Genomic DNA, 60,248 nt, shown 5'->3' on the forward strand with positions numbered 1-60,248 from the left:
GAGAAAGAATAGGTAGACAGAATTTCTTGGAAAATTCATAGGCAGTATTAATGTAACTTGCTTATCAACATGTCTTATAGATTTATCTGAATTAGCATTGATTTACTTATACTCAGAAAGAAGTTTATTATCATCTATTCTATGTTTTACTCAGCAAATCAGTCAAAAAAAGATTTCCTTAGTAAAATGTAATCCACATTTACTCAAAATTATTCAATTCTGAAAAGGATCTAAAGGAACACTATATAGCCTGGTATATTTCTGTCACTAAACTCTTGCCAAAGGCTATTAAACCAAACGTTTTTATAGTTCTAATTTGCTCAAATTTTCAGCATTAAATGCGGATTAAATGAGTGATTCAAAGTTCAGCATAATTTTGGAATGTTAAACAATCTTATAATCTTTGAGCGTTAATCTACAAAGACTTTTTTTGCACTAGACACCAGTTTTGGACTTGATCCAATCTCTAAAGTATGTCACTCGAGCGTAGACACCAGGCTTGTTTGGAAGAGCACATTCGTCTCCCCAACTTATAATACCAGCTAGGAACCAAATGCCTTTATGATCTTCACTAACTAGAGGTCCACCAGAATCACCCTAGAAAGAAAAAGAACATAAACAATTACCATAATTTAACAGTGAATGCTGCTATTTTCCCTAGAAGGAAAAATGAATAGATATTTTAATGCTAAATTGGTTATACTCTAGATAATCTCTTATTTTATAATCATTTACTTAAACAAAGATTTTAGTATGTGTTTTTGCATATCACAGTAATGGAAAGCAGATATCAACAATTTTAACTCAATTTTGACCTAAGTAATAGTAGTAATCAGAAATGCAATAGAAAAGTAGGCGAAATGAATCTAAGCTCTTAATGAAATTAAATAATGAATTTATTAGAAAATGAAATATATCGGGCCGGAGAGATAGCATGGAGGTAAGGCGTTTGCCTCTCATGCAAAAGGTCATCGGTTCGAATCCCGGCGTCCCATATGGTCCCCCGTGCTCGCCAGGAGCGACTTCTGAGCATGGAGCCAGGAGTAACTCCTGAGCACTGCCGGGTGAGACCCAAAAACCAAAAAAAAAAAAAAAAAAAAAAAAAGAAAATGAAATATATCAAATTCAAATTGGATGTGACAACTATGCATCGCAAGTACTTTACTTATTTATTTATAGAAAGCAAGAAGTTCTACATTCATTATGTTTGGTGCCAAATGCACTCAAAAGTCTCTCAAAACAAGGAGAACAGACCAAATTTAGGATAGCAGTATGAAACTTTATTTCTCATTTTAAATTAACTCATTTCCCTATTTCTGCTAATAGTTTATTAAGAACAGGGCTTAACATTTTAGTTTTGTTAATCAGCCTTATGATATCATTATAATTTATTTAGCTATTTGCATTATAAAACATGCTTACATATTTGAGTTAATGTGACAATTAATTGAAAATTAGAATTTACAAGAAAGAAAATTTTGAAAATAGAACACACAGACTTACCTGGCAGGCATCCACTTTTCCTTTTAAGAATCCAGCACACAACATTGCAGGTGTGATTACACCACCATAAACCTGTTCACCATTGCATATTTTATTATCTATAATCTTCACTTGTCCTTTTTGGAGTATATTAGGACTACTTCCTAAATGAATATAACCAAACAATTTTTAATAACAAATATAAATCTCTATGACTAGAGTATTTTTCTGACCCTACCTACACTTTCCACATAAATATAAAGCATATGTTTTATGAAGCTTTTGCTTGTATCTAGTTTTGAAGCAGTGAAATAAGTCTACAAATGCATCAAGCTTTTTACAAAAGCAATTATATTTAGAAATATTTATTGTCTATATCCATGTGTGATAAGATTGCTCTTGTTTGAAGTACTTTTGCAATTTTATATTTATTACATCTTTTAAAGAACCCAACATTAATATTCTAGATTGTATTTCCAAAACTGTGGGCATGGCTGCAAAAGAAGATATATAATTAAATGTGAATAATGAAAAATTTGGCAAATATATAAAGTTTCTTGAATGTGCAGCAATAAAAATAAATTTAAAACCATCTGTATATATCAGAAGTATTTGGTAAACGCTTGCTTTTTTTTTTTTTTCTGGAGCATTAACAGGTTGTGAATGAAATTAGTTCTAGAACTGAAAAAAGTTTCAAAAGATCATATGTAGTTTTTCTATAATTGTTTTAATTTTGAATTTTAGAATGAATTTTAATTTTGCTTTTTTCTGCTTTCAAATGCAGTACCTGCAAATACCAAATATTTACATTATTAAGGCTCAAGGGTAGAGTTGCCATATTTGAACCTGGCCAGCTCATAGATTCACTCTTTTCTCGAATGAAATGTAAATCAAGCCATGAAAAACCATGGGTACATAGGCCACAAAGCAGAATGCTGGCCATCTTGGAGGAGAGAGTGGGCCAAGCTTTTATCCTTTTGAAGTCATGCCTGTTGCCTTCTTTATCCAGAATCACGGTTTTGCTGATGGACCTGGCTCATCGCCTCCCTACAATTCCCTTTGGAGCTACCAATCTACCCAAACTTCAGGTATGCCAGTATTTAGTCTGATCTCACCAGGGCTTTTTTTGAGTGAGTGCAGGAACCCTCCCTTCATATCTTTCTTCAGGGAAGCCTGGTAGCTGAGAAAATGCCCTTAAAAGCCACAATATCAGTAATAGTGCTTTGAATTTCTGGACAGTTTCACTTTTTTGATGCCATCAGCCCTACAAGACACAGCAATTTAATAGGGTTAACAGCTAACAAAAGTTTATTAAACTATTAAACCTTCTGCCATTTTATTAATGACTTTATTGGAGATATAGTCATTTTCACATATGTGCTTGCTACTGTAATTATTTTTTCTTTCTTTTTAAAAATTTTTTAGTCTCTTCCTTTTCTTTTTTCTTTTCTTTTAAAATGACTGCTGTCACTTATATGGAAACAAATATTTTATAGTCAACTATGTCAATTATGTGATGCATTATCTTTGTGTGTGTGTGTGTGTTTGGGCCACACCGGGTGACACTCAGGAATTACTCCTGGCTATGAGCTCAGAAATTGCACCTGGCTCGGGGTACCATATGGGACACCGTCCTAGATTAATGCGTGCAAGGCAAACACCCTATTGCTTGCACCACCGCTCCAGCCCCATTATGCATTATCTTTAAGTAAGTAAAAAAAAAGTATCAAGGAGAGGGCATACATGTGTTTAAGTTGGCTTTGTTTAATAGGTGTTTGCTTATTTCACTTCATCAAAAAAGCTCAATCTTCTATAGATCTTATTTTGTCTTATTATATGTATCTGTCTCTGTATACAACATGCTCTGTAATATACTTATTTATTATATTTTATGACTGTAATCTTTCTTTTCTAAGAAAGTACAAATTATAAGGGCAGGAGTACTTGTCATTTGGCATAGTATTTAAAACAAGGTGCATAAAACACAAATTATGAAATGAATAAAGATTAGGAACTAACCATCATATTTTAATGCACCCCATCCAGTCACCACTGCCTTTGAATTGGGTGGGAACTTATAGGAAGCTTCTGGAAGACACACTCTTCGGATGTTGCTTGTGTATAATATTGGTGAAGATAGATGCACAACAGCAATGTCATTATCATGTGCAGGATAATGGTAGTTGTCATGAATTATAATATTATCAATACTTTGTTGTACTTGTGGGTCATTCAAAAGAAGTCCAAAACTAGCTTTCCATTCTTTAGGATTCTTGCTGCTAAAAAAATAGATTTATTATTAAATTTCTGTACATGAGAGATGTTGAATTAACTTCTTTTGCTTAACAAATTCATGTTGATTACATTGCAATAAACAAGATGTTTTGGAAAATAAATGAACTATTTATGTTTGTAATTCTCTTAAACTTTAAATACTATTAAACTATATATGATAACATATAATGATAACATGAATAGAATTTTAATAACGCAAATAAGTTATATCATATCAGATGACCAGTAATGGGGCAAGAGAAATAGTACAGGGACAAAGAACTGTTCCTTGTTTGATCTTTGTTTCCCTGAGCACTGCCAGGAGTAATCTCTGAGAAGATAGCTTTGAATAAGTAATAAGCACTGTGAGTAAAGCCCAACCATCTTCACCTCAAAATGATAACCTATGGAAACTTATTTTTTTATGCTTTATTTTGTCCAGAAAAATTTTGTCCAGGTTTAGGATGATTAAATGACAATAAAAGATATTTAGATTAAGCACTTAAAATAAGCAAAGATTTAAGACTGAATTAATAAAAATTAAGAAAATGATTAATTAATTAATTTAGATTTGGGCTCACATATGGTGATGCTTTTTTTTCAGAGATAATTTCTGGTCGAGCTCAAGGTATCATATATAGTGTCAGGAATCAAACCAGGGTTGACCTTGTGCAAGGCAAGAGCCTAAAGTTATATATCTCTACAATCTTTTTAATCATCAGTAGCTATTAATAATTTAATCTCTGACACTGCAAAACAAAAAAATCAAAATAAAATAATAAATAAGAAGATATTTCTGACTTTTACTATTAATCTTAATAGCAATTACATACTTTTACTGCTAATCACAGTACTAAAAACACTAAAAATAATAGTAATGATGAAAATTTTAAAACCTTCATGGTTGCAGGGATCTCAAATTCAATTTACCTGTGGGCCGCAGGAGGCAAAGTCGGGGTGATCCTTGAGTGCAAAGTCAGTAGTAAGCCTTGAACATTGGGGGTGTGACCCAAACAACTAAAACAAAACAAAACAAAAAAAGATTCCTCTAGGGCAGGGCCACAAAATGTTGTACGGAGGGCCGCAAATTGCCCACGGGCTGCGAGTTTGAGACCCCTGGCAGAGAAATTTTTGTTTATAAATAAAATCAATAAGCACTAACAGAATTAATAAAAATAACCTTAAGGCAGAGAGGAAAACTCTTTTAGGTAAAAACTGTACATTTTGGGTGCAAAAATCAATACTTTAGAGAATCTTTTAAAATAGAATTTTATATCTTGTTTTGTTTTGTTTTGTTTTTGAGTCACACCCGGCAGCGCTCAGAAGTTACTTCTGGCTCTGCGCTCAGAAATCACCTCTCGCAGGCACGAGGGACCATATGGAATCTCGGTATTCGAACAGCCGTCCTATATGCAAGGCAAAATGCCTCACCTCCATGCTAATTCTCCGGCCCAGAATTTTATATCTTAACGGCAAGATACAGACCTGTATTGAACTTAAATACTTACAATTAAGTAAAACAAAATAGATAAGAAATGGAAAAATCTATATTTAATTTGTGATTTATAATTTATAACAAAATTGAAGTAAATGATGTCAGCTTAACAATTCCCAACCAAAGGTCATTTTGCTATTCTTGAAACATTTTTCCTTATTAATACTAAAGCTGCTACTGATGTTTGGAGGTCAAAGTTACTAGTAAATATTCAATAATGCACAAAATAGTCTTTTACAGCAAATAATTATGTGTTCTATGTGTCAGTGGCACCAGTGTTGGCAACCCTAGTGTAGTCCAAATAGATGTTTACTGATAATTTATTGTATGAATTGTTGAACAGTTGACAGTATAGCTTTATGGCTATAGTCTTGAAAATTATGTATCTGATTTCTAGGTACTAGAGTAGCTTTAAACCTTTATGTGAGTCAGTTCTTACTTTTCAAAACAATGAGCAGCAGTCACAAGCCAGCTATTACTAATCAGAGTTGCTCCACATCGGTGAACATTGTTTTGTTGAAGGCTAGCTTGCCATGGCCATTCCCCTTCGTTAGCATTTGTACCACCTGCTATTTTGTTGCCAGAGCGTGTAATTGTGCGCTGTCCACAACCTGTTCAAAATAGAGTTCATCAGCATGTAATGGTATTGATTGTATTGCATATACTACTATGGTAAACAGCTTCCCATAGACATCACTATCAAATATTAATAGGGGAAAAGCTTACAGTCTTGAAGTTGGGGAAAAGCTTACAGTCTTGAAGTTAGATCTGATGCACAGAAGCTTGCTCTTCAAGCCCTTATTTTCCTTTGAACATATATTTCACTTTTTTAAGTCATGCTTTTTTTTGCTTGCCTCTTTCTGCTCTGTAGAAGCCCATGTCCCCTTTCTCAAATGCACACTTCTCTCTTTCCATCATATCTTTCTAAATAAATATCAATTCAAACTTCCTTGTTTTATACACACACACTCACAGAGAAAGTGGTAGAAAGATATATATGGATAAAATGAGATTTTCTGAGAATTCAAGCTAGATTAACAGCTTCCTTCCCAATCTTACCTGTTTTTCTGCAAAGCCTTGTTTTGACTCTAGGTAGGTAAAATGAGTCCATACTCAAATCACAATTTAGAATACATAGTTAAAAGCATTAATAATTGAAGAAAGTTAATCCTTTCCAAAATTGTACTGTTCTTTAAATTGGGACTATGCTTTAGTGTCTACAGAGATTCAGAGAGAGACTACTACAATGTAGATCTTGAAAGCAAATCTACTGTTGTATTTGCCATCAAAACTGTTTAACTCTATGTTACTCTAAGACATATCCTGACTCTTTTTATCTACAGTACTGGGCTTGTTCCTTAAGAGTTTATAGTACCTCTACCTTGATTTCTCAATATCATCATTTAATATTCTTACTGAAGAGGCCTATACATTTAACAAATATTTTCTTGACTGTACCACAGAGAAATTATCATATAAAAGAAGTTCAAGAGTTACAGGAATTGTATCTCAGAGGTATGATAGTACATGTAGAGGATCTTGGATTTATCCCTAAAAATGTGCCTTATTCAACAATTTCCAAAGAACTGATCATTGAAATAAAATCTATACAGTGTGCTCTAGAATGTATTTGCAAATGCAATGGATATATTCCTAAACATTTAGAGAGTGAAAATTGTCATACTAATGTGTGTTTATAGAGCAAATCAATGTGGCTCTTAATTACAAAAATTTTTGTGTATTTTTTTCTCTAAAAATATTAGGTTATATCTGGAGACAATTTAGGTTGCCATAATTAGAGGGTAATTAGAGGAAGCTACTAATATCTGGTGGGTAGAGATAAGGGTACTTCTAAATATATGTAATGTAAAAATCAGTCCCTGAAATTGAAGACTACCTGCACTAACAAGTCAATGTTAAAGATTGAAAAAATAAATTAGAGAAGGGTACTTATATTAGGAAAAAATATTTAAATTAATTAAAAAGTTATTTTATTTTCTCTTGAAAATACATATTTTTATTTTATTATGTTTTCATTTTTAAAAAATTTATTTAAGCACAAAATAGTGCTACAATTTTGACTACAAAATTGTTGTTGGATTTCAGTCATATAATGCACACTATCCTTCAGTAGTGTACCCTTCCCACCACTGAAGTCTCCCATTTCCTTTTTACCTCCACCCACTTCCCTCACTCCAGCCTGTCTCTAGGGCAGGCAATTTGCTCTTTCTCCCTCCTCCCCCCCCCCCAACCTTTTTGACATTGTGGTAACTAAAAAGTTCTATCAAACGAAAACTACTGGGTTAGATCAATTGCTTCACAGAAATGTTAATCTTAGAGTTGCAGTCCTGTTCTCCATGTTCCTCTCTCTGCCCAGCATCGCCGGGAGAGCCTCCTCAAACCGCGACCCCATCACCACCAGTGTAGCTGCCGCCATAAAGGAGCCGAGCCTAGTGGAGGTAATGCCTGGATCCCCATGAGAAAGGGGCTACAGTAGGAATTGATGACCCTTATGAAGTCTCTGAACAAAGGATTTCTGCCTTTTCTGAGTCAGATAACCTTTTCAAGTTGGTTGGGACCATCCATAGAGCCATTGGCATGGTTTATGAGAAACAGGTATAGCTCTCTCCTGAGTTCCCCAGTGGCTATTCTACAAGGCACCCACAGTCAAGTTCCTTACGCCCTGCTCTCACTTCAGTATGCACACTCACGGAAACATGTTTCTGGACATCCTGAAAGACAAGTGGTCCACCCCCTACATGTCAGGGGCATCTTGCTCCATCCAGAACCCATGCCAGGAGAACCCAACATCGACAGCCCTTTGAATATGCAAGTGAGTGCTGGAGCTCTGGAAAAACCCTTCTGTCTTTAAGAAGTACCTGCAAGAAGCCTACTCGAAGCAGATGTCCATCCAAGAACCCTGAAAGATGGGGCATCTCTGCCTTGCTCCTCTATTAAGTGTTTTTCCTTTCCTTGAAGCTATCTGTTCTCTCCTTCTGTCTCTGTCCAGAACTCACTCCCTATTTCTAGTTGTGGTGTTATTTTTGTTTTGTTTTGTTAATTTTAAATTGTCTGTTCAACTGTGTGATATATATTAAATGTATATGGAAAACAAAGAAATGTTAATCATAAATCTCTACAAAACTTTTCACTTAGTTGTCACAGTGGCTAAAAATTAGAAACAGTGTGAGAGTCACATATAGCACTAACATAAGACTTTTGCTAGTCCTATAGAGTCTGTAAATTTGCATATTGCTTCTGATTCTAAATTATTTTTGGTGCAACCCAACTTAATAAAATTGACTTAGTTGAAGCAAACTTGAGGTTACTATTTTTTTTCCTTGGTTTTTGGGTCACACCTGGCAGCACTCAGGGGTTACTCCTGGCTCAACAGCCAGAAATTGCCCCTGGCAGGCATGGGGGACCATATGGAATGCGGGATTGAACCACTGTCCTTCTGCATGTAAGCCAAATGCTTTACCTCCATGCTATCTCTCCGGCCCTGAGGTTACTATTTTTAAATGAGAATACTATTCTTTTATTTATTTATTTTAAAGTATCAGACTATTTTATTTGATGTGATGACTTACATGCTGCGTTGTGAAATTGCATACAATCAAATCTTGTAACTTAAGATTTAATTTTATTTTTGAAAACAAGAAATAAATTAACAAATTAACAATTTGTTTGATTAGGAGACACACCCAGCTGTGCTCAGGGATAACATGGGGCGCCAGACTTCTAACCTGAGTCAACCGGAAGGCATCTTTTTTTTTATTATAATAATTTTTATTTTGACCAAAGTGGATTACATATCTTTCACAGTAATTTAGGTACATATTAACATTGAATCAGGGGAATTCCTATCACCAAAGTTGTCCTCCCTCCACCCCCGTTCCCAGCTTGTATCCCATGTCCCTCACCCTTACCCGCCCCCCCCCCTCCCCCGGGCTGCTAGTATAAGTAGTCCCCTCTATGTCTAGCTTGTTTTAAATTGGGTATTGATTCTGTTGTCGTTGGCTTTGGATTTGGTATTTAAGTCCGATATTTTTGTTTGTTTGTTTGTTTTTGGGCCACACCCAGCGGTGCTCAGGGGTTACTCCTGGCTATCTGCTCAGAAATAGCTCCTGGCAGGCACAGGGGACCATATGGGACACCGGGATTCAAACCAACCACCTTTGGTCCTGGATCGGCTGCTTGCAAGGCAAACACCACTGTTCTATCTCTCCAGGCCCGAAAGTCCGATATTTTTATTACTACTTAGTGATCATACAACTGTTTGGTCTTGGTACACTCCCTTATTTCCCCCTCAATTTTTGATTGATTAGTTATACCAGCTAAGGTGAGATAAAGGGTTAATCTTTTTCTTAGCACTACTTTTAGTCTTGTATTAATGACTCTTAATATTCTATCATTGAAGTCATAATTGTAGACTTTAATAAATTTTAATAATATTACTAGTCAGATTCTTAAATAATTGATTCTTAAATAATTGATTTTAAGTCGTATAATTAAATTACATGACCATTTTTAAGTCAAAATCAATCAGGAAAATAATCTACTATATTTCTTTATTTGAACTTTTCCTCGATAGTTCAAAAGGAACTAGGCCAGAGGTTCTCAACTTTTAAAACAGGGGCCAGTTCTTTGTCCTTCAGACCATTAGATGGCCAGACTACAGTTTATAAAAACTATGAACAAATTCCTATGCACACCGCACATGCCTTATTTTGATGATAAAAAACAAAATCCCCAAAAACCAAAGCAGAAATAAATAAAATATTTAAAATGAAGAACAAGTAAAGTTATATCAACAAACTCACTATAATTTTAATGGAAACTATAGGCCTTCTTTTGGTGGCCATCATTTGAGGACCTCTGCCAAGATTGAGAGGAGTCCAGAGAAAGAGAGGAGGGGAGTCAGTAAGTGAAGTGTATGTCCCACACATGTGCACTGTAGGTCTGGAATGCGTAAGCTGCTAAGTAGGACAGACAGTGGCAGCAAAAACACCCAGCAGGCCAGATAAATGTCCTTCATGGGCCTCATGTGTCCTGGAGGCCATAGCTTGAGAACTCTCAAACTAGGCTATCACTGAAGAATAGAAAGAAGAAGAAATAAAATCATTTGGATCTGATGGGCCAGGTAATTCTCTAATACAGCTATTCCAATCAATCTGAGTACAAAAATAGGAGCAATGTTTCTCTTGAATGTTTTTTCTAACTAGTTTCTAGCTAACTTGAAGATCACATTTCTCAGGATAGATAATGGGAGAAAGTAATTAAAATGCTTTGGACAGTAAGGATGTTCCCACATGCAATATAGCGAATGAAGTTGATATGTAAGAATAGACTTTCATAGTGAGTTCAAAGGCTGGAAATTTTATGGACAGAATAGAAAATATAAAAAGCTATCTTTACTGAGTGCTTATAATCATCATCATCATCACCATCATTCCTAAGTGCTTTTAGTGAGCACTGTTGTCAGTGTATTATCTTTTTTTTTTTTTGTTTGTTTGTTTTTGGGTCATACCCGGCAGCGCTCAGGGGTTATTCCTGGCTCTACACTCAGAAATCACTCCTGGCAGGCTTAGGGGACCATATGGGGTGTTGGGATCTGAAACACCGTCCTTCTGCATGCAAGGCAAATGCCTTACCTCAATGCTATCTTTATGGCCCTGTCTAATCTTCTTATATCTCCATAACTTGAAACTAAGATCTGAGAAGTTAAATAACCTATGCAAATTTATTGAGCTAATAGAGGGAAGACTCATGTGCAGTATTTTTTTTACAATATAAATTCTTAAATATTATTGCTTATTCCTAAATTTCCTCTGCCATTATTGGAGATGGTTTTCATTTTCAATTAACGATATCAATCACTATATGGTCAATTATTGTTAATTTTATACAGTTTCCCAATGAAAACATCCTACTGCACTTCTAATGGCTGCTCATTAACTCACATAGGAAGTATTTTTTTTGCCATTTAAATAATAACACTTCAGGGGCCGGGTGGTGGCGCTAAAGGTAAGGTGCCTGCCTTACCTGCGCTAGCCTAGGACGGACCGCGGTTCGATCCCCCGGCATCCCATATGGTCCCCCAAGCCAGGAGCGACTTCTGAGCGCATAGCCAGGAGTAACCCCTGAGCGTCACTGGGTGTGGCCCAAAAACCAAAAAAAAAAAAACAAAAAAAAACAAAAAAAAACAAAAATAATAACACTTCAGTAGAAAGAACTATTTGTTCACGAACTTACAGGTGTTGAGAAGATTCTCAGCTGTTGGCATTTCCATATCTAAAAGTCAAGGAAAGGGGACAATTGTATTATAACAACATTTTTTTTTTGTTTTTGATTCATACCTGTTGATGCTCAGGGATTATTCCTGGCTATATGTTCAGAAATCCCTCTTGGCTTGGGGGATCATATGGGAATCTGGGGATCAAACCCAGGTCATTCCTGGATCAGTTGTGTGCAAGGCAAACACCCTGCCACTGCACTATCACTCCAGTCCTTATAACCATGTTTTTGTGCAATATTATTTTATTATGGGGAACCCATTCTATAGTCATAGCTGTTATTCAATCTTGACTGTCTTGACTGTGCACATTCTATATTTATGCATTTATATAGGTAGTAATAAAAATCTTATTATATTCTTTAAAAAACTTAAGTTCCTCATGTAACTATTAAAATGGAAGTCTGGATTTTGGAAAATGGTAACATAAGAAAATATGGTATATGTGAAAAATCATGATATTTTAATTAAAAATGGTAATTGATAATTGAATGTATTCAATACTCTATATTAGAGTATCTAAATAATCTATTATTCCAGCCACAGATTGATGACCAATTTAACACAGATTTGGTCATGTTTTGTTTTGGAAAGACTTATGAACTACACTAAGTCAACACCTAAGATATTCCAGTTTCTGCCAATAGGAACCCTTTGGACTTTCCTTGGATGGATAAGAAATATATTTAAAATTGTAGGAACTGGGGCCTGAATAATAGTATAGTAGATAAGCACTTGTCTTGCACATGGTTGACCCAGGATTGATCCCCAGAATCCCATATGGTTCCTAGAGCACAGTCAGGAGTAATTCCTGAATGCAGAAACAGGAGTAACACTTGAGCACTGCTGGAAAAAATAAAAGAAAAAAAATACCACACACATCAAACAAACAAACATTAAATAAATAAAAACTCAAACTGTAGGATCCAGGTAAGAAAGGTTAAGATATGTAGAAAACATGTTGGAGTCAAAGGAAAATGGGAGTTTATGGACAAAAACATCCTGCTTTAACCAGAGTACAGTTTTAAAATTATTCAAAATATTTCAAGGTTTGCGGGCCAGAGATATACTTCAGGAGTTAAGAAACTTGCCTTGCAAGCCACAAACCCTGGTTTAATTATTGACTCTGTTTATGGTCTCCTGACAATTACCAGAGGTAATTCCTGAGTGCCACCTGTGTGACTAGCCCTAGCCTCCTAATAAAAAAATATCAAGATACGAACATTCCATTCCATTTTTCTTTGCTCTTTACTATTTACCTTTCAAAATTATTTTATTTTATTAAAGTACCATGATTTAAAAGATATAAGTTTAGTTTTAGGGGTTGGAGCAATAGTACACTTTGTAGGGCACTTGTCTATATGTGGCTGACCTGAATTTGAGCCAGTCAAGAATGTTCCCTTAATGTAGAGCCAAAACTAACTTCTGAGCACCAGTGGGTACACTCCCCCTTACAATTTAATATTTTTTGTGTGTTAGGCTTTAATTTTCAAAGCATTTAGTTAGCCTACCATATCATGAAATTAAATTAAATATTGTCTGTTTAATCTTGGACATCTAGGGAATATTGCAGATGATATTTATTCAAGGAAATTTTTTGTGAGCTTCACATCCTTGTAGAATTGTCATTTACATATAAATTTTTTTTCAAAAAAATTTCACTACTTCCTTATAAGTTAAGTATTATAAATGTCAATGCAGATTCATTTTTATAATGTTAGATTTTTATAAATCCAGGAGGAAGTATATTTACTGTTCTATTCACAATTACAATGACACATTTTTAACTTTATATTGCACAACAAATCATGAAGACAAAAGAATTCCTTTCCCTATAAAGTCAACCTGTCTGAACAGAAAGGCTGAATCAGCTCAACAGTCATGAGTCAGTAACAGCCACACCTATGTAAACAGAAAGGAGGTATGTTTCCATTTAATATTTTAGAGCTGCTTTTCCGAGGTTAATTCTTGTTGACATAGTTTTTGAATTTTATTTTGAGATTTTTGTGTGATTGTGAAATACATCAAACTATACTAAAATTTTAGGAACTGACTTAATTTGACTCAAAGATGTGAATTTCTATCTTTAAAAACAAATTATTTAGAAACAAAACTATGCTCATAGAACTCTTTTGAGGTTTCCTCCACTTATACATGACTACCTCAATGAAAAACAATGTCTTTGATCTATAATTGTCTTTTAGTAGTAGTATAATATAGAACCCTTACTTTGGTAAATGGAAAAATGTGGTATTGTACAGGGAATAGTTTAACTTGCCACTCTCTTATACTGAGTCACTGTTTTGTCTGTTTTTATTTCTTCTTTTTGACTTCACTCAAAGGCTGGAATCTTGGATTTACCTCTGAATTAAGGTTTTAATACTGTAACCTAACATACTTAAGATAATCTGTTTACCATATATGTAAATGTTCTATATAAAGAAAATAATACAAAACAATGTCACTGCCCCTGGCAATAAGGAGATATCACTAAAGGCTAATGAGATTAATTTATTTTAAGAAACAGCTCAACAAATACTGATGAATGAGGTTAGGAATGAGTTTTTGGATTCTAATGATCATGAATCAATGAAGAATGAACAAAAACTCTTCCCTTAACCAACTTACAGTTCAGTGGAAAGGATATAGAGCTAAGTAGATAACTGAATATCATGTGATAGATTCTAAGACAGATAAGTGTTCCTTGGAAGTTCGGTGTACTAGTTTATTTACTAGTAAATATGTAAATAGTAAAATGACTAGTACTAGTCATTTAGTTTAAAGAATTCTGGGGATAATAGAAGATGGTTTTGGAAGGAATGAAGAAATTGCTGGGGAAAAAAACCAATTTACTCACTGTTAAAAATTGGATAGAAAAGATACTTAGATGGTTTCCTTTTTAAAGAATAATTTTGTTTTATTATTTTATTGTTTTTGGTTTGTGGGTCACACCTGGTAGTACCCAGGGCTTACTCCTGGATCTACACTCAGGGACCACTACTGGTAGACTTGGGGAACTATATAAGGTACTAGGGATCAAATATGGGTCTGGTGCTGCAAAATCTAGGTTTATTTACTATATTATCTTTTCAATTCCTTATTTTAATATTTATTTATGTTTTGTTGAGATTTTTTGGGTAAAATGCTATTCCTATATGTATAATTCCAACCATTCACACATCAATACTTATTTTTCATTTTTTTAATGAGCATTGAAGGAGTTTTTGTTTTGCAGGTTCATGACCTTAGTGTTGCAACTCCATTTATGATGCTTTTCTAGGGTTTTAATTAAGAAACACAATAAGATATTATGTAATAAGGAAGTGAATATTGTTTCCCTTGAAAACATAATTATGTTGGGAAATTAAGATGCATGAATATAGAATAAAGAAATAATTTTGCAGTAGTGGTAGATAAAATTTCTTTATTAAAATATTTATTTAAGCACCATGGTTACAAGCATGATTGTAGTTGTATTTCAGTCATAAACAGAACATCTCCTTCACCGGGGCAACATTTCCTCCACCAATGCCTCCCTCTCTTTTCCCCCACCCCTGCCTGTGTTCTAGACAGGCATTCTACTTCTCTCACTCATTAACATTGTCATGCTAATTGTTAGTGTAGTTATTTCCCTAACTGCATTCACCCACTCTTTGTGGTTAGCTTCATATTGTGAGCTGGTCCTTCCTTCTCTGGGAATTATCACAATAATGCTCTTAATTTTTCTTAAAACCCATACATGAGTGAGATTATTCTGTTCTATCTCTCTCCCTCTGACTTTTTTTCACTCAGCATTAATAGATTCCATGTACATCCATGTATAGAAAAATGTCATAACTTCATCTCTCCTGATGGCAGCATAATATTCCATTGTGTATATGTACTATAGTTTCTTTAGCCATTCATCTGTTGAAGGGCATCTGGGTTGTTTCAAGAGGCTGGATTTTGTAAATAGCATTGCAATAAATATAGATGTGAGGAAGGGATTTTTGAATTGTATTTTTGTGTTCCTAGGATATATCCCTAGGTGTGAAATAGCTGGATCATATGGAATCTTAATTTCCAGCTTTTTGAGGAATCTCCATATTATTTTCCATAAAGGCTGGACTAGATTATATTCCACCAGCAGTGAATAAGAGTTTCTTTCTCCCCACATCCCTGCCAGCACTGATTGTTTTGTTCTTTTTGACAATGCAGAGAAAGCATTCAATAAGGTCTAATTTCTAGTTTTTGAGGAATCTCCATCTTGTTTTCCATAAGCACTGGACGAGATAGCATTCCCACCAGCAGTGAATGAGAGTCCCTTTCTCTCCACATCCCTGTTAGCACTGATTGTTCTTGTTCGTTGTGATTTGTGTCAGTCTCTGTGGTGTGAGATGGTACCTCATTATTGTTTTGATTGCATCTCCTTGATGATTAGTGATGTGGAGCATTTTTCATGTGTCTTTTGGCCATTTGTATTTCTTCTTTGAGGAAGTATCTGTTCATTTCTTCTCCCCATTTTTTGATGAGTTTATATATTTTTCTTGTTAAATTCTGTCAGTATCTTGTATATTTTTGACATTAGCCCCTTATCTAATGGGTATTAGGTGAATAGTTTCTCCCATTCTGTGAGTACCTTAGGTACTATTTCCTTTGAGGTACAAAGTTTCTCAGCTTAATTTAGATCCATTGGTTTATCTCTGCTTCCACTTGTTTGGAGAGTGGAGTAGGTTTCCTCCTTGAAGATGCTTTAGTCTCAATGTCATGGAGTGTTTTACCTATATGTTGTTCTATATACCTCATGGTTTCAGGCCTGATGTCACGGTCTTTAATCCACAGGATCTGACCATGTGCCTGGTGTTAAATTTGGGCCTGAGTTCACTTTTTTTGCAAGCAGACTAACCTGTTGTGCCAACACCACTTGTTGAAGTGACTTTCCTTGTTCCATTTTGGATTTCTTGCACCTTTATCAAAAATTGATTGTATGTCTGGGGAAGATAGATAAAATTTTATCTAATAGTATATGTCTTACATTAGATGAAATCTTTTAAATTATTAAGTGTATTGTACCTAAGTTAATAAATATTTTTTGTTTTGGGGGGCTACACTATGTAGTGCTCAGGGGTTTACTTGTAGCTCTGTGCTCAGAGGTCATTTTTGGATGTGCTCAGGGAATCATATGAGATGGCAGGAATCAAACCTGGGTCAGCTCTATGCAAGGCCAACTCCCTATCTGCTGTGCTATTGCTTTGGTCCCTCATTTGTTTATTAAAAACCCTTGTAATATTTTCAGTTGTTAACTATCAGGTTGAAAACCATCCACAAAAACTCATGTACATGTTTAAATTTTACACACCAAGTCATTATTTACCTGGTAATGCCCAAGATGCAATTTATGGGACCTATAGTAATTATGTATTTTATTTAAAAAATTATAAAACTCAGGGTATGCTAAAGTAATTAGCATGTAGTATTCCTTAGCATGTAGGTCCATGTAATCTCATATCCCCTAAGCAACACCTGATGTGGCCCCTAAGCAAAACAAAAATCAAACACCAGACTATTTCAGAGTGAATATGCCATTTTATATTCCAACAAGCTTTGCCTGAGTAACTAAAATTCTTTTTATCTTGCCAATATGGATCTGTCTTTGTAACTTTTCATTAAAATACAGCATTTTAACATATACAAAATATTTTATAAGTTCAAATCATAGTTTTCTAACTGATATACTCTCAAATATCTGTTCATTTGCTTATTTGCCATTTCTCTATATTTTTTGATCAGGTGTCACCACATCTTTTGCCAAATTTCTAAAATGAATTGTTCCTCTCCACTACTTTTTTTGTTTATTTATTTTTTGGGTGGGGGGACACACAGGGATTACTCCTGGCTATGCGCTCAGAAATCGCTTCTGGCTTGGGGGACCATATGGGACGCTGGGGGATTGAACCATGGTTCGTACTAGGTTAGTGCATGCAAGGCAGATGCCTTACCGCTTGTACCACCACTCCGATACCTGGTTTATTTTCCTTTTAAGGAGTATAAATCTCTCGGGACAATCCATAGAACTAGACACATCAACTCTGTAACTTTCTTAGAGACTTGGCCTTGACCTAGGACAAGGAGAACTATGCCTTCTGATTACAAACTTCTTCCTCACCGTTTTTCCCCTTGCTCCCTTCCACAAGACTTGGAAGAAATTTTAGTGGTTGGGAAGAAGTCACGGAAGTACTAGTTCAGGAGCTTCAGAAATTAAAATTTATTTGAGTCAGGGAGTTATTATCACCTTTCACCAAGTTCCAGAAATCTCCATTAAGTTAAATGCTACCTGAAGTGCAATGTGCTATGTATGACAGAGCAGTCACTAATTTCTAGTATATTTCAGAGAGTGGATTAAGACAATTTTGTCTGGGAAATCCATTCATTAAAGGAGGAAGTGGTGACACCTCTTCCTGTGCTTGATTCTGCCTCCAGGATCATTCTGCTTTTTCAGTCTGCATATTGTATATAATGGAGACATTAGTAGTTCTCTTGTTTCTGGTGGCTCTGTAAAGTGGGGAGTGAGAAAGATTAGAGTGCTTCTACCTCTCTGCTCTACTCATTTCACAACAGTGCTGGGGGAGTGTGCGTGTGTGCGTGTGCGTGTGTGTGTGTGTGTGTGTGTGTGTGTGTGTGTGTGTGTGTGCCTGGTTTTGGTCAGGACTGGTAAAGTAGGCTATGAGCAACTACAACGCACCTTCTTTTCTTTCCAGCCCCATGTGACAGCTGTCAAGATGGACCTATAGTCTACTTATTTTGTCCAGCATGGGAGATGACTCCTACCATGCTATTTCTTTGCTATTTCTTGGCAAGACATAGACTTAGTCTGGAGAGAAGAAGTGAGGAAGTGCTTATTGCAAGAAAGAAAATTAGTCGTAATGTCTGCTCAGGTGGTCTGGGCTTATCATCTTCCCTAGCAGAAAAGAATTTTAGGAGGAGGCAAATAACAAAGCAAGATAGTTTTAAATTATATGAAACGTACTTAGTAAAATGTGAGGAGAGAGAGAGAAAGGAATTCATGTTCAAAGAGAATATGGACTTCAGAGTTGAAAAATTTTAGCAGAGACTTAAGAGACAAGCAATTGATATATGTGTCTAACCTGGAATCTAACCCGGGTCTACTGCATGCAAAACAAAAGCCCTACCAGGTGTGTTATCACATAGGCCCCTGATTTAGAATTTTTTAATATGTTTCAGTTACTAGTCCTTTGAAAAGTGAGAAACAAATGCCTTTTCTAGTCTGAACCTTATATTTTCATCTTTTTAATAAGTTATTTCAAAGAATGAATGATTTAATGTTGAAGTCCAGTAATTTAAAATTTAATGAAAGTGTCAAGGAAAGAATGTGTTGCAGATTTACGCATGTTAAACAATCCTTGCATTCTGGAATAAAACCTAATTGGTCATGGTGTATGACCTTTTTGATGAGGCATTGGATCCTATTTGCTAGAATTTTGTTAAGGATCTTTGCATCTGTGTTCAACAGGGATTTTGGTCTGTATGTAGTTCTCTGTTTTGCAGCATCTCAGCTTGGTTTTGTTATCAAGGTGATGCTAACTTCATAAAAACTATTTGGGAGTATTCCTGATTCTTCAATTTCATGAAAGAGGATTGGTAGTAGTTCCTCTTGAAAGGTTTGAAAGAATTCATTAGTGAATCTATCTGGACCTGGGCTTTTGTTTTTTGAGAAGACTTTTGATTACCATTTTAATTTCCTCAATAGTGATGGGTTTGTTTAGATATACTAGATAATCCTGACTTAACCGTGGAAGATGATAAAAGTTCAAGAATTTATCCATTTTTTCCAGGTTCTTATGTTTCATGGCATAGGTTTCTCAAAGTAGTCTCTGATTACCCTTTGAATCTCTGCAGTACCTATAGTAATCTCCTTTTCATTTCTTTTTTTTATCATTTTGTTTATTTATTTTTTTAATTATGAGAACAATGATGCAAAGAAAGAGGACAAAGTAAAGTTATCGTGGAAGGACAATCACCAATAAACAGGGTTCTCAGAAGAAATCCTGTTGCTGACACCTTTTGGGCCATACCCGGCGGTGCTCAGGGGTTACTCCTGGCTGTCTGCTCAGAAATAGCTCTTGACAGGCATGGGGGACCATATGGGACACCGGGATTCGAACCAACCACCTTAGGTCCTGGATTGGCTGCTTGCAAGGCAAACACCGCTGTGCTATCTCTCTGGGCCTGACACCTTAATTTTGAACATAAAGTCAAGGAACATTAACAAGAGATAAAACAGAACCCATGTACAATTACTTTGTCCCTCAAGTCTCCAGATATACATTATAACATTTCTTAGTGGTACACAAAGCAATTTAAAGTCATGATATTTGTATAACTCCTTAAACATTGAAGGCATAGTATTTTTTACATTTCCATGCATATGCATATTAGTTTATCTTAACCTCAAAAGTTTAAGTAGGTTTTTTTTTTTTTTTAAGGTTTAGAGTCAAAGGAGCAAAGTAAAAACGGTGTTAGAGTGGCAATTATTGCTTGCATAGGCACACCAAAATATGGGTGACCTGGAAAGGAATAGCCTTGGCATAAATACAAGGAGACCATAAGCTTCCTGGCATAAGACTAGGTTCCGGCAGAATAATTTGTCTAATCCAAGTCTTGTCTGTAGTGCCAATACAGTTTTATTTTTCAAACAGTCTCTGTTGTTGGCAAAAGATCCTGGAATCTGCATATCCTACATTGAAGTCAGGCTGGTGTCGAGAGTCCTCTATTTTCACCTCACAATTAAAGGGCAATGCAGAGAGCCCTGTCCAGTAAGCAGGACATTATTGTTGTTAAGTCTTCTCAGTGTTAAGGGAAGTCTCTTTTGAGTAGGTCGATGTCAGAGCAGTGGTAGGGTCTTCCCCGGTAAAGGATTGCTTCCAGGTGATGTTATAGATAATGTTGGATGTTTCGTAGGTGACTTCCCTAGTTCAGGGGTGAACGGAGAATGCCCATTCTTCTGAGGCCTGCACCAGGTCATTATGTCAATGTTCAGGGTGTAAGGTCCCATTGCACTACAAGTTTTGTGTTTTCCCATCTCTATTAGATAAGAACTTATTTGTATGTATAGAATTTCACCATTTTAATGTGCTTATGCAAACAAGGAATAATGCTACGTGGCATTATTGGTACATATAGGGGCTGCAAGAACAAGTCCAACAATCCCCATGACTTAGTTCATACATAAGTGATAAACTGAGGGAATCATTCACCAAATTCCTTATTGATCAGTTCACAAAGAGAAGAAAAGATAAAAAGTAGGGGAAATCGTCACTATATAAGAGAATATTAAGTAAGAGATAGCTGTCAAAGAAAATAGATATAAAACATTCAAAGAACATACTTGTCTGTTTTATGCTTTTGAAATAGTTGGGTGGGTGTTAAATCCAGTGCACCACATTGGTCTGTGATTTTGGATGGTGCAGTACTGAAGTTAAAATGGATAAATGTGGGGTAATGATGGTTTGGGGTGAGAGAGTTAAAGAGTAAAAATGAGTTTTATAGGGGTCTGATAAAGAGCAGAATACAAAATGGACATTCTGCATACATAAAAACATATCTTAGGATATGGAGTACTATTAATTTATATTGTGCACGCGAGGGCACTAGCCTTCGCGTGGTTTGGAACATATAGACTGGTATGAAATTACCAGTGACTGCCTGAGTACAGCTCAGCAACTATCAGCCACCCCCATCTAAGCTCCTCCAAGTGTATAAAAGGCCTTTGGCACAGCGGAGGTCTGCAGAAACCCATGATGGCAGAGACTCTCGGCTCCCAGGAAGGAAGGAGATCCTTCCCGAGCCGGAAGGCTGGAAATTCAAAGCCCGCACCCTAAGCCTCCCTCTGGAGCCGGCTTGGGGGTGGGGAAAGCCTAGGGTACCCCATAAGCTCCACCTTGCTGGCTTGCCCAGGCATGTGGCCCCGGGGAAGCCCTGGAGCTCCGGAGGAAAGCGGTAGAGGGGTGCTGAGGTCACCCAAGTCCCGCACTCCTTTTCATTTCTAATCCGGTTTATTAAATTTCTCTCTCTCCCTTTCTTTGTAAGTTTTGCTAGTTTATCAATCTTGTTTATTTTCTCAAAGAACCAACCGACTATTGCTTTTGTTGATCTTGTGGATTGCTTTATTGATTTCCACTTCATTGATTTCTGCTCTATGTTTTGTTGTTTCCTTCTGCCTACCTATTTTTGGTTCCTTTTGTTGTTCCTTTTGTTTTCATTTTCTAATTTTATAAGCTGAGTCATTAACCTTTTTATATAGGCCCTTTCATCTTTCTGATTTGTGCTTGCAAAGCAATAAATTTTCCTCTGATACAGCCTTTTCTGTGTTCCATAAGTTTTGGTAATTTGAATGTTCATTGTCATTTATTTACAGAAATGTTTTAATTTCCTCTTTGATTTAATCTCTGGTTGTTCAGTAGTGAGCTGCTTAATTTCCAGGTGTTAAAGTTTCTCTTATGTGTCCCTTTGTAGTTCACTTCTAATTTCAGTGCCTTGTGATCTGAAAAGGTAGTCTGTACAATTTCTATTCTCTTGACTTTATGGAGATATGTTTTATGAGCCATCATGTGCTCTATTCTGGTGAATGACCCATGTATTTGGAGAAGAATGTGTATCCAGTTTTCTGAGGATTGAGTGTCATATATATATATATATGTATATATATTGAGTGTCATATATGTGTGTATATATATATATATATACTAGTACATATATATATATACGAGTCCATTTTCTTCCATATTTGTTTTTAAAAGATATTATATTCTGTTGGGTTTCTGTTGGTTTACCTATCAAAAGGTTACAGAGCAGTGTTGAGGTCTCCCACTATTATTATGTTGATATTGATATCTTATTTCAGATTTGTCAACAATTGTTTTAAATATTTTGCTGGTCTCTCATTGGGTGTATATATGTTTAGGAATGTGATTTCTTCCTGTTGTACATATCCTTTAATTAGTATGAATGTCCATATTTGTCCCTTATAACTTTTCTGAGTCTAAAGTTTGTGTTGTCTGATATTAATATGCCAGTCTAGCTTTTTATGGGAGTTGTTTAATTTTTTTCAATCATTGATTTTTAGTCTATATTTGTTCTGACTATTCAGATGTATTTTTTTGTAGACTCAGAATGTTGGATTCAACTTTTTGATCTATTTTTGTCACTCTGTGTCTCTTAACATTTAGTTAATTGACATTGAGAGAGATAATTGTTATGGGATTTAGTTTTATCTTTGTGTAGAAGTTTGATGTGTCTGTTAGTCTGTATTGCCTTAAAGTAACCCTTTCAATTTTTCTTTTAAGGTTGATTTTGAGTCTGAAATGTTTCTGAGCTGTTGTTTATCTGTGAAGTTATATATACTTCCTTCAAACCTGAAAGTGAGTCTGGCTACGTGCAGTATTCTAGGCAAAGCATTTATTTAATTGAGTTTTTTTTTTCACAATTTTCCATCACTGCCTTCTGACCTTGAGGGTCTGCTGTAAATTTTAAGAATGCTTCTTTGAATGTAATTTACCTATTTGATATTGCTGCTTTCAGTATTCTATCCCTATTTGTGGGATTCGTTATTGTGACTATGATATGTCTTGCGTGCTTTTCTTTGAGTCTTTTTTTAGCTGTTACTCTTTCGGCCTGCAGGATTTGGTTGCATGCCTTTTTTAGCTCTGGGAATTTCTCTGTAATGATGTCCTTGAATGTTGATTCTTTCTGAGAATTATCTTCCTGGGTTTCTAGGACTTCAATGATTCTTATGTTGTTTCTATTGAGTTTATCAAAGACTTCTATTTTCATATGTTCACATTTTTTGAGTAAGTTTTTCATTGTCTGATCACTTGCTTTATGGTTCTTTTCCAATCTTTTCCACTGTATAGAGTTGTTATGCATCTCATTTTCCAGCTCACTGATTTTGTCCTTAGCTGCTGTTACTCTTTTGGAGAAGCTTTCTATTGAGGTTTTCATTTTATCTACTGTGTTTTTCAGTCCTGTTACTTCAGTTTGGAGTTCTTTGATTTCTATCTTTGAGGTATGTTCAGCTTGATCTACTCTCTCTTTGAGTTCTTTGAACATCCTCCATATTTTTACTCTAAAATCCTCATTTGAGAGTCTAACTCTTTGGTTGGTCACCAGAGCTGTCATCTTCATTCTGTATATAAGAGATACTGTCCTGCTAAGATAAATCAATCAACATAATTCACCATATCAACAAAAAATACAAACCATCTGATCATATAAATGGATGCAGAGAAAGCATTTGATAAAGTCCAACACCAGTTCTTGATAAAAACTCTCATCAAGATGGGAAGAGAAGGAACTTTTCTCAATATAATCAAAGCCATCTAACAAAAACCAATGGCAAATATTATTACCAATGGAGATAAACTAAATGCCTTTCCTCTAAAATCTGGTACATGACAAGGCTACCTTCTCTCACCACTCCTATTCAACATTTTGCTGGAAGTTCTTGCCATACCAATCTGGCAAGATAAAGATATCAAGGGTATCCCTATATAAAAGGAAGAAATCAAGCTCTCACTGTTTGCAGATGACATGATACTATATTTAGAAAACCCTAAAGACTCTACCAAAAAGATTCTAGAAACAATAGATTCATATAGCAAAGTGACAAGCTACAAAATTAACACACTAAAGTCAATGGCTTTCTTGTACATTGGACATTAAGAAAACAACCCTATTCACATTAGTTTGACACAAACTCAAATATTTTGGAGTCAACTTGACTAAAGAGATGAAGGACTTATACAAAAAAAAACTGCAAAACCCTGCTTCAAGAAATAAGAGAAGATACACAGAAGTGGAGACACCCTGCTCGTGGATTGGTGAATTAACATAATTACAAAAGCAATACTCCCCAAAGCATTGTACAAGTTTAATGTAATCCCTATAAAGATACCCATGGCATTCTTCAAAGAAGTAGATCAAATACTCCTGAAATTAATTTGGAACAATAAACACTCAGGAATAGCTAGAGCAATCTTTTGGGAAAAGCAATATGGGAGGCATCATTTTCCCCAAATTTTAAATTGTATTACAAAGAAATAGCCATGAAAACATCATGGTACTGTAATAAAGACACACCCTCAGATCAGTGGAATAGATTTGAGTATTCAGAGAATGCTCAGTAACTTAATCTTAGATCATCAATAACTTAATCTTTGATAAAGGACAAGAAATTCAAAATGGAGCAATAAAAGGCTCTTCAAGTGGTGTTGGCACAACTGGTCACTCTTGCAAAAAAGCAAACTCAGATCTCTATCTAACACCATTCACAAAGGTCAAATCTAATGGATTAAAGTTTTTGATATCAAACCAAAACCATGAGGTATATAGAATAACATGTAGGTAAAACAGTCCATGACATTGAGACTAAAGGTATCTTTAAGAAGGAAACCCCATTCTCCAAACAAGTGGAAGCAGAGATAAACAAATGGGAATATATTAAGCTTTGAATCTTCTGAACCTCAAAGGCAGTAGTGTCTGGTGTACAAAAGCCACCTACAGATTGGGAAAAACTATTCACCCAATATCCATTAAGTAATGGGCTAATAGGAAAATATACAAGGTACTGACAGACCTTAACAAGAAAAAAAACATCTAGGGGCCAGAGTGGTGGCACAAGTGGTAAGATGTCTGCCTTGCCCCACTAGCCTAGGACAAACCCTGGTTCTATCCCCTGGCTTCCCATACGGTACCCTAAGTCAAAAGCGTCACTGGTTCTGGCCCAAAACAAAACAAAACAAAACAACAAAAACGTCTAATCCCATCAAAAAATGGGAAGAAGAAATGAACAGACACTTTCTTAAAGAAGAAATACAGATGGCCAAAAAGCAGATAAAAAATGTACATCATTAATTATCAGGGAGATGCTAAGCAAAACAACAATGAGGTACCATCTCATCCCACAGAGACTGGCATCATCCCAAAGAACAATCAGTGCTGGCAGGGATGTGGGGAGAAAGGAAATTCTTTGAAAATGCTATCCAGTCCAGCCTTTATGAAAAACAAGATGGAGATTCCTCAGAAAACTGGAAATTGAACTTCCATATGATCCAGCTTTTCCACTCCTAGGGGTATACTCTAGGAACACAAAACAATTCCAAAATCTCTTCCTCACATCTATATTCATTGCAGCGCTACGTACAATAGCCAGACTCCGGAAACAACCCAGGTACCCACATATACACAATGGAATATTATGCAGCCATCAGGAGAGATGAAGTCATGAAAATTTTCTATACATGGATGCACATGGAATCTATTATGCTGAGTGAAATAAGTCAGAGGGAGAGATAAAAATAGAATAATCTCATTCATCTATGGATTTAAAAAAAGACCTTATTGTAATAATGCCCAGAGACAATAGAGATGAGGGATGGAAGGACCAGCTCACGATATAAGCTCAACATAAAGAGTGGTCAGTGCAGTTAGAGAGATAAATACATTGACTACTATAATGACAATGTTAATGAGTGAGAGAAGTAGAATGCCTGTCTCAAATACAGGCTGGGGAGCGGAGGAGGGAGATTGGGGACATTGGTGATGGGAATGTTGCCCTGGTGAAGGGGATTGTTCTTTTTTAAGTGAAACCCAACTACAATCATGTTCGTAATCAAGGAGCACGAATAAATATAATGAAAAAAGAAAGAATGTGATGTAGAGTTCTTATGATAATAGTCCAGGATTTATCTAAATATAGTAGATCTAGACTGTTAAACACATTTATATTTGTTTGTTATATTATAACATAGTATGTTATATTATATTATAGAAACCTCATTATAATATGATTATTAGATATAATAATTGTATAATATAATTTTATTATAATAATATTATATATTACAATATGGCCAATAGGACTATGATCAAATTTGTTTTCTATTCTGGTCTGAAATCTGAGAAATGTTTTTTTCTTATAAAAATGTGGAACGCTTCACAAATTTGCGTGTCATCCTTGCACAGGGCCCATGCTAATTTTCTCTGTATCATTCCAATTTTAGTATATGCGCTGCCGAAGCAAGCACTTAGAAATGTTTTATTATATTTACAATTAAGTTATTCCTGATGGATATAACATAGTTGTGTTGGTATCTAAGTAAATTGGGCCTGGCCCACTAAATAAAAAATTTTAGTAAAATCATTTGAAATTCAAATCTGGATATAAAAATATTATAAATTATAGTATTAATTTTTACAAGGATTAGAAAATAGGAATTGGTGATTTTTAAATCATTATTTGCTTTTTTTTTGTTTTTGGGTCATACTCAGAAATGATCAGGTTACTGATGGATCTGCACTCAAGAATCACTCTTGGTAAGCTCTGGTGATCATATGGGATACTGAGGATCAAACTAGGGTTGGCTGCATGCAAGGCAAGTGCCTTACATGCTACATTATCTCATGGGCCTCTATTTTTTTAACTCAGTAAATATTTGAGATTTTTTTTACAGAGTACATGAATTTAGGATTTATATTTTACATTCAAAGAAAGGAGATAGTTCATATCTTAAAAATCAAAATAAAGGGGCCAGAGCAATAGTGCAGCAGTAAGGCATTTGCCTTGCAATAGGCTGATCCTGGAAAAACCTGGTGTTGATTCCCTGCATCTGATATAGTCCTTCAAGTCAGGAGCAATATTAGAGTGCATAGCCAGGAGTAACCCCTGAACATTACTGTGTGTTGCCATCCCCAAAACTCCGCCAAAAAAATCCCTCAAAATAAAATTATATTTTTATATATTTAAAGTGAACCATTTAATGTGAGTGAAGCTCAGTTTAATAATACCTGAAGTTCTAACAAAAGAAAATGGAAAATAAAAGTATTTTATGCAATAAATACGCATAAAATATGCAATAAATATTTCATCAAAGCACTGTCTTATGAGGGCTCATTCTACTTTTTTTATTTTTGCTTTTGAGCTACTCCTAGAGGTGCTCAAGGGTTACTCTTGGCTGGCCCACGATACTAAAATTAGGTGCTGATTGGATGCTGAGGAGCGTGTAAAGTAAGAGCTCTTCTTACTAACTCTCTGGCTAATGAAAGCTCATTCTTGTAAGGATAGTAAAACATAAAAAAATTAACTGGTTTAAACATTATATTGAAAGGTCAATAAAAGGTTAATGTAAAGCTTGGAAGAAAATTGAGAATAAATTACATTAAATATAGTTATATAAATAATTCTGGTTTTCTTAGAGTTTAATAGTATTTTGAGCTAACCAAAGGTCTATAAATTCTTGCTCTTTTCAATATAGTGGTTTAAATAGTGGATTCAGTGTGCCAACTATTTTTATGAATAATTTTAGTAATCATAACTAGCAACACAGAAGAAAAAGCAGCAGGGAAAACTTGCCATTTAGTTATCATATAAAAGGATTTGGTAGTTATAGAATTCCAAGTTTGAGTTTTATCTTAATGAAAATTGCCTTCTGTCTCTATTTAGGATATTGGTGGAGATGAAAGGTCTGTGATAAGCAAACAGTAACAGTGAAAATATTGAGTCCCAGATTTCTTTTTCATCTGTTTGAGGAAAATGTGGGATAATATATTTCTTTCTAGTGGCTCTTTGTCAGACCTTCTTGCAAGCAGAGCTATGCCAAACTGGACGAGACAGGAAAGAAAGCTTTTAGTTTGTAATGTGACTACTCTGAGAATTCCACTGAAGACAAATATACTTATTGCTCTTAACTCAGATTTTCCACCTTATTGAAAGCTTTTCATTCTGGATTCTGACTGAGAGTAAAACTGAAAGTCAAGGGGCTATACTGAAGACCTTTCAGCTTTTGTAACAGCATCTGGGTCTTATCCATGTTCTGAAAGTTTACTTGGCCAATGAGAAAATTCACATTTTATTTCCAACAGTGTAAGTATGTGACTAGATATTTTCAAGTAAATTCTGTCTAGCTAGGGTTGTGCAGATGTGCTAAAATGTGTTTAATTAAATTATTCATATGGAAGACTAGAAAGGACCATGATGCCATCAACAAAAAAGGAGACTGCCTAGTTTTAATATTTCTCCAAGTACAGCAATTTTGGTGCAAGTTTCATTTATTTTAATGCTCCAAAGAGCCATGTTACATTCATTCCTTTTAGGCAACTATTCTCCAAGTGTTAAACTGCTGAACTGAATGGAGAAATAATTCACAGTCAGCTAATGACAGTGAAAATTATCCAATATATTTTAATATTGGGAGATGGGAAAAGTGGGTAATAATGGCATATTTTGCTGTAAAATTTCCAGATTTTTCAGTGTAATCCTCCAGATTTGTAATTATATATTTACCAGTTTTGCTGTAATAGTCTATAATGAAAGATCCACAATACTAATTTACAACTCCTTTTTCTATTTCTACTTAGTGTTTATAATCAGAAAAAAAGGTAGAACATGGTAACAAGGAAAGAGCTGCATTATCAACCAAATATATATTCAGAGAGTTTTTCAGTTCTGAGAGATGATTATAAATGAGAGTTTTGCATTATCTTCAGGACATGGGGCCCAATGTAATATGGGGAAAAAAGAAAGAGTCTAACACTCATTTCCAGTGCTGGCAGCAGAATAGGAGAACATCCTGCTCTGGTCAAGAAAACTTGATTTGGAAATCTGCTTTAGCTCCAGGCATTTAGCAAGGATGGCATTCACTCTACTACAACATCAGGGTTAGAGCTCTGTTCTGGTTTTACTTTTCCAATATCTTTGTAGAAATATATTTTCTGTGCTCTGTTGATAGTGGGTCCTTTAATACAATGGTGTTGTTTAAACTCTCTTAGAATATCTGGACAGTGTTAACACATATTGCTGTATTATGTAATAATGTATATTTTTATATTTTGGTGGAATCACAACTAGATGTTTGCAGGTTGGCTCTGTATTACTCCTGGCAGTGGTCAGGGGGATCATATTAGTATGGGAAATTCAAAACTGAATCAACCACATATAAGGTAGCAGTTCCTTACTTGCTGTTCTATCTTTCTTGTGCAATAATATATAGCTGAAACTTTATGTTATGGGTTACAACAGCTATGCAGCTGAAATATGGCGATTTCGGGAGGAGAAAGCAGGTAAAGAATCCAACAGCTGAATCTACTCCTACTGCATCTATCACACATAATTGCTGTTTTGCCAATGGCCCTGATTATACCACTCATCTATGACTCTCTGCAGGGAGAGATGCTGGCATTTGGGCTGACATCTCCAGGACATTTTTAGAGTGAGTACGGGCACCCTCTTTCCACCTTTTTGTACTTCCAGAGGCCCTGGCAGCTGAAAACACATCCCACAAAAGCCACAGTATCAGGAATACTGCTGAGAATTCCTGGACAACTTCATTTTTTTTTGTTTGTTTTGTTTTTGGGTCACACCCGGAAGCGCTCAGGTTACTCTTGGCATCGCCCGGGGCAGTCATGGGGGACCATATGGGATGCCGGGACACCGTCCTTCTGAATGAAAGGCAAACGCCTTACCTCCATGCTATCTCTCCGGTCCCACAACTCCATTTAAAAAAAAATACTGTCATCTTTGTAGGACACACCAATTAGATGTCAATGTATTTACAGCCATCTAATGTTCAGAAACAAAAGAAGTAACAAATTGATCAACTAGCAAAAAGAGTTTTGCAAATTTTCTGACAATGACCTAATGACTTCATTGTGAGGTACAATTTTCACAAATTTTGGTGTTGCTGTATTCTTTTCTTTGTTCCGCTCTTCTCTTTCCTTCCTTCCTTCCTTCCTTCCTTCCTTCCTTCCTTCCTTCCTTCCTTCCTTCCTTCCTTCCTTCCTTCCTTCCTTCCTTCCTTCCTTCCTTCCTTCCTTCCTTCCTTCCTTCCTTCCTTCCTTCCTTCCTTCCTTCCTTCCTTCCTTCCTTCCTTCCTTCCTTCCTTCCTCTCTTTCTCTCTTTCTCCCTTTCTTCTCTTCCTTCTTCTCTTTCTTTCTTCCTCCTGCCCTCCTTCTTTTCTTCCTTTCTTCCTTTCCAGCCCCAAGAAGGAAGGTTTTAAAAGAGGTTCAGGAGTCAGAGGGAGGGCCTTGGGCACATTAGCAGTGTAGAGGTGTCATGCTTTGCTGAACCACAAAATCAACAAAACCAAAACTGTGAGACCCAACAACCAAACTTCAAAAATGTGTCTGTCAGGGGAGGTTGTTCTTTTGTGAATGAAACCCGACTACAATTATGTTTGTTCAGGGTGTTTAAATAAAGGTATTATAAAAAAAAAAGAAAGTTAAGTGGTAAAAAAAAAGGAAAATAAATATATCTGTCAGGAGGCAGGCTGGTACTGGGAGGAAATTGGAGATATTGGTGGAGGGAAGTTGAGACTGGTGATGATATTTATTAGTGTTGGAACATTGCCTGAAACTCAGCTTTGTTAACTTTGGAAATCAGGGTGCCTTCATACATTTTTTACAAGCATCTCATAATCTGAGAAGAGTCATTATCAATGACACAATGATTTCTTATTCAGAAAAAGCATGTTCAAGTTTGCTTTGCAAAATTTTTTAACGTTTAATTATTAAACCCTAGATCTAGTTTTTTAGAACAAATATTTAATCTATTTTGTCTTTTAAGTAGGGATAGGTATACTTTTCTGTCCTTGGTTACATTTATTGCACAGGGAAGTGATTACCTAGCTTAGCTGTACCAGACATCGGATGTACTATTTTCAAAATTAGAGAGACTCCATAATTCTGGAAATGGAAGGATAGCTTTCCTTGTATTTTAGAAGCTGTCTTTCTCTATTAAGTGACCCAAAATATAAATCACATTGTGGATAATAATAGGAGAGACATGCTAATTAAAGAACTATTAGAAGTAAATTAGGGGCCAGACCGATAGTACATTGGTAGGGCATTTTGCCTTGCAGGTGGCTGACCCGGGACAGACTGGGTTCAATCTTGGCATCCCATATTGTTCCCCCAGCCTGCCAGGAGCGATTTTTCTGAGTATAGAGCCAGGAGTAAGTCCTGAGCACAGCTGAGTGTGTCTCCCCCGTGAAGTAAATTAGTTTCTCCTCGGAAGAGTAGAAGGTTAGCCTTGTTTTTCAAATAAATATTATTTGGTAGTCTGCTTGTTTAAATAAATTCCCTCTATTATCACACAGGCATACTTTCAAGAATACAAGGATATTTTAAACGGAGGAACATGAACTCTTGTTTTTTAAACAATAATTATAAGCAATTTTCATTGACATAATAAAATGACATTGAAGGACAAGCATTGTTCTTATATGCACAACAAACGACTGCATTTAAATTAGAAGATGGAAATCATTCTATACCATACATTAAAAGGCTTACCTGAAAATCTAAATGTAGAAGAATCTATACATAAGGATCCAGTTTTACCCTTAAGCTTCTGCTGCAACATGGATTCAATTTTATCTCGAAATTTTGCTGCATTATTTTTATGACAGGATTTAAATTTCAGCACAGTATGGATTAGCGCTTTCCCTTTGGATCGACTGCAAAACAGAAAAGAGGCAAATAAACTATTTTTTATTTCTGAGTATCACCCATTTAATCTTTTGTTAAGTATAGTTATTATATCTTTTATTAAGTCAAGATCCTGGAATATTCCATTTCCTCTAGAGAATGAAAACTCTGTTTTTAAGACACAGTGAAACTAAAGAGACAATGATTATCTCAGGAACCAAGTTTATATTATAGAGTCACCCTTTGCCCATTCCTTGACTAGAACAAATAGTTGACAACCTCTGTAACTTAAATTTCATTATCTTTACAATGAGAGCCATTATTTTATTCATTGGGTTATTGGTATTTCATATAAAATGAGGAGATAGTGGTATTTTTTAAACCCTCCTTGTTATATAAAATTTCTTTATTACTATAAATGTACCCAGGCATTATAAAGTCAAAATGACTTTATAGTGGAGACCATTATCAAATAACAAAACAAAAGCTAAGAAGAGTATGTATTATCATGGTCTTTATTTTTACTGGAAACACAATTCAAATAATTTTTCTATTCTCTTACCTATTAAAAATAATGACAGCAAAATACTAGATGACATTTTTTATAATTATGAATTAAAATACAAATATAGTTTTTATCTAAAACTATCACTACATTGGTAGAATAGCTGTTCTGCTTTATTTTTTGCAACTTAATCAATTTTTATATTTATACATTTGAAAATTAATAACAATAACATATCTTGAAAATATTCATTCTAAACTTTTTGATTTGTATTTTTGTGGGACATTTGGCAATGCTCAGGGTTTATTTCTGTTTCTGTGTTCAAAGGTAGATCACTTCTAATGATGCTCTTTGGGAATTTAAATAGTGCCAGGGATCAAACTGTGTATGAATAAGCAAGTTATGAACTCTATTTGTACATCTCTGCACCAATCAAACATGTATAACATTTACAAATAAGAGCCAAGGCAGGATTAAAGATTTTCAGTGGTTTAAGTTTATTATTTTAAAAATATTTTCCAGGATAATTGTAAATAAATCAATTAGTTTCAAAATCATTCCTTATTATGTTATGCTTTAGGAAGAATTTATACCATTATATATATCATTGTTTGAGTGGTAGGGCATTTTATTGTCATTGAATAGTTTTAAGTATTTGTAATTACTTGTCAATTTATTTAGTATTTTATCTCTATTTCTATGCAGGTACAATCATTTTCCTGTCTAATCTTCAGGAACAAGACCTTTGCATATATGGAATAGAAAAGGACATATTATATTACTGTTTATATTTTCTCAAACTCTTGATGTCACTCTGAACTTTTTTGGATCAAATAACAATCTAACACCAAATCAAATATAAGCATATGTTTTAGTAATCAGAAATTATTAGGGTTATATGATACTTTATTTCATAGAAAGTTTAAATGAAGTTACCTTCATTTAGAGTTTTCTCAATAAAATAATCTTTAGTTTTATTATACCACGATTTCTGTAACTCTTTGCTGCCTGTAGTTTTCTCTATTATTCTTGAAATTTTATTTTGTTTGTTATGTATTAGTCCAGATTATATTCTAGAGCTTGAGCAACCAAAGCTGTGTCAGACAAATTCACTGCACCCATAGTAGTTGGAGAAAGATTTAAATAAGAAAACAAGAAATTAATCTTTGAGATAAAGTGTTATAAAGAAATTTAGCCATGACTTGAAGGATAGAGGTGAAAATTACAAATAACTTCAGAAAAGGATTTTTTAGATGAAGAATTAATATTAAGAAAAGAGTAAGTCTTGCTAACATATGCAGAAAGAATATTTTAGAAATAAGGAAGATGAAATGCAATGATCCTGATCAAAATGGCCTTAAAATTCTCCTTTTTTTTTTTAATAAAATAAAGGCTTCTTCCTTGCTCTAGAAATCTCACATTTCTTCTTTTTTAAATAATAGTATGTACTTTAGCATATTGTAAGTTCTCTGATTATTTGAGCTCCACATAAATCTATGAAAAGCCTTTCACTGTCTTTTTTTTTTAAACCAAAAAGGTATGAAAAAGTCATGTAATTGAAAATAAATCAAATTAGATAGGATCTCATCTGCCATTTTACATAGGAACGTTGAAGCTTAACTATGCTAGAAACTTTGCTTTATCTTGCCTGGAAGATTTGAATTCACCTTCTTTTGGACTAAACTGATTAGGAATCACAACATAAAATCTCCTTTTCATCTTAGTATTTGTAGAATCCTATTTGTCCTTCATTTATAGAGAAGAAATATTTTATTCTAATCTTTCTCCCAATTACACTCATCTTTAAAAAAGTCATTTTTTGTCTATTTAACTTTGGCGCAATTTGTGCTTTGACAGTCCCATGATAGGAACAATTTTGGCTTGTTTATATTGAATGAAGAATAGCAGGGTAATAAGGATATAAAGTAATGGAGGAGGGCCGGAATCCAGAAGAAGTTAAAGAGATAGGAAAGATAATATGTAGTGATATGGACTAAAAAAGAAGTTTTTAATTTGTGGTGTGAGAAACTGTTAGAGGGTATTTTGCTAGTAATTAAGTGCTCTTCCAATTCACTTTTTGTCAAAATGGTGAATATCTGAGTGGAGATCTGAAAGCAGTTTCTATTCAAAATGTTGTATGGAATATAGATTGCAGCACCGCAGGAGTTAGATCTGGAGATCAGACAAAATGATGCAATAGTCTTACATACAATCTCTGGTATTAAAATGCAGATTAATCTACAATCAATTAATTAATTATTAGGACTACACCCAGGCCTGTTCAGGTACTTTCCCCACCTCTGTACTCTGGAGTGACCCTAGTTGGTGTACAGGACATCAACTGTGGTGCAATAAATCTTATTTACATTACATGCATGAAAGGCAAGTGATTCTCTTCCTGTTCTATGTCCCTAGCTTGACAGTTAGACTTGAGTAGTAAGCTACATTTGCTTCACTTTTCTTATATGTAAAGTGGAAATACTAATATATGCATACAAAGCGGGGCTATTATCAAGTTAATGTGTTACTATAAAATTCTCTAGAAAACAGATTATTTCACAAATAAACAAAGATTAAAAATGGCAAAGTATGAGTTTTAAGAAGTATATTTTAAAGCATATTACATATTCTACTTAAATTTAGTAGTTAAGATTTTTTTGTCTAGTTCAGGTGATCTGTTCTCTGTCAGTGTTTGGAGACATTTCTTATATCTAAAAAAAACCACAAATGTCTAGCTAGCTATGAAAGGGGAAGAAAGAGTAAAAGAACAAGAACAGGTGAATATACAGATATATATGTATATATGTATGGACATATACATATATATGTATGTATATGTATGTATATGATTACTCACATAGTATTAGAGGTTATGGCCAGCTGAAAATTATTGTCAAATGGAAATGTGGGACTAGAATGGTTAAATGTTTTGATTATTCCATCACATTCTAAAAATTCTTTTTTATTTTAAATATTATTGACCAAGTTTTACACTTAAGCCTTACTTTTAAGCTAAATTTGGACCATTAGCTACTAGTTTGCCATTCTTGGGTCAGATGTTATGCATATGCTTCTCTCCAGATTTTACATTTGCAGCATGAACTTATTCATACAAAAATATAGCCATAATTTAAACAGTATTATATAATCAGCTAGAATTCTTGGTTCTGGCTTCAAAATTAATTTTTTAAATAAATATTGCACACCTTCTTTAATATTTAAAAATGCTAGTGATTTCAAGATGCCAATTTCAAATTTCATCAACTTTTAGGCTCTATGCAAGCAAAGACAGTTTTGAGCACAAGATATGATGTCAAGGGACAAATTGTCTTTTTGTACTTCTAAATTACTTTACATACCTTACTTGTACAACATGTGAGTTGATAAACTCTCTTCCCAGCTTTGAACCATGAAATGTTTCATTTATCTGTTAGGAAGTAATGTGGAAAATGACTTATGTTTTACTTAAAACATTTAAAAACTATTCAAGGAAGAAGTCTAAATATACACAATATAAATAAAACATTATAATAAACTCAATGTTCCATTATTCACCTGTACCATTTATCAATAAATGGTCAAAACAGTTTCATTTTATTACTTTCGAAAATCCAGGAACTAATTATTTTAATAATGGCATCAAATATGTATGTTAAAATAGTTGCAGATTATGTCCTTGTTATAAAATATTCCAGGCGTAATATATGTCTTTTTGAAATAATTATTACTTTAAAGAGTTATATACATTCTGTGTAATTTGTATCAATTTTATTAATATTTTATACTTTTGTTGCTACTACATGCCACTTTAGAAACATTTACTGATTTTGGTTATTAAAAAGTTACTTTTTATGTCTGTATTGCTCACTTATAAAAGTCAGTTATTATTTTTATTACTTTTTCAAGTTAGCCTTTGAAATTTTAAACATATAATATTAGTCTAGCAAAAGTAACTGGTATCCTTTTCTTCAATTTAATAGCTACATATTAATTACTTTCCTTTTTTCTTATTTTACTGGTATGGAGAATTCTTGGCGTATTTCTTTATATTACTGAAATTTTAATATCTCTGTTCTTGGATTTATTTCAAGCTTATTTTGAGAAGTATTGCTTTCTTCTTAAATTTAAAATAAGAATTTTTATTTTTTGGCCTGCCAAGCCTAGACTGCCTGGAGTCTCTCACAGGGTTCTTGGCCAATGAAACTTGCTGTTGAGACCCAGTGGTGGCAAGAAAATTCAGATCACCCCATTGGTACTCTGGGCCTCCAGGGTTGCACCTGCATGATCCTATGATTTTAAGGCAATTGCTTAATTATTTCTGGATCCACATTTCTTTTAAAATGTCCTCTCTAGCAGCCTATAAATTTATGAAAAACTGAACAGGTGATATTTTCCTGGAGCAGACGTCTAGTTTTATCTTTCAGAAACTCTTCAATCACTTTGTCAATGGCAACATTTCTATCTTTGTAAGAGATAGTGGGTTATTTTAGTTTAGGTTTTTTTCTTTTGTTTTTCAATGATATCTGAAGAAATACTAAAGAAATGATTTATAAATTTTGGGAATGATTACATAATGATGTAGAGATCACATTTATCTTTACATTATAAGGTAGTTGAGTGAAAATGTATTAACTAAGAAAAGAGACCGTGTTGAGGGACAAAATGGCATCTGAACAATATTCTTTTAAAATTCCCCTGATTCAATGTTAATATGTACCTAAAATATTACTATGAAAGATATGTAATCCACTTTGATCAAAAATAAAAAAATAGTTTTCTATATAAACTTAGTCTCTTAGAAGGTCATACTTGTTAAATGAGTTGTGGATCTATGGATAATGCAAAATCAAAATATAACTTGACTTTCAATGCTTTAAAAATTTTTTTATCCAAACATTAGCTACACATACTTTGTATAATGCCTTCAATTTTTAGTTTTGAATTTTTTTGTTTTGCAATTTTTTGTTTTTCTTTTGTAGCATCAATGCTAAACATATTAGCTAAACATACTTTGTCCAATGTCCCAAATTTTTAGTTTTGAAATTTTTTTTGTGCCACCAGAATCAGGGGTTACTGCTGGTTCTGCACTCATGAATTACTTTTTTTTTCTTCTTTATTTGAACAGCTTTTTTAAAAAAAATATTTTATTTAAACACCTTGATTACATACATGATTGTGTTTGGGTTTCAGTCATGTAAAGAACACCACCCATCACCAGTGCAACATTCCCAGCACCAATGTCCCAAATCTCCCTCCTCCCCACCCGACCCCCGCCTGTACTCTAGACAAGCTTTCCATTTCCTTCATACATTCTCATTATTAGGACAGTTCAAAATGTAGTTATTTCTCTAACTAAACTCATCTTTTGATGATTCTTAGGGGATTGGACACAAGCAAGGCAAATGCCCTCCACAGTACTATCTCTTCAGCACTTCCCCAAATTAAAAAAAATTTTTTTGGGCCACACCCGATGATACTCAGGGTTTACTCCTGGGTATGTGTTCAAAAATAGCTCCTGGTTTGGGACACCGGGGGCTCGAACTGCGGTCCACCCTAGGCTAATGCAGGCAAGGCAGACTCTTTACCGCTTGCGCCACTGCTCCACTTCCATCACTTTCCCCAAAATTTTTTTTGTTTGTTTTTGGGTTACACCCGGCAGTGCTCAGTGGTTACTCCTGGCTCAATGCTCTGAACTCTTACCTGGCAGGCTCTGGGGACCATATGGGATACCGGAATTCGAACCAATGACCTTCTGCATGAAAGGTAAATGCCTTACCTCCATGCTATCTCTCTGGCCCCCACTTTCCCAAATTTTAACTGCTCTGTTAGAATGCATTAATGTTCTCTACCATTACAAACACAAAATTAAATTTATATAACTAATAAGAAAATATTCCCCTCTAGAGTTATCAATAATTTCAGACAGTGCAAAATTATGAACATTTACAGCATTGAAATAATCTTTATGAGTCATCAAAATACTTTTCAAATACAGATTTTCTATTTATTTATCTATCATCTATTATGTTTCTCTCTTTTCTTTCTTTCTTTCTTTCTTTCTTTCTTTCTTTCTTTCTTTCTTTCTTTCTTTCTTTCTTTCTTTCTTTCTTTCTTTCTTTCTTTCTTTCTTTCTTTCTTTCTTTCTTTCTTTCTTTCTTTCTTTTCTTTCTTCTTTTTCTTTCTTTTTCTTTCTTTCTTCTTTCTTCTTTCTTTCTTTCTTTCCTTCTTCCTTCTTTTCCTTCCTTTCTTCCTTCCTTTCTCTTTCTTCTTTCTTTCTTTTCTTTTCTTTCTTTCCTTCTTTCTTTCCTTTCTTTCTTTTCTTCTTTCTTTCCTCTCTTTCTTTCTTTCTTTCTCCTTCCTTCCTTCCTTCCTTCCTTCCTTCTCCTTCCTTCCTTTCTTCCTTCTTTCTTTCTTCTTTCTTTCTTTCTTCCTTTCCTCTTCCTTTCTTCCTTCTTCTCTTCTTTCCTTCTTTCTCTTCTTCTTTCTTTCTTCCTTCTTCTTCTTTCTTCCTTTCTTTCTTTCTTCTTTCTTTTTTCTTCTCTTTCTTTCTTTTTCTTTCTTTCTTTTCTCTTTCTTTCTTTCTTTCTTTCTTTCTTTCTTTCTTTCTTTCTTTCTTTCTTTCTTTCTTTCTCATCTATCTATCTATCTATCTATCTATCTATCTATCTATCTATCTATCTATCTATCTATCTACCTATCTATCAATCATATATCTACCTATATCTATCATTTAACTATTTTTTGGACCTCAACAGCAGTACTTGTGGGCCATGGGACACTTCCAGCTATATTCATCCTGGCAGTGTGAGAGTATGGCATTGGGGGGTCAGTGCCTGCAACTCTGAAACTACTTGTTCCCAGCAGCTCTGGGAAATGCTGTGAAGGGCATTGAACTTGGGACTGTATCATGAAAAACAAGTAGTCTTTAAAACTATCTCCCAAACCACACTGCCAATTTTACTAAAAGAGTAATGCCTGGAGGGGTTCAGGGTCACCAGATGAACCCACAGTAATGCTGAGAGGAAGAATGGTGGGGATCATGAGGTACTGGCTGGAACAAAACTCAGTGCCATGCATCTGATAGACAAGTGATCTACCACTTGAGTCATGCCAAGTTCAAGTGCCAGAGACTTTAACTTTCTAATAAATTAAGATTAATATTTGGGGTGTTGTATTAATGAGTTTTAGTGGTATGGATTGTTGAATGGTGATGGCTTGTTGCCTGCAGCCCCTTCGGCCTGCGGCTCTGTAGGTGCAGCGTGACAGCGAAGAAATGATTCAGAGCAGTCAGATGAAGTTACAAGAGAAATCCAGTTTTATTACAAGGCCCTAACCGCCATGTGTGGCTTCTAAGCTAAGCTTTATTCAGCAGCCTACATCAGCTGCCCTGAATCCATCCTGCGTCTTCTCTCTCTCCTTGCTGCATCTGTCTCTCTCCCCTCCCCAGAAACCCCTTCATTACCAACCAAAGACCCCCTCATAGCTGTGGATGGGTCTCACCATTCAGGTTAGATTAACATATGGCATTGGGGAGGTGTAACATGGGGATATTTGAGCTATACCTAACTGTGCTTGGGGATTGTAGTGCTCAGGGGATTGACTATATTTTGATAATTTTGATAATTCTTATAATATTTCAGAAGTTTTAATATTATATATTATACAACAATATATAATATAAACAATATAATATAATATATATTATTGTGATGCGATCTTTGATGTTGCTATTATAATTATTTTGGGATGCTATAAACCACAGCTCATGAAATGGTGAAGTTACTCATTTACATGCCATTTAGTTGCTCTTGGGACCAGATATTCGTTAATTAGTCTCAACTTTCTTATATGCTGAGATATATTATTAAAGTTATACCAGTGACTCTACTCATAGTCGGCGTAGTCGATTTTTATCCCATTATATCACTTTTCTCTTCCTCAAACAAAACCACATAACTTGAACTTTCTAGTCCCGCCTCCCGATTAGAGGGGGCAGTAATGGAGGCACCAAGACCAAACAGTTATAAGACCACTAAGTAATAAACTAAACACAGAAGGGACCACGCATTCTAGCAGCTCCTGGGGAGAGAGTGAAGGATATGGGAAGCAAGATGGGAGCAGATGTGGGAGGACAATTCGGTGGTGGGAATTCCCCTGATTCAATGTAAATATGTACCTGGAATATTACTGTGAATGATATGTAAGCTACTATAATTAAAATAAAAATTATATTAAAATAAAATAAAATAAAAATAAAATAAAAGGACCTTAATATATAAAAAAGTTATACCAATTATTAACCCTAGACTTGCTTCTAAGTTTTCTAAATTTCACTCTCGCATTTATTTAATTACTTAATTTATTTTGGTTTTTGGATCTCACCTGGCAGTGCTTAGGGGTTATTCCTGGTTCTGTGCTCAGAAATTACTCCTAGCAGGCTTGAGAGACCAATATGAGATGCTGGAGATAGAACCCGAGTCTGTCTTGGGTTGGCTGTGTACAAGGTAAATGCCCTATCATTGTGCTATTGCTCTGGTCCCTCACTCTCACTTTTAAACAAAAGCTAAAATGATTAATATTTGTAAGATAAGTATGTTGAAAGTCAAAAGAGCTTATAGGCTTGTATTGCTGAGTCAAATAACTAGCCAAGTTGCAAGTACAAAGGCAACGTTAAGAAAATTAAAATTAAAAACGCTACTTCAGTGAACACACCAAGGATAAAATACTCAGATAAACTTTTTGCTGTTTTTGTGAAATTTTTACTGTTCTATATAGAAAATAAAAATAATAAAACTATTCCCCTAAGTCAGTGAATAATCTACGGGAAAGTCCTAAAACCTTTCTTTTGTTCTATCAAGTCTGAGAGAGGTGAAGAAACTTCAGAAGTAATCTGAAAAATGAAGTAGGGTGAATGGGTGGGATCCTTAGGATATTAGTGGAGACAGCTCTCATGGTGTATGTGATGCCAGAAAAATGTATGCATCAAAATTATACTTATCTGTACTATAAATCATACTTTGTAGTAAAAAGTATTTTTAAAGAGCTGAAAGATAAAATAAATTTTATAATCTGTATATAAATAATCCAGATGTTTAAAGCTTTTTTTCAAACCAATTCACCAATATTGGAGAACTTATTTATAGTGTTGCTTCTCAGTTATACAATCACTAATAGGATTTGCAAAGTTATAGTTAGGATAATAGTACCTTTATAATAACAAATACTCTAAAAGTCTATGCAAAGGGCTGGAGCAATAGAACAGCAGGTAAGGCATTTGCCTTGAATGCAGCCAACTTAGGTTTGATCCTTGGCATCCATATGGCCCCCAAGCCTGCCAGAAGTGATTCCTGAATACTACCTGGTGTGGCAACAAGCCTCCCCCCAAAGTATATACAAATAATCTAGCATATATATTCTAGTTTGTTATTATAAGATGTGTATGGAGAGATAATTATGTTGTTTTCTTCCATTTTATGTATCTATGCCATCTTATGTCTCTGTTACTTCCTGTAGCTCAATCTAAGTTATGGTTTTAAAAAAACATAATTTCTGAGTGTGGGTAGTTGGTACAGATGAAAATACATAGTCCTGGTGTCTTTGATACCTGTGTTCAAAATTGTAGTTTCTTCTCTAATAATCAAATATATTTATTATGAGTATAATATTATAATTAACATTATAATTATATGAATAATTATAATATAATTAAATATATAGACACATATACCTACATACCTATATATGCATATATAATACAAAATGAGTAAAAAAATATACCTACATACCTATATATGCATATATAATACAAAATGAGTAAAAAAAAATTCTAGGTAATTTGTTTTTTCTTGCAGCTGAACCTGGTTCAAATTTCCAACACTGAATATTGATTTAAACCATTGTCAGAAATGATCACTGAGTACAGAGTTAGAAGAAGTTCTTGAGAATTGCTGGGTGTATCACAAGTCTCCTTCTCTTCTCCAAATATATATTTTATTCTAATGCATTTAATAGAAAATCTATCATTTGATAAACTGTCTCCTTAAAGAAATATGTATGAATCAGGTAGACCAGGTTAAGGCTTTATTAGTGGAAAATTTAGAATACTATTTTTTGGATTGTAAAAGAAAAAAATCAACAAAATAACATAAAGTTTTTACTCTATAATGATGAACTTTTAAGTTTCATCTTCTTTTGAGTAATTTAATATCTCATATATTGGCTTTTATTTTTCTTAAGAACAAAAAATTATTAAATATTTCAAGAATAGAAATATTATGACTAGATCAGGTATCTTGGAAGTGGAATATATTTTATTTTTAAATTTATTAATACATTAGAAACATGCATTGACTATTATGAGCCAAGTATTTCTTAGATATTCTCTATGCTTGTCTTACATTCTTCCTTCCTATCTATATTCTTAGGTGAATTTATAAGAGAACTTATTTCCTAATATAGAACTAAAGGAATAGTAAAAATAGTGTGAACTTGCAGTTATTTTATCTTAGATGGTGGTTACTTTAAGGCAAATAGAGGTTAAAAGGAAAATGCAAAGAAAAAAAACTTACCAAAGATGCTACTTTTAGATTCAGGCTGATATATTGATTTGAATATGGCTTTTCAAACCTGCTGTCATAGTCAATATTCTTGACTTTAAAGCTGATATGATAATAGAGAGCTGTCTTCCCTGAGAAGAGAAATACACACTTCATTCATTTTCTCATTGTGCTACTACTTTTATTATTGAGAAAACATGTGAAATAGAATACCCTGATAAAATTCTAGGTAATGGGGCCCGGAGAGATAGCACAGCGGTGTTTGCCTTGCAAGCAGCCAATCCAGGACCAAAGGTGGTTGGTTCGAATCCCGGTGTCCCATATGGTCCCCCGTGCCTGACAGGAGCTATTTCTGAGCAGACAGCCAGGAGTGATTCCTGAGCACCGCTGGGTGTGTCCAAAAACCAAAAAAAAAAAAAAAAATTCTAGGTAATTTGGCATTTCAATGGTCAATTACTAGTGATTATTGAAATATCTTTGATAGTGAGATATTTATTAGATTATAACCTTACCCAAAAATGTATTCAGAATTCTTCCATATAAAATTTTAATATGTCAGCTTTCAAATGTGAAAAATTACTATGAAAAGAAATGCATATACAGATATGTATATGTAGTAGTCAGGACTTAAATCTGGCTGCATGCTTTGGTATCACTACTTGTGGTGTTCAACAAACCATCTGGGATGATGGGGATCAAACTTTGGTTTATTGCATACAACCCAAGTGCCCTCAAAGAAATAATATTTGGCCCTAAAAGAAATAATATTAAAGCACAGATAATTATCTCAGTCCTTGTGATCATCATGTATTGTCCAGAGGAAAATCATATTAGTTCTAAATTTTATTATTTAGAAAGTAAATAGGAAAAAAAAATAAAAGAAGGAAGGCCAATGAGCCAAGAATTAATTGAAATGTAAATAAAAAGAAGCCACATTTTCACAAATGCAGTTACCATGTTTTCACCGGCCAGCGCAAAGACTCATTATTTTCTCGAAAGAGATTTAAACCAAGCTGTGAAAAATCATGGGTACATTGGCCATGTAGCAGAAAGTTGGCCATCTCAAGAGGAGAGGGTGTGTCAAGTGCCAGTGCTGCGGAAGCCACGCCTCCTGCAACCATCACCCAGAATCATCATTTTGTCTATGACACTGACCTAGCATCTCTCTACAATTCTCTTTAGTGATACCAATATGACTAAATTTGAGGTACACAGGGATTTGGGCTGATAACACTAGGAACTTTAGGAGTGAGTAAGGGCACTTTCCTCTTATCCTCCATATTTCAGAAAGCCTGGCAGCTGTAACCATGCCCACTAGTGCAGTCTTGAATACAGCACCTTCCTTCTGTATCTTTCTTCTTTAAGATGACCTGGCAGCTGAGATTTTCGGTGTATTAGACTTTTACCCCAGTTTATTACTTTTCTCTCCTTCAAACAAACCACGTAACTTGAACTAGCTAGTCCTGCCCCCCCAGTTAGAGGGGGAAATAAGGGAGGCACCAGGACCAAACAGGTGCAAGACTACTAAGTAGTAGGCTAGATACAGAGGAGACCACATATTCTAGCAACCCTGGGGGTGAAGGAAGAGGATATGGGAGGTAGGACAAAAACGGAGGTGAAGGGAGGACAATTTGGTGATGGGAATCCCCCCTGATTTTATGTAAATATGTACCTAAAATATTATTGTCAACAATATGTAAGCCACTATGATCAAAATAAAAATTATATTAAAAAAAAGAGAAAATGTCAAAGTAAAAAAAAAAAGATGACCTGGCAGCTGAGAGCATGTACTTATAATCCACAGTACTAGTAATAGTGTTTTGAATTTCTGGACAACTTCCTTCAATAGTTTGGTGACATTATCCCTAAAGGAACACACCAATTTTATAGGTAGATAGCTAACAACCAGAACTTCTGCCTTTGTATTAATGTCTTCATTGGATATGCAATTTTTTAAAATAAATGTGCTTCCTATTCTTTTAAAAATAATTTTGCTATCACATATAAGAAACAAATGTATTATGGTCAATTATAGCAACTATATGATGCACATTATTTAAGTAAAAAATAAACTTAAAAAAGGAGCTTAAAAAAGCGAGGCAAAGAAAAATTAGGAGGGATATGATCTGAACTATTCTAGTACACAAATTAGAGTGAACATTAACAAAACATGAAATACAAGTTTGTAGTTATGAAAATTATTGATATCAAAATAAATAACTGGGATTGATGAGGATAGTAAATAATTGGAAACCTCTAACCCATATGATGAGAATTTAAATTGGAACACAATTTTTCTTAATGTTAGATTGAGATATTGGGACATGACTTAGTAACTAAGATACATTTCTGGCAACTGTGAGGTCATGTGTTCAATACCCAGTGCTGTCCACATGTGCTGAACACAACCATGTGAGCACTTCTATTTGTGTCCACCAATTCTGCTATTTTTGGTCCATGGTACCACAAACTATTTCTGGTCAACCATAGTTAGGTCAGTGCACAATAACTAAGTAGTACAGTCACTAATAATACCTCAACTAAAACTATAAGCAAGCATCACTGCTTGGATGCCAAACTCAGAACAAAGAGTGTTCAGGATTAAGAAAGTAGTTACTGAAACTACAGCTAAAACAAACCAAGCAACTTCCCCAATCCATAACAACAAACAATAAAAGCTTGTGCTTAATGAAGTACTTTTAAAAATTCAAATGTAATTCCTCAATATAATCTCACCCCTGAAAAGAAAACCAGGAAGGAAGAAGAAATGCCAGATCCTCCTGTCATGAGTTATCTTTTATATTTTAATACATTGGGTTTAGTATGTGAACATTTTTGCTTGCTTGTTTTGCTTTTGGGTCACACAGTGATGCTCAGTGCTTACTCTTGGCTCTGCAATAAGGGATTGCTCCTGCTGGTGCATAGGTGACAATATGAAGAGCCAGAAATCAAACATGGGTCAGTCACATGTTAAGCAAGCATCTTAACTTGCTGTTTGGTTCCAATTCTTTTTGGTTAATTAAGTTGAGTTTTGGACCCCATCTGGCAGTGAACAGGGATCACTTCTGGTGGGGATCAGGGGACCATCCATGGTTTCAAAGCAGAGGTAGGCCACACACCATATGCAAAACAAACATCCTACCTTCTGCAATATGGCTTTGGTCCCTAGTAAATGAACTTTAACTTCAGCCCCATAGGTTACCCTCCTTAATTAGTTTAAAACTACAACAGTTCTCCATCTATAGCAAGTGAGTATTATTTTATTTAAAACACTTCATGTTCCAAAGCTCTCTCTTCATATCAGATTTATGATATAGGTAGAATAATTCCTGATGTGAATTAATGATCTGAAACTACTGAAAATAGTTTTGTTTGTGACAAAGCAACTTGAAAGGTGTTAATATCCTAGTTACCCAAATGGATTGAAGTATTTTCTTGTTCATTGTAAGAGGCAATGTGGCACTTAAGTCTTGTCTAGAAGCTCTATGAGCTCTAGGTAGACCAGAATTAAAAATACACGTCTAGGGACCAAAGAGATAATGCAGGGATAAAACTTTTGCCTTTCATACAACTGACCACTACATATGTACCCAAGAACACTGTCAGGAGTTCTGAGTACAGAGACAAGATTAAATCTGAGCACTTCTGAGTAGAACTGAAAAATAAATTAAAAAAATAAAAAAAGAAAATGAGTAAACAGGATGACATTAATGATGCAAAGTTACTCAGAACTTTTTGAAATAAATGGGTACTTAAAAAGGAAATCTTTCGAGAATGCTAAAGAAAGATTACTTAAATAGAGATTATAGAATATGACTTGACATTTTAATAAAACATGTTATTTATGGTTGAAATAATACTAATATGTTCTTTTGGACAATATCAAATTTGTGACAATGTGTCTGTCCCTTAGCAAACACTAGTTAAGCTGATATCTGTTTATCTGTTTAGAACTATATTAATTTTACTTGCTCATGTCTTCTGTCAGATTTCTCCACCACTCTTTTTTTCTTATTTAAAAGAAATACTTAAGGGGCCAGAGCAATAGTACAGCAGATAGGGTGCTTGCTTTGCACACAGTCAGCTTGGGTTTGATCTCTGGTATCACATATGGTCTCCTGAGCATTTCCAGGATTAATTCTTGAGTATAGAGCAATGCTGAGCACCACCAGGTGTGACTATCAAGAATTTACTTAAGACTATACTAGAAATTTATAACAATGTATGGTAAAAATTTCATAATTAAAAATTACTTAGAAATTATTTATTTGTGATTTGTGTTTGAGTTTTTAAAATTTGTATTTTGGTGGGAAATTTCTAAATGAAATTCAGGGGCCTGGGACCATTCCTGGGGCTAGTTGGCAAACTAGGCTGATGTGTCATTGTGAGGTACTGATGATGCCTCTATTTAAGAGAAAGAAGGGCCTGTAAGGCTACACCTTATGGTACTTGGAGGCCTCCCAAACTATATTTGACGCTGAGTGGGCATGTGTTGCCAGGGATCAAATTGGGATCAGGACATGCAAACATACACCCTAACTTCTGTACTATCTTCCCAAACTCAAAGTCTGTGCTTTTAAATAAAAATAAATTGGCTCAAAATATGTCATAGTAATTTTATATCCATTAAAGCAAATTTATGAGTAAATGAATCTAAAATGTTGGTTAAGGAAATGGATTAACTTTTAAAGTTATTAAGTCTGTAATAAATATTTTTTTAGTATTTAATGCTGTATATATACTATAGGCTGATAATAGCATAGGGATAGAAAATGAAGCTCTAGATAAGAAATCCTTGTTCAACCATTAGGTCTGGAGATGGTCTTACTACTCATCTTCCTAGTAAAAGTAACAGCCTACAGAAGAACAGTTAGATGGAAGACCCCAACTTCTCCTGTCTTCTATAAAGCTAATAGTTCCAATTATCTGATCTATGTAGTTAGTAACCACAATGAAGGGTAGCTCCATTCCCCTTGAATTAGGCTATGGAATCATCTCTAGCAGGTACCACCCTGAGGGCCACCAAAATAGCTGAGTTGACCACAAAAAAAAAAAATAAAAATAAAAAATAAGTAGAATTTCAGTTATAGGTGAAAGGGCTGAACTTTCTAGATAAATGCAACTTAAAGTTCAGTTCTTGAGTCATAGATTTGATCCTTTCATTATAAAACAAGAACCTCTCAGATAAGGCCTCTCAGATAAGGATTGTTTCCACAGTTACCTACTCCTATTCCCATGGAACCTCTTTTTTCTTCTTTTTCTTTTTTTAATAAATTCAGTCAGTGTTTAGTGATAACTGGAACATTTATAAATTCTTTGGTATTTCACCCCAAGACCCTGCTTCTGTTCCAAAAATAGGATAAACAATACAGGATCATGCGAAGAAGAAAATGCAGTTGTCTCAGAATGCAAATTTGTGATGTTATTTTGACTGGTCCAGCTGTCCTATTTCCCGAATTACTAGCTTAAATGCAAGAAGTAGTTATTGTATGGAGATGACTCATTGTTTCTAGGTTGCAGTCTGAGGGAGTAAATAGAACATGTTTAAATGACAATGAAATTTAACTCAGAGGAGGACCATAAGGCTACCTGTATATGATGCTTTTTTGTTTTTGTTTTAAAGCATATCACTTGTTAATAAGATTGAGAGTAAGTTTATTTTGTACTAAATATGTGCAGTCTTCCTTTGGGGGGCCACACCCAACTGTACAGAATGTTTACTACTGCCTTTGAGCTCAGGATCACTCCTATCCAAGGTCAAGGGACCATATGTCCCTGGCATTGAATTCTGGTCAGCTGCATGCCAGGCAAACACCCAACTCGCCTTATTATCTATCAGTCCTCAATAATATATAGATTCTAAAAGATATTTAATTTATTGATTTTTAGTATATGTCATATATTGTGACATTCCTAAAGTAAAAACATATATTGACTAAAAAGTTCATGAAATATTACACTTGAAACTAATGTAATACTACAAGGCAAATAAACATCCCAGTTTAACAACTATGTAGCTGGAGATATTTCTGAAATCTGTCACCTGAGAGTATTTGAATTTCCCAAGTGACCGCTTATAATCTAAGAGAATAGGTCTCCTCTGCCCTAGCCGGTGGTTGGTATACATTTGTTTCACATAAAACATTTATGCATTATTGCTCCCATAAACTTGTCAAACTGCTAAAGAGTACTATATCCTGTCTCTCAGTTAAAGGAATACCAAATCTCTCTAGATATGTCTCTCCAGACATGATTAATAGCCATTTATTTTTATGTTCCCAGATTGGCAAGGGTCTAATCTCCAGGGTTATCTTGGTCTCTTCCAAATCTTTTTATAAGCTTTATGTAAAAAGGATATATCTATTTTTCAATACTGGGATGATAGTACTGTATGAGTAATTAAAACATAAATTCTTTAAAAAATAAGCTATTCAAGGGCCCAGCAATAATACAGTGGATAGGGTGCTCCTTTGTATACAGTAGAGCCAGGTTTGATCCCTAGCACCACATTATGGTCCCCTGAGTCCTTCAGAAGTAATTCCTAAGAGCACAGTCAGGAGTAAGTCCTGAGCTCAGTCATGTATGCTCTACTCCCATTTTATTCTTGTCTCCTGTTTCTGATACTTTTATACTCTTCACAAGAAGCATGAAGTTACTTCATAAAAGACATAACACCTGTGTTTATGTTTTTGGATAAGTACCTTATATTCAGAGGTTTATAGGCATCAGCTATAACTATTACTCTTGGTCTGGCAGTGTTAGCAGTTGAAATTATCAACTACCTAATAATAGCACTCACACAATTGTATGATGGGCATATGTAAAAGATGATGTAGAGATGGTTTAAACTCCAAGTACTAGGGAGGATGGCCTTTATAGCTGACTGTATGAAACCCTATTGTCTCTCTATAAAGTGCTTATTCCCTTGTAAACTTCAGTGAATGTTTAGTCAGCAAGATTGCTTCTTTTTTAAAATATACTTTTTAAATCAGAAAATGCTACTGGGTTTTAAATTTACTGTTCTCAATCTATGAGCCATGAATTGCATAGGATGACAGCAGATTATTCTAGGGAAAATATTTATAAAACATAGCTAACATTGTTCTTGTGATTTAATAAATGATTCTTTTATTAATTTTTATTAATGGGTTTTTATTGATAAATCAGTTTAAACAATGATTCTTGTTTATATACACATTACTAATTTTAAAGATAGCTATAATGTATTTCAAGTTAATTTTAAAAGCATTATAAATTTTATTATAAATTGTTTTATTTTTTTCTTTTAAAAACTATTATTCCTGTAAGAAAGCAATATTTTCTATTTTATGGAAAGACCTTTCTTAAAAAAGTGCTAATTAGGAGGATAAAGAGAAGATCAAGAAAGAGATGGAGAACGTGGCACAAAAACTTGTTTTTCCAAAAAACATTAAAAACATCAAAGCACTGTGAAGTACAGAGTTCAAAAGTTCGGTCATACAATGAGTTTCGGACTTACAATGTTCCAGTACCCATCCTTCACCATGTTCATTTCCTACCACCAATTTTCCCAGTTACCCTCCCATTGTCCCCCTCACCCCCAATACATCTCCAGTCTGTCTCAGTGACAGAGGCTTTAATTCTTTTTTTCTCTTTTTGTTTTTAGGGAAAAATAACTAGTTCATTTTCTAAATTTTAAATGATATACACTAAAATATGTAATTTTTTAAATTATTTTATTCTTCAGTAATAGAAAATTCTATATTTTACTTAGATTATTTTTTTTTTGAGCCAACACTTGGTGTTACTAAGGGACTACTATGGCTCTGCCCACAAAATTCTCTCCTGGCAGGCTCAGGGATCTATATGGCATGCCAGGGATGGAATCAGGGTCAGCTATGTGCCCTACAGGCTTTGCTATTGCTCTGGCCTTAGTTTATTCTTTAAAAATTATAATTTAGGTAACACAGTTTTCTATAGTGTTAATGTTTATAATCTAGATTTACAGTGTTACTATACTATAGGAGAACACTGCATTTTGAAGAGAATTTTATGAGAATACATTATATACATAAAATTTTACATTTAGAATAAGAACCTTTGCTTAGACACCTAGATTCTAGACTTGTTTATTAACTCGATCATCTCTCTAGAAACTTATGTTCAGTAAAGGCATTGACTGTCGCAACTTTATTCATCAATGTATTTATTTATCAATATATTTCCAGAAACCAGTTATTTACAAGAAATTATAGAAGAGTGTAAACCAAAACTCTAGGTGTAGCAAGACAGAACAAAAGTCTGCAGTAATCGTTATCAACCATGAGAAATAATTCCTTGAAAATAAGCTTGCTTGATTCCTATTCTTTGTTCACTCTCAAAATTTTTATTTTCTTTCTAATGAGATAAGTAATTGATCCCACTTTATTGCAAAGGCATACACAAAAAGCACTTACCACAAGTGGTAAAATAAGCAATGAGTCCGATGAGCACTGCAGCAGCCAAGGTCATTAGGATGCCAAGAGTACACTTTCCACACCTAGTCAGTTTTATTTTTGTGTGGGATTCTGTTCTGTGTGAACTAGAAAAGAAAGCAGGTTTTAATTTAGATATAGCACTCTTAGAAGTAAGGATGAATTTGAAATTAAGCGAAAAAGCGTATTATTTAACATTATTTCAGGTTGTAGTAGACAAATGAGCTTGTAAAGCAATGTATATAATTAGCAATCAGTATTTGGTCTACTTATTTTTTTTCATGAAATGGTAATACTAAAATATTTTATGCAGAATATTTTATAGCTGTTCTACTATTGGTTGATTGGGCATTTTGTAAAAAGAAAAATAATTTTTCATGGAAATTAAAATTTACTAAGAGGAAATAGGTAACAAAGAAAATAATAAATGATATACACATGTATGTAGCTAAATGGTCTAAGTGTTTAAAATTAGTGTTAGGTAAATAAAATAAAATATCTAGACACCTGAGTGAAATGATGGTGCTAACAGATTACAATATTATGTAATGTGGACACGTTAGGTTTACTGAGAAGACAAAATCTGAGCGGACATAAAAGTTAGTTTAGAAGGCAAGCCATTCAGATATCTGAAATGTTTCAGGCAAAAAGAACAACCTTAGACATCGTGAGGTAGGGATTTAATCTCCTATGTTAGGAAGGCATGTGATTGCAGCAGAGATGAGGGAAGGAGTAGAAGGGTTTACGATTCCAGATCGTATGGACATATTGGAAACTTTTGACTTTTTCTATGAGTCCAATAAGATTAGAAGAGATCTTTAGATTAAAAAAATATGTTTATGACTGTAACCCAACCACAACCATGCTTGTAATCATGGTGCTTAAATAAAGATATTATTTAAAAAAAATCTAATGATACATGCCTGACAACTTTGGGGGAAAGTAAATGATAGGAAACAAGAGTGGAAACTGAGTGATAGACAATGTGTGATTACAATCAAACAAATACAAAATGATGCTGACTTGGACCAAAATGATAAGAGAGGAAATGGAGAGGGAGTGAAGTTTTAATATATTTCAACTACAGAAATTCCTGATAGAATGATATGAAAAGGTGAATAACAAAACGTTGCTTAAAGATCATGTCTGATTATTTCACTTAAAACTAAAAAATCTTTTCATCATCTGAGATAGGTTTTTTGCTGGTGTAACAAGCTTTTATTAATTTATTTTTCATAATGGTCATATATTTAATAAAGATTTATTAGTGTGGGGATGTTTTATATATAGCTAGTAATATGTAATGTTGTATATATAGCTAATAACTTTTAATTTCTCCATTTCAATATAAATAATTTTTAAATATTATTTAGGCAATATGCTCACAAGAATGCTAAATTTTATTGAACTTATGTACAAAGTTATGGCATCACCAAATTGCCCATGACCTTCTACACTGATCTTAAGTCATTTATGATTCAATATTCATTGCTCACATCTTTCTTTTACTATGTTAGTTTTGTAATCCAAGGTCAAATGTTTGCTATTATTTTATATCCATGCTTTGTCTCTTTCTCTCTTTCCATTCACATTTCAGTGAACTGTATGATTTTATCTTTTCATAGAGCTGCATAATATTCCATTTTCTATATTTACTTCTTTGTTCATTTACCTGTTGTTGAGCATCTATTTTGTTCCTGTATCCTAGTAATTGACCTATGTGCTTTTATATATTCATATTCATACACTATTTGAGCCAATGACTTTGTGTTTGGGGAGTAAATGCCAGTAAGTAAATGCCAATAAGTGGAATCACTGAGCTGTCTGGGATTGTTGTCTCCAGACTGTTTTCCATAGAGATTGAATCACACAAGATTCTCACCAGGTGAATAAGGAAGGGTTCTTTATCCAATAGTGATTGTTTCTGTCCTTTAGAAATATGATTCAATAGTTAATTAACAAGTTAATTCATTTATTTACTTTAGAACTCTAGCAACATTCTTGTTTTGATTTGAGGTTCCCTGATAATAAATTACAATAAACACTTTTTTCATATGCTCATTGGACATCTCTATCTAAAGATACATACACATATACATATCTTTAGATAGAGATGTCTTCTTGGGAGATGTGTCAGTTCATCTTCTTTCTCCATTTTTAGAAATATATTTGTCATTAGATGTGTTGAACATACTTTTCTAAATTTGATCTCTCCTACCAGGTATTTGAGCAATCTTAATTTTTGACTGAGGCTAACCAATATTAACAGGAGGCAATAAAGAAAAAGCACATACAATTATTGCAAAAGAACTCAAGAATGCAGAAAATAGTGATTATATTATAACAGTGGCATTTTTCTAGAATTTTGGCAAGTTTGTCTTCAGAGTCTTATAATAATAAAATATGAATATTTTATTTTTAGCAGCTTCACATATTTGTACCTTAATAACTAGCAAACATAAAATGCAAGCTTTGTTTTACAGTGTATTTTCTATTTAACAGATATAAATTTATTCTCACTTCTAGGGAAAGAAGACCTTCAAACTACACTATTTATAGTTTCTTTGAAAATTTTAAACACTAAAATTTTTTTTCGGTGGGGGGGACCTGAAGACACTCAAGGGTTACTTCTAGCTCTGCATTCAGAATTACTCTCAGTAGGCTCAGGGGACCACATGAGATGCCAGACATCAAAACTGGGCTGGTAACCTGCAAGACAAATGCCCTACCTGCTATGCTATTGATCTGGTCCATTAGATACCAAAACTTTTAACCTTAAGAGAAAAAATGTTTTAAGGCATATATTCAGGTGGCTTGTTCCTACATCATATTCAGATATTTCTAGTTACCTTTAAAATATTTTTCACAACATTTTTTTTTTTGTTTTGTTTTTGGGCCACACCCGGTGACGCTCAGGGGTTACTCCTGGCTATGCGCTCAGAAGTCGCTCCTGGCTTGGAAGACCATATGGGACCCCGGGGGATCGAACCGCGGTCCGTCCAAGGCTAGCGCAGGCAAGGCAGGCACCTTACCTCTACCGCCACCACCCATTCCCAACATTTTTTACTGAGAAAAAAATAAAATAAAAATCTCTAATTGGGGGGCCGGAGAGATAGCATGGAGGTAGGGTGTTTGCCTTGCATGCAGAAGGATGGTGGTTCGAATCCTGGCATCCCATATGGTCCTCCGTGCCTGCCAGGGGCGATTTCTGAGCCCAGAGCCAGGAGTAGCTCCTGAGCGCTGCTGGGTGTGACCCCAAAACCAACCAACCAATCAACCAACCAAACTGTTTTTGGTTTTGATGTCTTTGCCTCTTTGTACTCATAACAGCATCATTTCTTTTAATTTTTATTATAGTACTAATTGTCTAGCTCCTATGTTTCAATATTGTTATGTAATGTTTTCTTTCCATACATAGAAAAAATTTTTTGGTAAAAATGTATGTTTTTTTGGTAAAAAAGTTAGTTTGTAGTATTCATGTTTATTGAACATTTTCTTTTCTTTTGGGGGTGTGTTTGGGCCATACCCCGTAGTGCTCAGGGCTTACTCCTGGCTCTCCATTCCAGAATCACTCCTGACAGGTTCAGGGGACCATGTGAGGATGTCAGAGATTGAGGTTGGTTGACTGTACAAGGCAAACACCCTACCCACTGTATTCTCTAACCCAAATTTATTGAGTATATTTTGTGTGTAAGGTACTGTATTAGATAAGGAGTTTGCAATGATGAATAATATTCTTAATACATGTGAAATGCAAAAGCTTTAAAAACATTTTTTGTTATATATATTATATGATTATACTCCTCCGCAAGCATACTGGTGGTACTAGCTTGTAAGGGCGGGCTGCTATACAAGGTACCACAAACTACATGGCTTCAACACCAGGCATTGATTTTCTCAGTTTGGAAGTCTAGAATCCAAGATCAAGGTGTTAGCAACCTTGATCTCTTCTGATACTTCTATTTTTATCTTAGACGTAAATGTTTTTTTTCATAGTATTTACATAGTCTTTCTTCTGTGCCTATATGCATCCTAATTTTCTTTTATTACAAGATACCAGTCACATTGTATTTAACCGACCCTAAACATCAGTGACCTTTTAACAACATAATGACCTCTTTAGAGAGCCTGTATCTTCAGTCCAATTACATTGCCTTGACTAGCAGTTATGACTTGAATACCTGAATTTTGACTTAATTTAATTCAGCTCATAACATATTTTGATTGTTCATATTTGGCTTCTTCATACTTAATAATCAGATTATATCATATAAATTTTATATAGGGGCCAATCTCAGCAGTGTTTATTAAAGAGTATTTACTTATTTATTAAAATTATTAAAAGTATCTACTTATTTATCAAAGATATTATATTCCTGGTAACTTAAATTCCTATAAGTGAGTTTTATGATCTATCTCATTTATGCCCATACTACATATTTGCTTGCATAATTCACTCAATATACATTGCTATAGTGTAGACCCAATGAAAATGTGGCAGGTCTAGTGTAAAATTTTATGTAAAATATATTAGTGCATATTTTTTTATTCTCAACAGTGTACCCATATATTGAATTATATAAAGTGTTGCTTTTATAGGTAAAATTAAATATTGACAATTTTACAGTATTTCTATGGATGGATAGGCAAGTATACTTTATTTTTATTCTTATCTATAAGATTATATGAGTGATTCTGGTATATAGAGATTTTCTTACTTATGAATAATTGCTTAACTTTATATTTCCCAGGGCCGGAGAGATAGCATGGAGGTAAGGCATTTGCCTTTCATGAGAAGGATGGTGGGTTCGAATTCCGGCATCCTCTATGGTCCCCTGAACTTTCCAGGAGCGATTTCTGAGCAGAGAGCCAGAAGTAACCCCTGAGCGCTGCCGGGTGTGATCCAAAAACCAAAAAACAAAACAAAACAAAACAAAAAAACACCCTCCCCCAAAAAAACCAAAACACAAAACCCCCCAAAAAGCTTTATATTTCCCTCCAATATAAATTGATAGATACATTACCTTTTGGAGATAGATGTGACTGTGTATATTAGCATTCCAGTTTCTTAATGAAAAAAATGAAAATTGTAGGGTAGTGTTTTCTCTTTAAGACATTTATTTTAAATCTAGTTGATGCAATTTTTTAGGTAGATTCTTTTTAGTAGTAAATTGTGTACAATAAACAGTAATACTCAGTTTCTTTTGAGCCATTGTTAGAATTCTTTCCTGATTTAAAGACATAAAAATTAAGTGATATATATCACTTTAACTGAAAGCTCTTTTTTTTTTGTTTTTGTTTTTTGTTTTTTGTTTTTGGGTCACACCCAGCAGTGCTCAGGGGTTACTCCTGGCTCTATGCTCAGAAATCACTCCTGGCAGACTCAGGGGATTACATGGGATGCTGGGATTAGAACTACCGACCTCCTGCATGAAAGGCAAATGTCTTACCTCCTTGCTTTCTCTCCGGCCCCAACTGAAAACTCTTAGTTATAATATATAACTATATAAAATATATCTATAGTCAAAATGTAAGTTTAATTCAATGATTTTTAATTCAGAATGAATTTTGATTTATAAGTGAAATAACAGTTAATGAAAAAAATTTTAAATAAAAATATCACAGTTAATAAATGCAAACTAATTTTAAAGAAAAAATAATTAAGTGTAAAATTTTGTTATTGTCACCTGAATTTCTAAGATGTAATTGCTCTTCCTACCTGAAAAGTGATTTGTTGATTTGAAAACTGGTTATTATGTGTTCTTAAATTTGAACGAAAATTAAGCTTTACCAATATCTGTATTTCATAATGTGGTCTCCAAAGACAATCCAAGATGTATAAATTCAACTGTCCCAAAGTGCTCTAATTGTATGGAATAGTGATCAAAAATGTATTGCTTATTATTTGTAGGAGCATATGGAAAAATTTGTTTTGATTCTGCCTCAGTTTTCCCATATATCTTAGCTATTTGTCATTGTGTATCTAAAAACTTCTGGGTATAATATTAATAAAATGATTGTGATAATAGGAAAATTTAATGCTTTCATAGAGTATGACTTGTTAGTGTGTTGTATTAAAATTTTTGTTAAATCCTTTAAAAAGGAAGCCAGTATCTATCTATACAGTATTTATCGCACATTGTTTATGTAGCAAATGAAACTGAGCAACTTAACATGGGCATGGTACTCAGTTTTTAGAAGCCAAGATCAAACATATTTACCAGGATTTTGTTAGTTAAATATTAAGGTTTTCAGTCACAATATTTTTTTATATTCATTAAGATAAAAGATAAATATGGCAATATGTAAAGTGAAAGATTACTAATGCTATTTAATTGCAAGTTGCATTCCACCCAACATTAAAATATTTAATAATGCTAGAATCTATACATTGTCAGGATATTGAAATAAAAGCTGTCTGAAATTTTATAAATTTTATTAAGAATTTTGTTCTATATGCCAGAGGGATAGTATAGCTGTAAGGTCTTGCCTTGTTCTCAGGTAACCTTTATTTGATCCCTGGCATCACATGTTACTGGTAGGAGGAATTTCTCAGTACAGAGCCAAGAATAAATCCTGAGCACAACTGAGTGTGGTCCTAAACAAAACAATTTTAGGTTAAGCTTAATAGACTTCCAAGTCATATATATATATATATATATATACTAAATATATTATTATATATTAATATATATTAAAGTCATATATATTAAAGTGCTCAGAAGACAAATGGGTATATGACTATTTTCCTTTGTATTAATATAATTTATTAACTTAATCAACACAAAATTATCTGTTTATCTGCATGTAGTATGAAATTTGTCAGCATATTTCTTTGCCTTTAGACAGTTGTTTTTAAATTGTTTAATTTTGTTAGTAGGAAGAAATAAAATCCTTTCTTTTTGTTATTGTTCTTGTTTTCAATTAAAATGTTAAATCACATCACAAAAATGTAGCAGTATAACAAGATGATGCAAGTACTCTACCTGCTGTACTTACTGTCTGACCCCTGCTTGTGTTCTTTTAATTTTTCAACATAAAAATATATTTTTAAAAGTAAAAATTATGGATTTTACTTTAACAATTTCAGCAGTTTTAAAACGTTGTAGTTGTGATATAAAGATTCCTCATACAAATTATTAAGCAAAATAAAAGCTAATGTTTAAAAAGAAATCAGTATTAACGATTATAATTTTGCCTTTTAAAAGAATATTTATTTTTCTAACTTTTACAAAAAGATTAGAAAAGCAACTAAATTTTTAGGACTGTTAAAGTACAAATAAAGCTACCTTAATGCATTTGGCTAAATATCTCTCAAATTAGAAACAATGGTAGCTGATCTATTGCTTTTTTCCACCGGCCATCCCAATTTTGCCCACCTGGTCTTTAATGGTGTCCATGCCAGGTCTCTCTCTTGAGGCCGTCTCTTTGCCATCTTCTCTCTGAGTGCTGGGCAGCCCAGTCAATCTCCACCTATTTAGCTTACAAGATCCTGTGGCTTTTATGTGTTTTATGATAATAATATAATGATAATACTTAGCACTCACACAACTTTTCATCTTCAAAGCACATTCGCAACATTTGTTAATTAATTTAATATTGGTAAAGCATGAGTTGCATATGTGCTCCTTCATAATTAAAAAATAACCAAATGACCCAAAGTGAAGGCAAAATTTAAAACACCTAGTTATTTCAATGGAGGAAGCAATAGGATCATCTTTTTTTAGAAAGCCAATGAACTTAAATTTGAAGTTTTTAAATCTGCTTTCTAACTTCCTACCATCCACCTTCAAGAGTTTCGTTGTAGCAGTTTGTTGTTTTTAGGAAGCCCCCAAATTTTTTAAGCTCTAACCCTTTATTAATCTCTGAAGGCTCGCCAACTCATAACTCTCTTTCCTCCTTCAATCCATATATCATCTTTTCATGAATTCCTCCCTAAAATTTTAACTGTCACCTCTAAACTTATGCTCATTAAATAATTTTCATTCTCGGAAGCATGAAGGGTGTTGTTTTATTTTATTAAAATATACGTGTTTAACCAGTAATTTCCCTTAAGTTTTGCGTAACATTCTGGTATATAATAACATTTTAGATTGTGGTGTTAAGACAAGATAGAACACATTCTAATATTCAGCAACTTGAAAAAGAGAATTTGCTAGGGGGGTAGAATTTGGGTATTATATGAAAAAAAAACTTTGTTGGTTAAGATTTTTTTTTTAAAGAAACTCAATTTATTTATGTGACTAAATGAACCTGTGTTCTACTTTGGTGAGCTCATTCCCAATTAATTGAAAGAAAAGGGAAAAAGTCATATTTTTTATAGAAAAAAACAACTACAATTATAGTTTTATGTTAGCTTTATATAACCTTGATATACATTATTTAAAAAGGTTCACATTTTATTTGAGAATTCTAGAATGAATACCTTGTCATTGTCTTCAAAATTTCTACTATGTGCTTGTCTCATTTTCATACGTTTAATTACACTCATCTTTATGAGAGTTAAACCCTGACTTTGTCTATGCAGGTTTTTCTCAAGATACTGCTTTGTCATTTGAAGAAATGAAAAAATCATATATATGCTTTGGTAATTTAAAGTAGTAATATATTTCACCAAAATATACATGATTGCTATGAGATGTTATTTAGACCAGGAATCAGATACACTTTACTTCCAGAATCAGTGTCTTAGAATAGTCTTTGGAAATTAGAG

The 60,248-nt window shown here is 34.1% G+C and overlaps 1 protein-coding gene, 1 non-coding gene and 1 pseudogene across 2 annotated transcripts; 1 reads left to right on the forward strand and 2 right to left on the reverse strand.

The window, feature by feature from the left end:
• Nucleotides 1–435: 435 nt before the first annotated feature.
• Nucleotides 436–58,970, reverse strand: LOC126032362 (transmembrane protease serine 11C-like). The gene is made up of 10 exons (XM_049790023.1): nucleotides 58,915–58,970; nucleotides 51,518–51,633; nucleotides 43,095–43,213; nucleotides 35,886–35,953; nucleotides 31,887–32,050; nucleotides 11,507–11,545; nucleotides 5,691–5,862; nucleotides 3,502–3,761; nucleotides 1,504–1,646; nucleotides 436–597 (listed from the first exon to the last, which is right to left on the reverse strand). Exons 1-10 carry the CDS (start codon nucleotides 58,968–58,970, stop codon nucleotides 436–438), a joined length of 1,299 nt encoding a protein of 432 aa, XP_049645980.1.
• On the forward strand, nucleotides 7,609–8,175 carry LOC126032537 (ubiquitin-conjugating enzyme E2 C-like; annotated as a pseudogene).
• On the reverse strand, nucleotides 26,520–26,626 carry LOC126033027 (U6 spliceosomal RNA). Its single transcript, XR_007504184.1, has one exon. It is a non-coding gene; the product is annotated as a U6 spliceosomal RNA (small nuclear RNA).
• Nucleotides 58,971–60,248: the final 1,278 nt, after the last annotated feature.

This window comes from Suncus etruscus, chromosome 16 (assembly GCF_024139225.1).
Source record: "Suncus etruscus isolate mSunEtr1 chromosome 16, mSunEtr1.pri.cur, whole genome shotgun sequence".
Taxonomy (NCBI): Eukaryota; Metazoa; Chordata; class Mammalia; order Eulipotyphla; family Soricidae; genus Suncus; species Suncus etruscus.

Coding starts and splice junctions, on each gene's coding strand:
- LOC126032362 (XM_049790023.1), bottom strand. CDS start 58,970: ATGGCAAAGAGACGGCCTCAAGAGAGAGACCTGGCATGGACACCATTA. Junction 35,954..43,094: donor ATCTAAAAGTAGCATCTTTG/GTAAGTTTTTTT, acceptor ACTTCCTAACAG/ATAAATGAAACATTTCATGG. Junction 598..1,503: donor GAAAAGTGGATGCCTGCCAG/GTAAGTCTGTGT, acceptor TTTTCTTTCTAG/GGTGATTCTGGTGGACCTCT.